Genomic DNA, 61,710 nt, shown 5'->3' on the forward strand with positions numbered 1-61,710 from the left:
GCCAGAGCGTCTTATAGGATGAAAAGTACGGGTAAGTTTAAAAATGATTTCTTCTCCCTTCATTATATTGATAGTGCAGGTCTGTATGTATGCAGAGTGTATTTGTGTGTGTATATATATATATATATATATATACAGTACAGACCAAAAATTTGGACACACCTTCTCATTCAAAGAGTTTTCTTTATTTTCATGACTATGAAGGCATCAAAACTACGAATTAACACATGTGGAATTATATACATAACAAATAAGTGTGAAACAACTGAAAATATGTCATATTCTAGCTTCTTCAAAGTAGCCACCTTTTGCTTTGATTACTGCTTTGCACACTCTTGGCATTCTCTTTATGAGCTTCAAGAGGTAGTCCCCTGAATTGGTCTTCCAACAGTCTTGAAGGAGTTCCCAGAGATGCTTAGCACTTGTTGGCCCTTTTGCCTTCACTCTGCGGTCCAGCTCACCCCAAACCATCTCGATTGGGTTCAGGTCCGGTGACTGTGGAGGCCAGGTCATCTGGCGCAGCACCCCATCACTCTCCTTCATGGTCAAATAGCCCTTACTTTCAAAGTTTTCCCAATTTTTTGGCTGACTGACCGACCTTCATTTGTTAAAGTAATGATGGCCACTCGTTTTTCTTTACTTAGCTGCTTTTTTCATGCCATAATACAAATTCTAACAGTCTATTCAGTAGGACTATCAACGGTGTATCCACCTGACTTCTCCTCAACGCAACTGATGGTCCCAACCCCATTTATAAGGCAAGAAATCCCACTTATTAAACCTGACAGGGCAGACCTGTGAAGTGAAAACCATTTCAGGGGACTACCTCTTGAAGCTCATCAAGAGAATGCCAAGAGTGTGCAAAGCAGTAATCAAAGCAAAAGGTGGCTACTTTGAAGAACCTAGAATATGACATATTTTCAGTTGTTTCACACTTGTTTGCTATGTATATAATTCCACATGTGTTAATTCATAGTTTTGATGCCTTCAGTGTGAATCTACAATTTTCATAGTCATGAAAATAAAGCAAACTCTTCGAATGAAAAGGTGTGGCCAAACTTTTGGTCTGTACTGTATATGAGAGCGAAACTGAACATTCTGGATCTGTAATGTAGTGTGATAAGACAATTTGAGATGTTTAGTTCAGGGAATATCATGGGACACTTAAAATTCAATTCAGAAGAGAGATTGTATGGTACACGTCCCTTTAAGTCGATAAATCATGAAAAGCAAACGTAGATGGGGAACTTCAGGTCTTACCAGCAGCAAATGATTCAGGTAAAGTTGTACATCTAGGGGAGCCATGAGGAAGGCCAACCTGTGTCCAGATGCAAATTGCTCTTTGAGATAGAAAAGCTCCAGCAGAAACTGTATCCATTGGAATCCCCTCTGCTTCCAAAGCATGTCTGCCTTCTGCCAAAAATTTTACTCCAATATTCCTGGAATTGTAAAGCAAACGGGATGTTCCATTTATTGCAGATGCTTGCTTTCTGTGGGTCTAATGTAAGTGAACAAAAGGAGCTGTGTTTCATGAAGGTAGAGGGGGCTATATCTGCAAAAAGCTGGACTTCAGTTGGTAAGCCAGGAAGTTTGTATAGATTTCTAGCAACAACTAGTAGCTGGCTTCTGATTTCCGAATAGTACAATTTAAGCATGGCATCTCTAGATAAATCTGGGTTGATAGGTCTAGCTAGCACTCTGTGGATTCTATCCATGCAGAAGTTACGTTGACCGATTTGTAATAAAAGGGCGCAAAAAAGGTTTAAAGCTGCCTATCTGAGATTTGTTACATTTTCAGGCAGCACTCTGACAGACACGCAGCTTGCATCTTCTGCTTCTATTCTCCAGGTCCTCACATTTCACTTAGTGGGGTTAATCTTAGCAGATAGCTCATTCAGTTTAGCTTTATCAGACTCTAGAGTATTTATAATTTCATCTGTTTTGTGCTCGATATCAGCTGTACACTGTCCTTAGTCTCCTATTTGTTTGGCCATATCACTTACTGCAGCAGTTCAAACTGAAACCGTGTATGGCTATGTTGGAAAAAGCAGAGTCTGCCGAAAACAGATGTTTGTTGAATTGTTTTGCTGAGGCTGAGCATCTGGCCAATGAGTGGACGATGGGAGACATTGAGTGCCTAGGGGTGTAATAAGGGTGTAATAGCTGTGGTTGTCGGAGCTGCTGGTTGGAGTTGTAGAAACAGCTCAGGAAGCGTACTTTAAATGGAATTTTGACTGCCTTTGGAGAGTCCACGGCTCCTCTTAGACATGGTTGAAACTAGTTGTCAGGACTCGAACCTGTGGCCAGTCATGTCCCAGGCGGTAGCTCTACCCACTAGGCTACCGTCTCTCCCTGGACTGTTCTCTAGCTAACTTCTAACTACCTCTCTTGTCCTTGCCTTGACCTGCTGATTATTCCAATCTCTTGCACCTGCTACTTCGCTATAAAACCCAGCCCTTGAACACAGCCCTTTGCTGGTTATTGTGCCTCCAAGCCTGTAGCAAGCTTCCTCTCTGCTCCTCCACCGCTATTGCTGATTTACCATCGTTGCCAACCCGGACCGTTTTTGACCTCGCTGAATTGCCGCCTGCATTGACTTACTGCTTACCACCGACCACGCCTCCGTCTACTCCTGCTGTTACCTCGCTGCCATCTCTGCTGCCGACCCGGACTGATCGACCGCGCTACCTGCCTCCTGCTTCTGTGGGCCTCTGCCACTGGACTCCATACTTCCAGCTCGGGTGTCCTCAGACTCAGGTGAGCCTCGATTGACACTACTCCGTAACAGAATAACCAGCCAAACAAAATGGAGTCCGCAGTCGCCACCCTGCGCAAGCAGGTGTCTGAGCTGCAAGAGTTCGGCACCACCTACCAGGAGAAATTTTCGCAAATCCAAGGCCTGGTACAGAGTCAACAGGGGGAGATTATTGAGCTCCAACGGCAACTCCTGGACATACGCGGCGCGGCTGCAGACACCCGCATGCCACTACCCTCGAAATTCAATGGAGATCGTCGCCAGTACCGGGGCTTTCTCAATCAGTGCCGTATCTACTTCCGGATGCATCCGGCCCCCTTTTCCACTGACGAGAAGAAAGTATTGTTCATTGTTAACCTCCTGACGGATGAGGCCCTGGCATGGGCGTCTCCATACGTGGAAACCAATAGCCGTCTGCTGCACGATCTGGATGTTTTCATCACAGCTATGAGCCAGGTCTTTGATGACCCCAATCGCTGTGCGACAGCTGAGGCAAGACTACACAGTCTTCGACAGGGAAGACGCTCTGTCGCCGAGTACGCCGCCGAGTTCCGCCGCTGGGTCTCAGACACCAACTGGAACCCAGCTGCTCAAAGGAGCCAATTTCGGCGAGGTCTATCGGAGGCGATCAAAGATGAACTTGCCAGACTTGAAGCCCCGGATGATTTGGACGACTTCATTCAGGTGTGTGTCCGTATTGATCAGAGGCTCACCGAGAGAAGGAAAGAAAGGCTCTGGTTCCAAGGCGACAGACCCACTCTACTACCCAGCAGGTCGCCCAACCTCCCATCGAGCCGATGATGGTTGACGCAGTGCGCAAAACTCTGTCCGTAGCAGAAAAAGAACGACGACTGGCCGAAGGCCTCTGCCTCTACTGTGGGGAGCCAGGGCACATTGCCATCAAATGCCCCAACAAATCCCGCAGAACCATTGCCGTCACTAAACTGCGAGAGCAGCGGCAGGCCGCAATCCCACCGGTGGCGGCAGAGACAACTGAGTTAGCAGCCACCGGGTCCCACTTCACCATTCCAATTGTCATTACCATCGGGGATCGACAACTTCTCTGTACTGCTATGCTCGACTCCGGGGCTGGCGACAATTTTATGGATCAAACTTTTGCTCACGAGAACAACATTCCGCTTGTAACCAAGACAGCCCCCATCGATCTGGAAACAGTGGATGGGTCCCCACTCTCCTCGGGACCCGTTACACATCAGACCACAGATTTACAGCTCCACATTAAAACCGACCACCACGAGACGATCCATTTCTCTTTGATTTCCTCCCCCAAGTTTCCGGTGATCTTGGGCATCCCGTGGTTAGCCACTCACAACCCTTCGGTGGACTGGGAAACCCGCTGTCTACGGTTCACATCCGAGTTCTGCTCTTCGAACTGTCTGCATGAACCTGCTTCCCCAACACCCAAAGTATCTATCATCTTGGAACCAACGGTCAAGGAGCTGTTGCCTCCACAATATAGTGAGTTTCAGGATGTCTGTGAAAAAAAGAACGCAGACAAGCTGCCCCCGCATCGACCATACGACTGCCCAATTGAATTATTACCTGGGGCTGAAATACCCTTCGGCAGCATCTACTCCCTCTCGGAGCCTGAACTCAAGGCCCTGAAGGACTACTTGGACGAGGACCTAAAGAAGGGCTTCATTCGACCCTCCACCTCCCCCGCGGGAGCACCCTTCTTCTTCGTGGAGAAAAAAGACTCCTCTCTACGCCCTTGCATTGACTATCGCAAGCTGAATGATGTTACGGTAAAAAACCGTTACCCTCTCCCCTTGATTTCGGAACTTCTCGAGAGACTCCGGGCGGCGAAAGTCTTTACGAAACTCGATCTTCGAGGGGCCTATAATCTGGTTCGCATTCGCCCCGGGGATGAATGGAAGACCGCCTTTCGCACACGATATGGACATTTTGAATACTTAGTTATGCCCTTCGGACTTTGCAATGCCCCAGCCACTTTCCAACATTTCATTAATGACGTCCTTAGGGACATGCTGGATCTGTTCGTAGTGGTATACCTGGACGATATTTTAATTTTCTCGGAAAATCTCGATCAACATCGCGAACATGTCCGCAGGGTGTTACAAAGACTTCGCGAGCAGTCCCTTTACATCAAGCTCGAGAAATGCGAGTTCGAACAGACCACCACCCAGTTTCTCGGTTACATCATCTCCCCGGAAGGGCTTAGTATGGATCCTCGGAAAATTCAGGCTGTAATAGATTGGCCTCCCCCTAAGAACGAAAAAGAAATACAGAGGTTTGTCGGCTTCGCCAACTTTTACCGAAAATTCATTCGGAACTTCTCAAAAATCATTTCTCCAATTACCCACTTAACCAAAAAGACTGTGCCCTTTTCCTGGACACCCGAAGCACAGGAAGCCTTCACCAAGCTTAAATCCCTCTTCACGTCTGCTCCAATTCTGATCCATCCTAATCCCGAACTGCCATTCACAATCGAAGTGGACGCTTCCGACACCGCAGTAGGCGCTGTCCTATCACAACGTACGGGAGAAAAGATGCTTTTACACCCTTGCGCCTTCTTCTCTCGCCAAATGTCCCCCGCAGAGAGGAACTATGACATCGAGAATAAGGAGTTACTGGCAATCAAAGATGCCTTCTCGGAGTGGAGACATCTATTGGAGGGGGCCATCAATCCCATAACTGTGTTCACTGACCACCGAAACCTCGAATTCATCCGTTCTGCCAAGAGGCTTTCCGCCAGACAAGCCAGATGGAGTTTTTTTTTTTCTCGATTCAATTTCATTATCACATATCGCCCTGGGTCGAAGAATGGCAAAGCAGATGCCCTTTCCAGGATGTTCTCTGAACCTTCACAGGACAACAAGGGCCAAGCCAGCATTCTACCCGAGAAAAATGTCTTAGGAGCTACTTACCCAAAGGAACTCCTGGGGTCAATCAAGAAGGCTTATGAAAAGGACCCCTTCCTCACCCACCCAGCAGAAGACGTCAACCTCACCCTCAAGGGTGGCTTCTGGGTATACCTGGGTCGACAACTGTACGTACCAGAAATGGCACGGCTCGATGTACTAAAATATAACCACGATACCAAGTTGGCTGGCCATCCAGGTACAAGAAAGACCCAGGAACTCCTGTCCCGCTCCTTCTGGTGGCCGACGTATAAGAAAGATACTAAAAGGTTTGTCTCCTCATGCACGGTCTGTGCCCGCAACAAGACTCCCCGCTCTTCACCCGTGGGGCTGCTGCGACCACTCCCCATCCCCTCCCGCCCTTGGGGTTCAATTTCTATGGACTTTGTGGTTGACCTACCCCCTTCAAAAGGGATGAACACCATCCTGGTCGTCGTGGACCGCCTTACCAAGATGGCCCATTTCATCCCCTGCAAGGGCCTACCCACCGCCAAACAGACGGCTGACCTAGTATTCCGTGAAATCTTTAGGTTACACGGGGTTCCAGATGATGTGGTCTCTGACCGAGGAGTGCAATTCACCTCTAAATTCTGGAAAGACTTCTGCCTGGCCCTTGGGATCACGGTAAACCTGTCCTCCGCTTTCCATCCCCAGTCTAATGGGCAGACAGAGAGAACAAACCAGACCCTCGAGCAGTACCTACGTTGTTTCATCACTCATTTGCAGGATGACTGGTTGGACCACCTTCCTACGGCCGAGTTTTCCTACAATAATGCGGAACACAGTTCCACCCATTACAGTCCTTTCTACGCCAACACTGGCCTGCATCCAGCTTTCATCCCACGCCTGCCCATCACCTCCACGCTTCCAGCTGTGGCCGAACGCCTGGCAAATTTACAAGAGGCACAAGAGAACATTTCCAATAATCTCCTTGAGGCTCAGAGACGCTTTAAGCGGGCGACAGACAAACATCGTAGACCCGCTCCGGACTTTCAGATAGGAGATCAAGTGTGGCTCTCCACAAGAAACCTAAGACTGAAGGTACCTGCTCAGAAATTGGGCCAAAAATACTTGGGGCCTTTCCGGATCTCTGGCCGGATTAATGAAGTCACCTTCCGGCTAGACCTCCCACATTCCATCAGGGTGCACCCAGTCTTCCATTGCTCCCTTCTCAAGCCGTTTGTAGAGAACACCTTCCCTGGCCGCCATCCTCCCCCCCCACCACCAGTAAGGGTACAAGGCGAAGAGGAGTACATTGTCTCAAAGATCCTTGACTCCAGACTCCACCGGGGCAAAATCCAATACTTGATTTCCTGGAAAGGTTATCCTCTAGAAGACAACTCCTGGGAACCGGAGGAGAACATTCATGCCCCCAGACTTGTCAGGGAGTTCCATCTGAGTCACCCAGATAAGCCTTCCCCTGCGGTGCCCGGAGGTCACCTTGGAAGGGGGGGGAGTACTGTCAGGACTGGAACCTGTGGCCAGTCATGTCCCAGGCGGTAGCTCTACCCACTAGGCTACCGTCTCTCCCTGGACTGTTCTCTAGCTAACTTCTAACTACCTCTCTTGTCCTTGCCTTGACCTGCTGATTATTCCAATCTCTTGCACCTGCTACTTCGCTATAAAACCCAGCCCTTGAACACAGCCCTTTGCTGGTTATTGTGCCTCCAAGCCTGTAGCAAGCTTCCTCTCTGCTCCTCCACCGCTATTGCTGATTTACCATCGTTGCCAACCCGGACCGTTTTTGACCTCGCTGAATTGCCGCCTGCATTGACTTACTGCTTACCACCGACCACGCCTCCGTCTACTCCTGCTGTTACCTCGCTGCCATCTCTGCTGCCGACCCGGACTGATCGACCGCGCTACCTGCCTCCTGCTTCTGTGGGCCTCTGCCACTGGACTCCATACTTCCAGCTCGGGTGTCCTCAGACTCAGGTGAGCCTCGATTGACACTACTCCGTAACACTAGTAGAGACAGGTGTAGGAGTCAGGTACTTCAGTTAGTTCACTTGATTGGGTGATAATTGGCAAATAATTTATAGCAAAGCACACATCATTCCTAGCTCCATGTATATGCCTATTACTGATGGTAATGTCTGAAACCTCCTATGTAGAGAGCTCAATGAAAACATGCATATAAAAATAGAAAGTGTAGCCAGGCATCCTCTTACAATAATATCTGCGTATGGAACATTGCTTGGAATCTGACACTATTAGATTTGGGGTAAAGGCACAGATGTACAGAGAAAAGTAGACCACTCTGAAGTGATCCAGAAAAATTGGAACTCAAGTTTGTTAAAAGGTTTATATTGCTTGTGGAGAAAGCAGTGTAGATTGAGAGATGAATGTTGAAATAGCTTGAAATCTTAGGTGCAACGTTACGAATAGACACAAGATGGCAGGGATGTATTGTAGTCAGTTAATATAGTGAAGCAATTTTATAGAAAATATCCTTTTTCTTTGTCTTGAGAGATCACATAGGTAAGTGGCAAGGTCACCAATAAGAGTAAAGCAGAGACAGTGTGCACTAGTCTCAGAAATAGGCAGATGGTCAAAGTCTGTTGTGTTTCAGCCCTAACTTCATCCTGAGCCAGACTTGAGAATGACACATGTGAGATATCTGTGAAGGTTCTCATTTATCCAGGTCATGGTATATCTGTAAAGAATAAATCAAGGCAACTGGATTTTCAAGAAATCTACAGTAAGTCCAGTTGCCTTGATTTATTCTTTACAGATATGACACATGTGAGAGAATGGCATCTATCCCGCCACGCCACCAACTCAGTCCAGCAGCAGGTAATAGCCTTGAGTGGTGTCCCAACTAGTCTAGTGTGAAGTAGAAGATACAGCTGAGGGGTGAGTTGCATTAATTTGAGATGTCACTCCATCAGGTGTGCAGTATAAGATCGCAGCTACAGCACTCCAAATCGCGAGGGCTCTGGCCTCAGCATGGTAAGTAGGCAGCAAAGTTCTTCCATCTGGATTACAGTACAGAGTGGTATCAAAAGGTTCCAGATGGTGGGGAACGATCAGGCAAGGGCTTGGAGTCAATGTTTGAAAAGTTGGTTTTCAAATAATGTTTAAAGGGTTTCTGTCACCCCACAAAACTCATTTTTTTTTTTTTGGATAGTTAGATTCCTTATAGGGCGATATAGGAGAATATAATAGTCTTACTTACTTTCATGCGGCCGATTCTTTATAAAACGAAGTTTTATAATATGTAAATGAGGGCTCTACCAGCAAGTAGGGCGTCTACTTGCTGGTAGCCGCAGCAGCAATCCGCCCCCTCGCCGTGTTGATTGACAGGGCCAGCCGGGATCTCCTCCTCCGGCCAGCTCTGTCGGCGTTTCAAAAATCGCGCGCCCGTGTTGAATCTGCGCAGGCGCTCTGAGATGAGGAGGCTCGTCTCCTCAGAACTCCCTCAGTGCGCCTGCGCCGATGACGTCTCCTCTTTCGGTGATGTCATCGGCGCAGGCGCACTGAGGAGACGAGCCTCCTCATCTCAGAGCGCCTGCGCCGAATGACCAGAGGCGCGCGATTTTTGAAATGCCGACAGGGCCGGCCGGAGGAGGAGATCACGGCTGGCCCTGTCAATCAACACGACGAGGGGGCGGATTTCTGCAGCAGCTACCAGCAAGTAGACGCCCTACTTGCTGGTAGAGCCCTCATTTACATATTATAAAACTTCGTTTTATAAAGAATCGGCCGCATGAAAGTAAGTAAGACTATTATATTCTCCTATATCGCCCTATAAGGAATCTAACTATCCAAAAAAAAAAAAAAGAGTTTTGTGGGGTGACAGAAACCCTTTAAGGACAGTCTCAGACAATGAGTTAAAGGGAGACAAGTCTGCTTCCTACTTCTACCAGGCCACGCGTAAAGCATGCAGCAACTGGAGGATTGAAAATATGCAAGCCTTCTATTAGTGGCAATGCAGGGTACTGTAGATTTGTACTGTTCACTTGATGGTAGGACATCAATATTCTTATCCTGGGAAACTCCTTTAATGTTTTCACATACCAAGACATTTTGGACAACTGTATGCTTCCAACTTTGTGGGAACCGTTTGGGGAAAGTCATTTTCTGTTCGAGAAAAACAAAAACAGGGCATGCTTCCCGTGGTGTTACCATAGACCCACGGTCCATGAAAAACCACTGATCTCTAAATATACACAGTCAATGGATATGTAAGCCGTACGTGGAGACCACATGCGCGATTCACTAACGTGTGAAAGAGTCCTAAATATTGGTTTTATTCCCAGAATAGCCAATAAATTAGTTGTCTGGCACAAAGGAACGCTGAGGAAAGAGTGGTTTGCCACATACTCTGCATGTTAGAGAGTTATCATACCAAACGCAAACCTGATACTGGGAACTTTGCATCTCAAAGTTTGTATATATGTTTTATATACTTACCCCTTGGCAGGTGCTATACATTTACCTCAGCACTGTACTGCAACAGCCAGGATTGGATACCACTCAGTTGCCTGCTTTTTAGCCTTTCAGATGCCACAGTCACAATTTTTAGGCATCTAAGTGGTTAGACATAGGGAGGGGCTCACCCCAATGTGACTGCAGAATGTAAATTGATTTCCAGGGTAGCTGGGGGCTTAAAGAAGGTGCCCAAGATCTAATATTAGTGTTATCCCATCAGACCCTAACCTGCAAAACAAAAACATAAAATGGTATAACCCTCTTCCCGACATCCAGCCTACACGTATGCTGGATGTTTAGTCTTTTTATATGGCGCCCACTCAGGAGCTGAGCAGGTGACATAGCTGCCGGGTGACTGCTGCTTTACATAGCAGACACCCAGTAGTAGAGTTTGATCGGCAACAACTTTGTGTGTCCCAAAATGTCCGCACTATTAACCCCTTCTGGACCCTGTCATTTTTCACCTTAAGGACCAGGGCATTTTTTTATTTTATTTGACATGTCAATTATATGTGGTAATAACTTTGGAGCACTTTTAGTTATCCAAGCTATTCAGAAATTGTTTTCTCGGGACATATTGTACTTCATGATAGTGGTAACTAATTTGAGTCAATATGTTTCACCTCTATTTATAAAATAAATAAATATTGGAATTTCTCTGTTTTTAAGACGGATAGTGATACCTCATAAATTAGTTATTACTTAACATTTCCGATATGTCTACTTTATATTGGCATTTTATATTTTTAGGACATTAGAAGGCATGGAATTTCAGAATCAATTTTAAAAATTTAAGAAAATTTCCAAAACCAACTTTTTAAAAGACCAATTCAGTTCTGAAGTCACTTTGAGGAGGTTACATAATATAAACTACCCATAAATTAGCCCACTTTGGAAAACTATACCCCTCAAATTATTAAAAATGGATTTTACAAACATTTTTAACTCACAAGAGTTAAAGGAAAATGGAGGTGAAATTTAAAAATGTCCCTTTTTTTTAAATCAATTTGTCTTGTAATGCAGAAAGGGTTAACAGCCAAACAAACTTCTGCAGTTTACAGAAACACCCCATATATGGCCATAAACTGGGCACATCGGAGAGGTCAGAAGGGAAGGAACGCCATATGGTTTTTGGAGAGCAGATTTTGCTGGAATGGTTTTCAAGAACCATGTAGCATTTGAAGAGGTACCCCTAACAGTCGAAACTCCCAAATTGTCACCCCATTTTAGAAACTACACCCCTCATGTAATTTTTTGAGGTGTGTACTGATTGTTTTGATCCTACAGGCATTTCATATAATTTAGAAACATATGGCTGTGAAAATGGAGAATTACATTTATTTTTACAAGAAGAAAATCACCCCACAATTTTTTACCCATTTTCTCCCGAAGACAACACCCCATGTGTGATCGTAAAGTGCTTTATGGGCACACCGCAGGGCTCAGAAGTGAAGGAGCGCCATGTGCATTTGAGGCCTAGTTTGGTGATTTATACAGCATTGACCAACGAATGCAGAAACTCTGAGGTTAAATTGAAAAAAAAGGACCCACCAAGAAATGAACCCATTTTAGAAACTACACCCTTCACAGTATTTTACCAAGAAGTGTAGTGAGCATTTTGACCCAACAGGTGTTTTGGAAAATGTATAAATTTCTCTATTTTCATAAAATTTTTCCACAGATGTGCCATTTCAGTGGCCCAATAAGTTGTGCCCAGCGTGTGTGAGTGTGAAAAGTATTATTATTATGCCATGCTTCCTGGTTTTAGAAACACCCTACATGTGGTCCTAATCTTTTGCCTGGACATACAACAGGGCCCAGGAGTAAAATAGCACCATACACATTTGAGGCCCAATGTGTTGATCTACACATCTTGTGCTGAAGTAATCAATGGAACCCCTGAGAAGTGAGCCTATATCGGAAACTACAACCCCAAGGTATTTATTAAGGGTGGGGAGGTTTGAGCATTTTGACTCCACAGGTGTGTTGCAAAAATTAATGAGCACACCACGCCCTTTAAATTGTTAAGTGGGGTCTACTAGATACAAAATGGCATAAATGTGGATGTAAACTGCTGTTTGGGTACACTGCAGAGTTCAGCAAAGACCATTATTTGGCTTTTGCTGCATGGATTAGGATTAGGTTACTTTCACACCAGCGTTTTTGCTGGATCCGTCATGGATCAGCAAAAACGATTCTGTCACGATAACACAACCGTCTGCATCCGTTATGAACGGATCCTGCTGTATTATCTTTCAAATAGCCAAGACGGACCTGTCATGAACACCATTGAAAGTCAATGGGGGACGGATCCGTTTTCTATTGTGTTAGAGAAAACAGATCTGTCCCCATTGACTTACATTGTGAGTCAGGACGGATCCGAATTGCTCCGCACCGTGGACAGAAAAACGCTGCTTGCAGCGTTATTCTGTCCGCAATGGGGACGCAATCAAACGGAAAGCATTATGGTGAATTCCGTTTCGTTCAGTTTAGTTTTGTCCCCATTGACTATGAATGGGGGCAAAGCGGAAGCGTTTTCCCCCCGCTCAGTGACGTACTGCCAATATAGGCAGACCATGCCGTTGCTATGAGGCCCGCGGCACAGGGGGGCCCGGAGCGCATTGAAGGTCCTGCCCCCTACGTTTTCTCTGCACAAGACACAGAGACAGTTTATTCATTCATATATGGGGCAGTGAGGCGGCCCACGGCCCGCCCACTTGTGTTCTCCCTCCTCCGACTCCAACCTGTCTGACCTCCGCTCCATGAACCGGGCTGTGGGCTCCCTCCCTCACACTGCGTCTGCTGCATTTCACACTGGCCAATCAGCTTTTGGCAGCGCAAAGATCCTGCTGCTGATTGGCCAGTGTATCGCTGGCAGGCAGCAGGAGCAGAGCAGGCACACACAGAGGCGCGCACTCGGCGACTGGCAGTTATCCTCTGCATCTGTGCTCAAGTGCTGCCCGCCATCTGCCTCATCAGCCAGTGAGTGCAGCCGCCCCCCCCACCCAGGCCCAGACTGAAGGACCTCTCCGGACTGGAACACAGAACCCGGCTGTGGCTAGAACACAGTAGTGTGACACAGTAAGAGGACAGACAGACAGACAGACTTAATAAAAAGTTCATATTAGGTTGGAATGGATATGGGTATTCTTGATGGGGGGGAGGGCAGCAGCAAGCAGTGTTTTTTTTTTTGGGGGGGGGGCTGTAGGCTCATAGAGGACTTAGGAGGACAGTGTACTTTCCTCCTACTGCTCCACACTGTACTCCTGAGTCCTCTATGAGCCTACAGGGCCCTCCCCAGCACATCAGTCACCTTGCAGGTGGGGAATATAATTGGTGGCTGTGTGCACACTCAGCATTAAGGAGTTAAAGGGGTTATCCAACCCCTATAATGCCCCCCAAAATACCCGGGCACCTTACTTACCTCATTCCCCGACACCCGCATTGGTCCTGATGCCCGCACAGCCACCACTGCCTCCCTCCCGTCATGCAGATGAAAACATCCAGCGACATGGGGGGCAGTCAATAGCAGGCAAGGATGGGAACGAGCCTCCCTAGCATCGCGGGTGACGCTAGGGAGGCTCATTCCCGACACGGCCTGCTATTGGCTGCACCTCCCGATTGGGCATAAGTATTATCTGTATGCGGTGCCTGGGCATTTTGGGGGGCATAATAGGGGTTAGATAGCCCATTTAACCCTTAGGATACTGGAGTTTTTTTTTCCGTTTTTGCATTTATTTTTTTTCTTCCCTATCTTCCTTGAGCCATAACTTTATTTTTCCATTCACATAGATGTATGAGGGCTTATTTTTTGCAGGAGAAGTTGTACTTTAATATGGCATGCAATGTAATGGGAAGCAGCAAAAAAATTCCAAATGGGGTGGAATAAAAAAAAACATCCTCCAGGGTGGGACAACCACAGAAAGGACTTTACGTCCAAAGGACAATTCCTTGTTATATTTAATATCTGAAAAAATAGTGTGTGAAAAAAGTAGATGAATTAGCCAAGGTAGCAGCCTTGCAGATTTTATCAAGGAACGCTGAGGCTGGGATTTTAACCCTTTTGGATTATCAACCCCTTTCTGAGAATAAACCAGACAAATGGTCATTTTTATCAAACGTGCAATGGTTGCTTTACTTGCTGCCTGTCCTTTATTTGGACCCTGAAACTGGACAAATAAATGGTCTGACTTCCTTAACTGCTCTGTGGATTGTAAGTATTGTAGAACGCACCTCCTGACATCTAGATTATGGAATTTTGACTGCCTAGAAGAATCTTCCTCAGGACAAAAGATAGGTAGGGAAACCTCTTGCTGACAGTGGAATCTAGGAAAAAAAACTGTAAAAAGGCAGGAGAATGCTTCAGGACAAGTCTGTCATCCAGGATAGAGAGGTAAGGGGGCTTACATGAAAAAGCCTGAATTTCTCCTACACTTCTGGCTGTAGTAAAGGCAGTTTTTAACGAGAGTCACTTTATGGAGATATCACTAATGTGCTCAAAGGGAGGATCTAATAAGCCAGATAAAATTAGGTTTAGATCCCAAAGTGGAGCTAAAGAATGGAAGGCAGGTCTGATTCTATAGGCTCCCTTTATAAATCTCTTTACTAGCTCTATTTCTGCCACTTTGATGTCTAGCTATCTGTACCTTTAAGGTACTTACTCTAAGACCCATGTCTAGGCCTTTCTCAAGAAAATCCAAGATGATTTTTATATGCGGAACCATGAATGGGTCCCAGGAACCTGCAGAAAAGCCTTCCAGGTTCTACTATAGATTTTTGAGATAATTGGCTTCCTGCTCTTAAGCAGGGTAGTAATCACTGAATCCGAAAGGCCCCTTTCCTTTAAGATGTCGCGTTCAACATCCAGGCCGAGAGGTTGAGGTGCGGTGAGTTCGGATGTATTACCAGACCCTGCAGAAGAAGGTCTGGAACCTGAGGAAGATGCCAATAATCACCTTTTGACAGTTGAAGCAGGAGAGGAAACCAGGATCTTCTTGGCCAACAAGGAGCCACCAGGATTACTTGACAGTTCTCTTCTGGAATTTTTGCTAGACATCTGGGAATGAGAGGAAGAGGAGGGAAGACATACAGAAGGCCCTTCGGCCAAGGAGCAGAAAAGGCATCCACCAGAAAAGGTGTGTCTTGATAGGACAGGGAGCAGAAGAGAACTTTTTTTATTGTTGTCTCTTGTCACAAAAAGATCCAGAATCGGGGATCCCCATCTTTTGCAAATCTAGTCGAAGAATTTTTGATTCCGAGACCATTCCCTTTCTCTGAGGGTCTTTCTGTTCAGATAATCTGCTAGGACATTCTGATCTCCTTTTGGGTGGACCGCTGAGATGGAAAGATGATGATCTTTTGCTAACCTGAAAATTCTGTCCGCTATGGACGCCAGACTTCTCTTTTTTCCATCCTGCTTGTTGATGTATGCCACAGACGTGGTATTGTCTGACAGGATCTTTACATTTTGATTTCGGATTTTCGGAAGAAATCCCCTCAGAGCATTTAGGACTGCAGTCAGTTCTTTTACGTTTAAGGAGGATCTGGTCAGGGCTATGTTCCAAGAGCCTTGTATCACCTCTTGATTGCAGTGTGCTCCCCATCCCGAGCCACTCGCATCCGTGGTGATGACTACCAGGTTTTGTTGTCGCCAAGGAACCCCCTGGTTTAGATTCTTTTGGATATGCCACCAGTAAAGGGAGCGTTTTACACTAAGAGGGATTGAAACTTTTTTGTCCAGGGATGACTGACTTCTGTATCAAGAAGAAAGGACTGGAGCACTCTGAGATGGGCCTGAGCGCATTTTACCGCTGGAATGGTTGCAGTTAAAAGGCCCAACACTGTCATAATGTCTCCGATTGAGACCAATTTTGATTGCAGAAACCATTTTATTTTCTCTACCGAGACTAGTTTCTTCTCTCGAGGAAGAAAGGAGGTCATCACGTAGGAATCCAGCTCTATCCCTAAAAAGTTTTTCCTGTTACAAGGCTGGAGATTGGATTTTTCTGTATTTATCATCCAACCTAAAGAGGTCAAAGCTTTTTTCACTATTATGATCTGATCCAGAAGAATCTGTTTTGTTTTTGCCGCAAGAAGAAATTTGTTGAGATACGGAATTAATAAGATCCCCTGTTCATTTAACTGGCTTAAAATGTCCGCTATAATTTTTGTAAATATCCTCAGAGCTGTAGGAAGGCCGAAGTGTTGGAGTCGACCTTGAATATAGACAGCTAACCTTAAAAACCTCTGGTGATCTACATGGATGGGGACGTGATAGTAGGTGTCCGCCAGATCTAATGTTACCATAAAGCAGTCTTTTGTTAAAGGGGTTGTCCAAATTATATTTATTGATGACCTATCCTCAGGATAGGTCATCAATATCAGATCGGCGGGGGTGTCAGCTGTTTGAAGAGAAGGCATGCTCCGTGCCAGCGCTGCCTCCTCTTCACCGTTTACCTTCTAGCCGTTGCATCTGCAGCGGTGAGCAGGTGTAATTACACCCAAGCCGTCCCATTCATTTCAATGGTACGGAACACTGTATAAGAGCGATCCGTACCATTGAAATGAATTGGACGGCTTGGTTGTAATTACACCTGCTCACCACTGCAGATTCAACGGCTAGAAGGTAAACAGTGAAGAGGAGGCAGCGCTGGCACGCGCGCCTTCTTTTCAAACAGCTGATTGGCGGGGGTTCCGGGTGTCGGACCCCCGCCGATCTGATATTGATGACCTATCCTGAGGAAAGGTCATCAATAAATATAACTTGGACAACCCCTTTAAGAGATTTATTGTTGATTTTATCGTTTCCATCTTGAATTTTTTGTAGCTTGCGAACTTGTTCAGGCCTTTTAAGTTTATTATAGCCCTGTGAGTTCCGTTTTTTATTTTTTTTTACAAGAAAAATCAGAAAGTAGAATCTTTCCTTTTCTTGATCCGACGGTACTGGAATCAACACATTATTTTGTAAAAGGAGAATATTATGGGATTCCAAGAGAAGTCGTTTTTCTGAATTTAAGGTTTCGTTTACCATAAACCTTTCTGAAGGGTAGGAGTAGAATTCTATCCTGTAACCTGACTTCTTCAATCTTCTTCCCACTGTACTGCTGGCGTAATTTGTTAGACTGTCTGGCAGATTTATCCTGGTTGAACAGGAAGCCTTTTCCTCTGCCTCTGGATGTCTGCCAGCAGTGCATAGTTTCTTTTTTTTCCTGGTCTTGCCTGCCCCTCCTTTGCATACAAAAGAATTGCTGTTGAAAAAAAATATTTTGATTCCATGGGAAAACGCTTTTTCCTGTCTGAGGCTTTCTCCAAAATATCATAAAGAACATGCCCAAAACGCCCGTCCCCCTCACATGGGATGTTGCATCTCCAGACCAGGATCTTAGCCATACTGTTCTTCTGGCCGAGTTAGAAAAGGCAGCAGATCTAGCCGCCAGTTTAACCACATCAGCGGAGGAGTCAGCAATAAAATTTGAAGCCTGTTTTAGGACCGGTAAAGAAGCCAGAATATTTTCCATTTGAGTACCTGAGGTTAGGTGCTCCTCCAATTGAGATAACCATAGGGACAAGGTTCTAGCTGTATAGGTTGTGGCAATCCCTAGTCTAAGAATAGCCGTTTTTGCCTCCCAGGACTTTTTCAAGATGGACTCACATTTTTTTTTATCCATAAGCTCCCTCAAAAGTCCTACATCCTAAAAGGGTAAAGAGGATTTATTTGAGATTCTTGCTACTAGAGCATCAACTTTAGGAGTCTTGTCCCCGAGAGCAGAATACAATTCTTCAAACAGATATTTTCTCTTGATCAATTTAGAAATCCCCAGTCTTTTTTTCTGGATCTTTCCATTCATCTTAATTGTGCCATGTACTGGAAACACCCTCCTCTTTTTTTCTCCAAGCCCTTTAAATAATTGATCTAGGATTAAATGCGTTTCTTTAACGTCTTCTACATTAACGGTGGCAAGTAAAGTTTTTAATAAGGCTTCAGTTTCATCCACTGAACACAGCGGTCTTCCAGAATCATCTTCAGAGGAGGCAGAATCTGAATCATTAGTTAATTCCCCTTCATCCAGCTCTAAGTCCTCCTCCATAGACTGTTGAGGATCTGATTTAGAGGTGGAAGGTGGAAAAAAGCTTCTCAGGCATTGCCACTATCACCCAGTGCATTAGCCAAACACATGAGGAGGAAAACAGATTAATCTTACAGGGCTGAGGGCCAGAAATCTTTTCCCCAACATCTGCCTCAGGAGGGAGAGACATCCTGCGATTACCAGGCTAAACACACAAGACTCTGTGTCAGCCTCCATTTTTAAACCGGCCTGCCGCTCTATTTCCGGGTTCCGGCATCACGTGACCGCGTCACAACACCGGACACACCCCTTGTGATTACGTAAGCGGCCTGGCAGGCCCGAAGCGCTGCTTCCTCTCCTGTCCAAAGCAAGAGTAAGGCTCGGCCCTAGCCTTCCACAGATGCGGGCCTGATCCTCCTGCCTGCTGATCCCACTCAGCCATGACAGAGCCCGGGGCTGCCTGAATCCATGCAGGACTTACACCAAAGCACAGGTAGGGAGATAAGACAGCTTCCCTCCCCCAAGTACTGCGCTCTGCTACAGCCCTCCTGACATATTCTCAGGGCCAACAAACCAAAGGCTGAGCGTCTTTCCAGGGGCAGAGAGAAAAAAGCGACCCTTCTGCCTTTGAAGGTCTCCATCCATCCCGGGGACAGGAAACAACTGGATGAGGTAAAGGGGAGGGGGCTTTTAAATTATTGGTCTCCATGTTGTCCCATTATGGGACTTCAACTTTTAGGGGTTTGATCCTCTCTACAATGCATTACAATACATTATGTATTGTAATGCATTGACTGTTAGTGTAATACACTGACAGCCTGCCTATGAGACCCAGTGGCTGGATTGCATAGGCTTTCATAGAAGGCAAGCCTTGATGCCTGTGTAAGGCATCGGGCTGCCGTTGGGTCTCCATCACAGCAGCACAACCCCATGCATGCTGCAGTCAGAGTTGACCGTGGGCTACAAGGTGTTAATGTCGGCAATAGTGTATTCACGAATGCTGGTGTATACAAGCAGAGGCTCAGCTGTCGAGAACAGCTGGACCCCTGCCGATCGAGCGGGCTCTGCTCCTGCACCCTCCCAATCAGAAAGCTGTTCGGCACTGGTCCTTAAGTCATGGCCCGCAGGTTCCCTACAGGTTAAAATATAAAATAATTTAACCTGTACTGTAAACGTAACAGGAAAAAAAAAAAAAGTCTAAATAGTGGATCTGCTGTTTCTTGGTCACTTCTGAATATAGAGTGATTGTCACACACATGCCAAAATGGTATTTAACCTGTTGGGGACACATGACGTACTGGTACGTCATTATGCCTTGGTACTTAAGGACACATGACGTACCGGTACGTCATGTGTATTTACGATCACCGCCGCGCGGAACTGGATGCCTGCTGAATTCATTCAGCAGGCACTCTGTCACAATGTCGAGGGGGGTCCTGTGACCCCACCGTATCGGCGATCGCAGCAAACCGCAGGTCAATTTAGACCTGCGGTTTGATGCGTTTCCAGGTTATTCGGGTCTCTGGTGACCCGATAACCCGGAATAGGATGGTGATCGGTGGTGTGATAATACACCACCAATCACCATCCTGCGAGGTGATGGTGACATCACCTCTCAGGATCACTTCTGATTGGCTGCAGGGCGGGCGGGAGGTTTAAGTTACTGCAGCTCTGCTCTCCTCCTCCTTTCTGTGTCCGGGAGCGAGGAGCCTGCGTCGGATCTGTGCCCATCAACCCCCATCTCTGCCCAGCAACCCTCTTCTGACCGTCCACAGTGCCATCTGGCACTAAAAGGTACATAGGGACAGGTTAGGGAAAGGTTAGGTTAGGCAGGGATATTCAGGGAAAGTTTAGGGGAAAAAAAACTTTGCATCACCCTGATCGGGTGTCTGGGGTCCACAGCACAGCTCCCCAGGGGTGCTGCAGCTTGCTCCCCCCACACACATTTTTTGGGGCGCAAGCGTTTTTTTTTTGCGTATGCTGACCGTGGCCGGCACTCTTAGCGTCCGGCCACTGTTAGCGCATCGCCCACCCCACCGCTGATCAGCTTCGGACGGCTGATCAGCGAGTTTGAATCTTCATTTTTTTGGGGGGTTTTCATTTTTTTTTTTTTATTTAGTTTTATTTTTTCTGTTAGGTTTAGGGCAAAGTCCGCGAACACCCGTGCGCACACACACACGCACTCCCGTATGGCCCGCCGGATGTTCTCGGCCGAGGAGGCATATGCCCAGCTTGCCTTTGACTCCGAGAGCCCCAGTGAGGACGAGGATGACCGCACTTTTCTCTTGTCATCCGCGTCCTCCTCATCTAGCAATGATGAGCCCCCAAGGCAGCAGAGACGCCGCCAGGCGGAGCAAGGGGACCGCCATGCCAGGGACCCTGTGGCCCACACTAGTACGAGCTCGTACTCTGGGGCTCGTACTAGTTTTCCGGCACACCAGATAAGTGCACCTGAGCCCCCTACCAGTGAACTTGCATGGTGTACCCCAGAGGATTTTGAGCCTGTGATTCCTGATTTTGTTGGCCAACCAGGAATCCAGATTCCCACAGTGGGCTTCACTGAATATGACTATTTTAGTCTTTTTTTCAGTGACCACTGAATCTGATGGTGGAGCCAACGAACTTGTACGCCCAACAGTTCATTGCTCAACACCCAGGCTCCTTTCTGGCTAGGGCCGGTGGCTGGACTCCGGTCAGTGCAGCCGAGATTAGGACGTTTTGAGGCCACGTGCAGCACATTGGCCTAGTCAAAAAACCCAGTGTCAGGCTGTACTGGAGTGGGGACGTCCTCTACCAGACCCAACTTTACAGTACGGCCATGACACGCCCCCGTTTTGAGGCCATTCGGAAATGCCTGCATTATGTAGATAATGCAGCATGTCCCCCCAAATGTGATCCTGCCTGTACAAAATCGGGCCGGTCATCGATCACTTTAGGGCCAAATTTTTGGAGGCCTATGTACCTGGAAGGGAGGTCGCGGTTGATGAGTCTCTCTTTGCTTTCAAGGGGAGACTTATTTTCCACCAGTATGTTCCCTCTAAGCAGGCGAGGTATGGCGTGAAGCTGTACAAACTTTGTGAGAGTACCTCAGGTTACACTTACAAGTTTCGGGTGTACAAGGGGCGAGATTCCCGTATTGAACCCCCAGAATGTCCCCCCACTCTGGCTGTTAGCAGGAAACCTGTGTGGGACCTTATGCACCCACTGCTAGATAAGGGTTACCACCTGTACATGGATAACTTTTATACTAGTATCCCCTTGTTCAAGTCCCTCGCCGCCAGATCCACGTCCGCTTGTGGGACAGTGCAGAAAAATCAATGGGGCCTCCCTACCCACCCCCTCCAGGTACCTATCCAGTGGAAACCTGCTGCTAGTCAGATATAAGGGTTGTCCTTGTACTGTCCACAATTCACTGTAAAGGCATCACCCCTGTCCCTGTGCGAGGTACCACGGCAACGGTCCTCACGCCCGATTGTATCATCGACTACAATCGGTATATGGGAGGAGTTGATCTCTCTGATCAAGTCCTCAAGCCATATAATGCCAATGCGCAAAACCCGGCATGGTACAAAAAAGTTGCGGTCTACTTGGTACAGGTTGCCTTGTACAACTCTTTTGTGCTGTTCCGGAGCGCTGGCAACACAGGGAAATTCCTCCAGTTCTATGAGGCAGTCCTCAAGGCCCTAATCTTTGCTGACTGGGAAAGAGCAGGCCGGAGTACCTCGGGAACTGGAGGCGCCCGGATCGCCCTGACCAACACTTTCCAGGGTGGTCCCCCATACTGGAAAGAAGGGACGGACCCAAAAAAGGTGCAGAGTGTGTCACAGGAGGGGGATACGGAAGGACACCGCCACTCAGTGTGACACGTGCCCCGATCATCCGGGCTTCTGCATTATTGGTTGCTTCAGGGAGTACCACACTTCCATAAAGTACTAAATTTATAATCCTCTTCCCCAATTTTAATTCCATTTAGCCACTGACAATCGAAAAAAAAACTGGTTCTCAGACTTGAGACACCAAAAAAAAGATTTTTTTCAAAATGTAAAACTAAAATAAATAAAAAAGTTGACATATTAGGTATCGCCACGTCCGTAAGAATCTGCTCTAAAAAAAATACCCCATGACCTAACCCCCCAGATGAACACGGTCAAAAAAATAAAATCGGTGCAAAAGAAAGGTATTTTTTTGTCACCTTACATCACAAAAAGTGTAATAGCAAGCGATCAAAAAGTCATAGGCCCCCCAAAATAGTGCCATTAAAACAGTCCTCTATTCCGGCAAAAAATGAGCCCCTAAGACAACTAAAAACAAAAAAACAAAAAAAAATGACTCTTAGACTATGGAGATACTAAAATGTTTTTTTTTGTTTAAAAAAAGGATAATATAGTGTAAAACCTAAATAAATTTTAAAAAAGTAGACATATTAAGTATCGCCGTGTCCGTAAGAATCTGCTCTATAAAAATACCCCATGACCTAACCCCTCAGATGAACATGGTCAAAAAAATAAAATAAAAATGGGGCCAAAACAGCTATTTTTTGGCAAATTTTCCATTTTAATCAATTTTTTCCAGTAACATAGCAACGGTTAACAGCCAAACAAAACTTAATATTCATTACCCTGATTCTGCAGTTTACAGAAACACCCCATATGTGGTCGTAAACTGCTGTATGACCAAACGGCAGGGCGCAGAAGGAAAGGAACACCATATGGTTTCTGGAAGGCAGATTTTGATTGCCTTTTTTTTGGCACCATGTCCCATTTGAAGAACCCCTGATGCACCCCTAGAGTAGAAACTCCCTAAAAGTGACCCCATCTAAGAAACTACACCCCTCAAGGTATTTAAAACTGATTTTACAAATATTATTAACCCTCTAGGTGTTCCTCAACAGTTTATGGCAAATGGAGATGAAATTTCAGAATTTCTATTTTGGTAACCTTGCCTCACAAAAATGTAATATAGAGCAACCAAAAATCATATGTACCCTAAAAAATAGTCCCAATAAAACTGCCACCTTTTCCAGTAGTTTCCAAAATGGGGTCACTTTTATGGAATTTCTACTCTAGGGGTGCATCAGGGGGGCTACAAATGGGACATGGTGTAAATAAACCAGTCCAGCAAAATCTGCCTTCCAGAAACCACATGGCGCTCCTTTCCCTCTACGCCCTGCTGTGTGCCCGTACAGTAGTTTACGACCACATATGGGGTGTTTCTGCAAACTACAGAATCAGGGCAATAAATATTGAGTTTTGTTTGGCTGTAAACCCTTGCTTTGTTACTGGAAAAAAATGGATTAAAATGGAAAATATGCCAAAATTCGTATATTTCATCTCCATTTGCCAATAACTCTTGTTGAACACCTAAAGGGTTAACAAAGATTGCAAAATCAGTTTTGAATACCTTGAGGGGTGTAGTTTCCAAAATGGGGCCATTTTGGGGGGGTTTCTATTATGTAAGCCTCACAAAGTGACTTCAGACCTGAACTGGTCCTTAAAAAGTGTGTTTTGGAAAATTTCTAAAAAATTTCAAGCTTTGCTTCTAAACTTCTAAGCCTTGTAACGTCCCCAAAAAATAAAATGGCATTCCCAAAATGATCCAAACATGAAGTAGACATAAGGGGAATGTAAATTAATAACAATTTTTTATGTAGGATTGTATTATAGAAGTAGAGAAATTAAAACTTGGAAATTTTGGGTAAATTTGGTATTGTTTTATAAAGTAAAATTATTATTTTTTTTACTCCATTTTACCAGTGTCATGAAGTACAACATGCGCCAAAAAAAAAACAATCTTAGAATGGCCTGGATAAGTAAAAGCGTTTTAAAGTTATTCACACATAAAGTGACACTGGTCACTGGTGATTTGCAAAAAATAGCCTGGTCCTTAAGGTGAAAATGAGCCCGGCCCCTAAGGAGTTAAACCCCAAAAGATATGAGCCCGGTCCAACATTAACTGCCCTGTAAAAAATGAACCCTCAAACAGCTCTGGAGCTGTAATTATAAATAAAGTTATGGGGATCAGAATATGGTAATGCCAAGAAAAAAATGATTTTTTTCAAAGTTTTAAAATGAAAATAAAAATTGCTGCGATGGAAGGGGTTAGCTCTACCTTGGATAAACAAAGCAATCATTACATTTGGCACTATGTCTGAAACTTTAAATATCACGAAGTATACTGTAAAATCGCTAAAAAAACATGCCTGAGCCACTGTCCAAAATTTGGCGCATTGCCCGTATTGTCTGAACTACAAGAACAAAACATGTACTTTCAGAAATGGATATAGTATAAGGATGTGACAAAGATACAAAGAAAGTATAAGGCATTTATTTCCATATGACAAGATAAAATATGCCAGAATGTACAATTTTAATAAATAGATTACATATCCACAAATTTCAATGTTAGAATTGAATCAAAACTACATAAAAAAAAAATCATATAAACATGATATTGCTTAGATGCATTATTAGGCCTCTTTCACATTGCTGTATTCTGCATCAGTATTTAGAAGCCAAAACCAGAAATAGATCCAAAGAATGGAAAAGTTGTAAATGTTTCTATTAGGCCAGTTTCAGACGAGTTCATGCCGTGAAACGCTCGGTGTGAGAGAGAGAATTCCCATAGTGAACTCTGGTCCTTCGACCGGACAGCACAGAATTATAATGATTTATAATGCTGTGTGACTCTGCCCGACCTCCACTGTAATGATCTGTGTTCACATAAGGCCAGCAGTTCACTAGGGGAATTCACTCATCTGGAACTGGCCTTAGAGTGTTGCTCTCTGTTCCCTTGCTGGTTTTGGCTTACGCAAAATACTGACCAGAATGTGGCCTTAAAGGGGTTTGGTAGTAGCCCCAATCTCTTTTTGATGTGGCATACAGTACATCCGTATGTCCATCACGCAACAGGAGGTGCCCATGTGAGGGATGTGTAAACACCTACAATCTTTGGGCTCTGTGACCATAGAAAGCAAGATGGATTAATCACATCACCACTTTGTGCTGTTGCTGGATGGATTCTCAGAAGAGGATCCGTCTAGGGACAGCACAAAAGCGGTGATGTGGTCAATCTTGCGCCCTATGGATGCAGCGTTGGAGGATTGTAGGCGTTTACAGATCCCCGATTGGCTGATATATGTCAAGTGACAAAATGAGTGGGGGCTATTGCAAATTGGTCAATTAACAAATTGGTCAACACCTTTAAGCTGCTTCTCATCCAGCCCCGTGTTGGGGTATCTATATGAGCAGATGAAGATTTGGCATCTGTATGGAATCTGTAATGTTCTCCCAGTCCATGGTTGTGATTATTGGTTCATGAGCCGCTTTTACTACTGCTGTTAACCGTTGGATCGATATTGCTGCCTTCATATATCACCTTCTTTTTAATGCCATCTTGTACTATTTTTTGCTGAATCTTCAGTTTTGCATAGTTGTATCTACAGTATAACCTAAAAAAAAAACATAAAACTACTATTTACATTGGCATTGTCTATTCATCAGTAATCATGTACAATGTGAATATATATACTATAGGGGGGTTATTTTATTACACTGAAATACACCTAAATTAGGTGTATTTCAGGCGCAGATGGTGGTGCAATGCTTAGTTGAGTCACTATCTTTGACTTCTCCCCACTTATGCCAGGTCTCAAATTGTGGGCGGGGAAGAGGACGGGCTTGCACGCCTCGGAAGCGGTCTTACATTTAGAACTTGCACTGGATGCACCAAAGTTATGAAGAGGCCTGCACCTCTTCATAACTTCGGCGGATCCACCGCCAGCAATGGGGCTTTATTAAGACCGACATCTAAAACTCCAGTCTTACTGAATGTGCCCCTATAACTTTAGTAACCTACATAAACAGCAAGTCATATATCATAGCACTATGAGGCTGTCCCATCAGGGAAGGCTGCCCCTGCAAGCACCCCTCACATAATGCATGCAGCTCTATTCTCCAATTCAGCAAATATAAACTGTGAAGAAAGGAAAAACTTACCAACTGCCCAAGGTACTAAGAATGAATCCACCAGCTGCCAAGTCACAAGAACGTTTAACTCTGCCTGTAAAATGGAAGGAAACATTTTACGCTTTAAAGGCATATAAACACGGTTTAAATTCCACACTGATTTCAAATCTGTCACAGGAGCGTATACAGGTGAAACTCCAAAAATTCGAATATTGTGCAAAGTTCATTTATTTCAGTAATGCAACTTAAAAGGTGAGACTAACATATGAGATAGACTCATTACATGCAAAGCAAGATATTTCAAGCCTTTATTTGTTATAATCTGGATGATTATGGCTTACCGCTTATGAAACCCCAAAGTCACAATTTTGAGGTACCCTTTGCTCAGGGGGTTTGGATTAATTAGCTGACTGGAGTGTGACACTTTGAGCCTAGAATATTGAACCTTTTCAGAAAATTCTAATTTTAAGCTGCATTAATGCAATTCCTTTTAATTTGCATTACTGAAATAAATGGGCTTTTGCACGATATTAAAATTTTTCGAGTTTCACCTTTATATGTACATGGACTAGCCCCACAAAATGGGCTAAATCTGCGGCATGCAAACTGTAAAACCACGGCAGAGCTCCAAGAGTCAGCCTCAGATTCTGCAGAACATCAGCAGTATGCCGTGGATGCGGTCCTGGAACACAGGGCAAGAGATGTTGGCCCCTCATCTTATTCTACAAGTAAAGGAGTTTCCTATAGAGTACAACCCCATTCCATATGCCCCTTAGAGGAAGGTCCCCAGTTTGTGAGGCCCTTCTATGGTAACATTCTTGTTGCTCATCTATAATTTTACTTACTTGTTGTTAGAAAATGTCCGACACCAATCACTAAAGAGCCAACAGATCCAAACAGCACAGATTCACGTGCACATGGTACCTTCTGAACATCCAGGATCCAAAGCAACTTAAAGGACTAATAGGAAAAACAACAATATAAAGATTAAGTGGGTGTTCTGGTTACAGCAGTGGCATTTACACCACTCCCAAGTCTTCTGCTTTCAAGTTCCTGTTTTGCTGTGACAACCAAAAACAGCAGGCCTATCCAGTACTACAAAACCGATGAAGGCTCTGTCCCAAGATTCACACTACTGCTCCACTTACTGTATTTTTCGTCCCATAAGACGCACCCCCCCCCCCCCTTCAAAGGTGGGGGAAAATGCCCCTGCGTCTTATGGGGCGAATACTAACGAAGCACTTCCATTATGGAAGCTCTTCATTAGTACCGGAGGACCGGGAAGTGGTTTGTACTCACCGCTTCATGGTCCTCGGCTGTGAAGGCTGCGCACAGTGTGAGGGCGCACTGTGACCTCACGCTGTGCGCACCAGTTCACAGCACAGCAGACGGAGGAGGAGGAAGACAGAGCGTGGGCGGTGAGAAGCAGCGGCGTCCGGAGCAGGTGAGGTAAGTGATTTTTTTATTTTATTCCATATGAGGCTGATGGTGCTGAAATATCACTGCTGGTGGCTGGTGAAAGGAAATGGGGGCTGATTTTAGGCTGCTGGGGGCTGGTGAGAGGGAATTGTGCTCAAATAACACTGCTGGGGGCTGACATGAGGCATTGGGCTCATATCTGAGGTCGGATTGGGGGTCATTCACATTGGGGTCTGATCTGAGGTCTTATTAACATTGGGGGTTTGATTGGTGGTCTGACCTGAGGTCTAATGAAATTTTTTTTTTCTTATTGTTCTCCTCTAAAACTTAGGTGTGTCTTAGGGGCCGGTGCATCTTATAGGGCGAAGAATGATTATTACACTTAATCAGGTTTTCCAGACACCACGACAGCACCACAGAGAGAGGGGATCCGCCCCCAGGAACAGGAAACCTACAGAATAAAAAGGTGGAGCCTCTCTTCCCCTTCAGTGGATTTCAGAGCAAGAGAGGGACTCCTACCCTAGTTAATCAAGTTTATCATATACCAAACAACATACACTTTTTATTTTGCCACACCCAGTGCTTATAAGAAGGAATAAAAGTAAGAACCCAGGGAGGGAATAAGGAAGGGTGCTGTCGTGGGGTCTGGAAAATCTGATTTCCAGTAAGTGTAATCATCATTTTTCCCTTCCCCCACGACAGCACAACCGAGAGAATAACAGAGAAGAGCATCCATCCTTAGAAAGGGACCACAGCTTGCAGGACCTTTCTACCAAAGGATAGACCAGAGGAAGAGTTGAGATCCAAACTATAGTGCCGAAAAAATGTAGAGGGAGAGGACCACGTTGCAGCTCTACAGATTTGTTCAATAGTTGCACAAGATTTCTCCGCCTAAGAAGTGGAGACAGAACGAGTAGAATGAGCCTTCACCGAGATTGGAGGAGACAGACCAGCCTCCAAGTAAGCTTGAGATATACCAAGTCTAATCCATCTAGACAAGGAACTTTTGGTAGCCTTCTTACCCTTATTTGGCCCAGAAAAGAGGACAAACAAGGCTGAAGACTTTCGCCAACCCTCTGTAGATTTAAGATAATGCAATAAACATAGTCTCACATCCAATCTATGAAATTCTCTCTCTTTTGGGGTTTTAGGATTACCACAGAAAGAGGGAAGCACTATCTCCTGGGACCTATGAAATTGGGAGGAGACTTTAGGTAAGAAGGCCGGATCAAGTTGGACAACGACTCTATCCTCCAGAATAGTAGTGAAGGGAAAATTTTTGAAATAGCATGTAACTCGCTAACCCTCCTGGCTGTGGTTAGTGCTACCAATAAAATCAATTTATAGGCAAGATGTTTGATATTGGACGACTCAATGGGCTCAAACAGTGACTGCATCAGAGCTTTTAAAACCAAATTTAGATCCCAAGAGGGAACTTTTGGGGTATAAACCAGAGCAATCCCCACTGCTCTAAAAAAAATCTTACTACCCAAGGATCTGAAGCAAAGTTTTTCTCAAAAAGTACCGAAAGGGCAGAAACCTGCACCTTTAATGTACTTTTAGCTAATCCTAAAGTCAGCCCTTTTTGAAGAAATTCCAGAATATGGGAAGTAGGTACGGAATCAGGCAGACTGTCAGGATTAATTTTTTAAAATTCTATAAATTTCCTCTATGCCCTAGCATAAATAGAGATAGTCACAGTTTTTTTACTCTTAAAGGGTTTCTATCACTTCGTATGACATAATTAGCTCTCAGACACTAGCGATCCGCTAGTGTCTGCTCTGGCCAACCATCCTAATATAACAGCTTTTGGGGCAGCCGTTTTGCTAAAAAAATATCTTTTATAAATATGCTAATGAGCCTCTAGGTGCTATGTGGGCGTCATTAGCACCTAGAGGCTCCGTCTACCTTCATACACAGCCACCGCCCAGTGCGTCCCTCCAGCCCGCCCATCTCCTGCTGAATGCGATCCTCCGTGTGACGCAGCGGACGAATTCTCGCGCATGCGCCGTGCGCGGCTGTATTCGGCGCATGCGTAGTGAATGTCTGACCGCTTCCCTGCTCAGACATCTCCACTGCGCCTGTGCCGATGACGTCATAGTGCTCCAAGGAACAGGCGCATTGGAGATGTCTGAGCAGGGAAGCGGTCAGACATTCACTGCGCATGCGCCGAATACAGCCGCGCACGGCGCATGCGCGAGAATTCGTCCGCTGCGTCACACGGAGGATCGCATTCAGCAGGAGATGAGCGGGCTGGAGGGACGCGCTGGGCGGTGGCTGTGTATGAAGGTAGACGGAGCCTCTAGGTGCTAATGACGCCCACAAAGCACCTAGAGGCTCATTAGCATATTTATAAAAGTTATTTTTTTAGCAAAATGGCTGCCCCAAAAGCTGTTATATTAGGATCGTTGGCCAGAGCAGACACTAGCGGATCGCTAGTGTCTGAGAGCTAATTATGTCATACGAAGTGATAGAAACCCTTTAAGAAGTGCCACAAACAGCTCCTGTGAAAAAACCTTTTTTGCTAATAGGTTCCTTTCAAATTCCATGCTGTAAATTCCAACTTGACCCTTTACTGCTGGATGGTAAAACAGGACCCTGGGACAGCAGATCCAGGATCTCTGGAAGTATCCATGGATCAGACACCGACATTATTCTGAGAGGAGTAAACCATGCTCTTTTCGGCCAGAAGGGAGCAATTAGAATTACTCTTGCCCTGTCCTTTCTGATCTTCAGCACCAATGGAAGTAACTGGAATGGGGGAAAGGCATATGCTAGAGTGAAGTCCCATTTCAGGAGAAGGGCATCCCCCCCATAAGGGGATTCCCTTGGATCTAAGGAACAAAATAGATATTTCTTGTTTTGAAGGAAGGCAAACAGGTCTATCACAGGAATGTCCCATAATTTTGTGATCATGAAAAAAAATTATTTGTTTAAAAACCCTTTCCCCTGCCTTAGAGGATACCTGCTCAGGAAGTCTGCCTGAATATTTTCTTTTCCTTTTATATGTAGTGCCGAGATGTGACTGATCTGCCCCTCCAAATTTTTCAACAAACGATTTGCTTCCAACCAAAGGGAGACTGACTTTGTCCCCCCCTTGTGATCTACATAGGCTACCACTGTCTGATAGGACTCTGACATGGCCTGAACCTATTAGGGACTGAGAATCTTTTATCGCCAATCTTACAGCCAAGAGCTCTTTTCTGTTGGAGGAAAAGTGCCTTTGATTCTGTGACCACTGACCTTAAAAACTGTGACCCCGGACATAAGCACCCGACCCCCAGGGGCTTGCATCCGTAGTTAGGACTATCGGATACAGATAGGTCCATGGGACACCCTGTATCAAATTCTGTCTGTCCTCCCACCAGGCTAGACTTCTCATTGTTGTGTTCGAGATTTGCAGCCTGACCTCTAGGATTCCCTTGCTCTTTTTAAAGGCAGTCAATACTTCCAGCTGTAATTGTCGAGAGTGCAGTTCAGCTCATTCGACCACCGGAATGCAGGATACTAGAGACCCCAGGACCGACATCGCCTTCCGAATCATCAGAGTGGGAGATGCTAAGGATTTTATTTGACTGAAAATTTTGCTTATCTTTTCCTCCGGCAAAAATACTTTCTGAGATTCGGAGTCTAGAATTAGGCCAAGAAATCTCGGACACTTTTTCGGCTTTGGTCTGGACTTTTTGTCGTTGACAATCCAACCTAATTTCTGAAGTGTTCTCCACCATCTGAACTGCTTCCCTGCAACTGCGAAGGGATTTTGCAATTATTAAGAAGTCGTCCAGATACTGTACTAACATAACATTTTTCAGTCTTATGAAGGACACCATTTCCACTACCACCTTGGTAAAGATCCTTGGGGCCATGGACAGACCAAAAAGGCAATGCCTGAAATTGGAATTATTGTAGTTGACAGTCCATAAAAACTGCAACTCTGAGAAACTTCTGGAACTCCGGGTGCATAGGGATGTGAAAATAGACATCTTACCAGATCTATTACTGCCCTGAAACAATGTGAAAACAGAAGCTGTATCGTAGTTTTCATTGTTTCCATCTTGAATTTCCTGAACACTAGAAATTTGTTTAAATCCCTCAGGTTGATAATGGTCCTGAAAGAGCCATCCGGCTTTGGAGCTAAAAAGAGAGGGGAGAAATAGCCTTCTAATTGTTCCTTGTGAGGGACAGGAATTAAGACCTCTTTCTCTAGCAATTCTCGAATTTCCTTTATTATGGGTAAGGACCCCTTTACAGCACAATTTTTTGTAGTTACAAATCTTTGAGGCGGCAAGGTGCGAAATTCTGTTTTCAGGCCGTGATGAATAACTTCCAAAACCCATGGCCCTGCTACCTTTTCCCATGCAGAGAGGAAAAACCTTAGCCTTCCTCCCCCCTTTGGCTTTGCGTCATTGTTGGGAGGGTTTTTAATTTGACGAGGAAGAGTTTCCAAAAAGGAAACCTTTCCCTGCAAAATTTCTGGACCTGTATCTCTGGTCTTTATCTCTAAACTGCCCCCTTCCCGTATTTCCTCCTGAGGACCGAAAGGACAGTCTAGGCCTAAACTTCACTCCAATTCTTAAGCCAAAGGGCTCTATAAGCGGTTAGTAAGAGATGAAGCCTGAGCACCAAGCCTAACCGCATCTAAGGAGGCATCCGCCAGAGTCAGAAGCTTTTTGCAAGGTGGGCAGGGAAGATAAAACTTGCACCCTAGGAAACCTCTCCATCAACTGAACCTCTAACTGTTCTAGCCATAAAGCTATAAATCTAGCCGTTACCGTGGCCGCTATGTTGGGACGAAACGAGGAAGTGGACGCTTCCCAAGCACCCTTTAGGAAGGACTCAGCATTTTTATCCAAAGGGTCCCTAAAAACACCCGTGTCCTCAAAAGGGAAAAGATGATCTTTTAGAAACCTTAGAAATGGCCACATCTATCTTGGGAGCCTTGTCCCAAGAAGATGAAGCCTCTTTTTCGAAGGGGCATTTACTTTTCAAAAGTTTTGGAAATAAATACCTTCCTATCTGGTTTCTTCCACTCTTTGTGAATTAGAGTAAGAACATTATTATGAACAGGAAAGAATCTACTCTTTTTGTCCTGCAACCCTTCAAACATAGAATCTACTACCGACTTATCTTCCTTTACCTCTTCAATGTTCATAGTAGATCTAATAACTTTTAATAGTCTATCCGTATCTTCTGGAGGAAAAGAGGCTCTTCCTTCAATTTCTTCCTCTGAGGAAGATTGCGAAGAAAAGGCATCCAGAGGGAAGTCACTGCCATCAGAAGAATTGTCTTTGGATAGGCTAACTCTTTCTGCCACCTTCTGCTTCTTACCGGATTTAAGAGTATTTTTAACTTCCATCCGAATGAGAGTTTTTATATTCTTTAAAAAGGACGGAGATTCCTCTGTAACAGTTTTGTCAATACAGTGCTGACATAACTTTTTGTCATGAGGGTGAAAGAGTTGTCTTGCATAAGGCACATTCTTTATTCTTTCTTTTAACCAGCATTTTCTTAGGCTTACACTAAAATAAAATCATAGAAATAAAAAAAAAAAACTGAGAAAAAATGCCACAGCAATGTAACTCACCCAGAAAAAAAACTGTCCAAAAGTACCGGAACCGGTGCTACATTCTCTCTCTCTCAGCAGATTCTTGTGTCTTGTCTTCTTCCATAATAGCTGGTGACAGCCAGGAAAGCCTGCTTATGGGTCAGAAAATATAATTCAGACCAGCATTGAGCTTCATGTAACCCCTTTCTGCCAGAAGTTATGGCCAGGGAAATAGGGAGAGAGAGGGATACAATTATCATTCCTCCATAACCTGGAAGCCTGTATCAGCCGCTTCGGATCACAATAAGCCGCCTGTCAGTGCCTCGGCTTCTCTGGCGTTGAGAGACGCTCTTTGAACAGCGCGGGCCGGAAGTGTGTCACCACGTGCCTCCGGAGCTACATCACCCGGTTCTCCAGCTACCGGAAGTAGCCGCACTCCGTAACCTCCTACACGACAGGATAGTAGCATGGCATTACTTCAGTAAAAGATGCCCACTTGCCTGCCGCAAGACCCAGGGGAGTCCCCCCCGAATCCTAGAATCCTGTCAGCCTGCACCCGCAGCGCGATGGACCCCGGCAGGATACCACCAGCCCTCTAGGGACCCACTAGGATACACAGACCGGCAGTAAGAACCTGAGAAAGAACTGTAGGTCTCCTACTCCAGGGACAGGAAACCACTGAAGGGGAAGAGAGGCTCCACCTTTTTATTCTGTAGGTTTCCTGTCCGTGGGGGAGGATCCTCTCTCTCTCTCTGTGGTGCTGTCGTGGGGGAAAAAAAAAATACGGTAAATTCTATGGAAATTATTAAAATAGCTGATTGTTGTTCTCTGCCATCTTTGTAAGTCCCATAGACTTGAATAGAGGGCACTGCACGTTTGACCGCCGCTCCATTCGAAATTAATAAAAGAACAAAATAAAGAACTGAACTTTTAAGATCGCGTGCCAGAGGACTGCTTCGGAATGGATTATCATTTATTTAAGCACTTCAACAGATAACGCTCTCTGACAGTTCTATAGAGAATGAATGGAGTGGCAGCAGTCTGTGTAACCTGCCAGTGCATTCATTTAGGGAGAACAGGACCTCATTCTTCAGTCTCATGACTGGTGGGAGTTCCAGCAGTTCCAGTTCCCCCACATCAGATGCTTATCTCCTATCCTGTGGGTGACAAGCAGCTAAATGAACTCCAGGTGGATTTAGGCATGGTGAGAAGACTATTGTCGACAAGGAAGCGTTATTTCGCGACAGTTGGCTGCTCGTTCAGTGGAGGTGAAGCTCTGTATGTACATGCAGCAATCACCTCCATATAAAAATCACTGCTCCTGAACAGCAGAGTTATGTTTACACAGCACAATCTGCTGCCCGGGAGCGATGATTGTGGTGTTCGTTCAACAGGTGATCTGCAGCACCTTTACACGGGCCCATTATCGAGAACAAGCATTTGTAGGAATCAACATCAGGCCATCTAAATCCCCCTTTAGGCCCTAATTCACACAATAGTATTTACGGTCAATGTGCTATCTAGACTGCCTGACATGATTTACATATCTGAAACTCGCAGTATGCACCATTCTTGTCCGATTTTCATCCGAGACTCATTCAATAGAAATATGCAGGTATCCACATACGTCAGTGTTTTGCAGACAAAGATCTGAATGGCTGTCTCAGTTACGCAGTGGACATGGTATTTGATTTTATTTTTAGCCAAAAGCCTGGAGTGGAATTTTTTTTAAAGTATACAGGAAAGACTGATACCATTCTCTTGTATCCACTTCTGTGTTTGGCTAAAAACCTGCATGTGTGATTCCAAAGGGGTTTTCTGGGATTATTATGGTTTTTAACAGCTATGCTCATGCAGTTGCTTACCTCATGCACATTTTCATCATTTTTTATTTTTTTTTGGACTCCCTAAATCTAAACAAATCACTCTGGATTGGTTCCATCCTGTATGTAGCACTTCCTGTTCCTGTATCCAACCAAACCCATGATGCACTTCTTAGTTTATAGCTCCTCCCACTCAGCCAGTTACATAGACACACCTGTATCATTGCCCCACACATGGACATAGGTGCAATAATGGTAAAAAAAAATTACCGTATTTTTCAATTTATAAGATGCACTTTTTCCCAAAAGCGAATATTAGTGAGCGCTTCCATTACGGAAGGGTCTAACATTGAGGGCTGATCTGACGTCTGATGGGGGTCTGACATGGAGGGCTGATGTGATGTCCTGATATTTATGGGGGTTTGATGTGATGTCCTGATATTTATGGGGGTCTGATCTGATGTCCTCATATTTATGGGGGTCTGATCTGAGGATCTGATATGGGGTCTGATGAAAAAAATTTTTTTCTTATTTTCCTCCTCTTAAACCTGGGGTGCGTCTTATCATTGGGTGCGTCTTATAAAGCGGAAAATACAATACATTACAAAATTACAGCTGCCTTTATAACCACTTGCCAACCACTGTACGACTTTATACGCCGTGGCAGTAGGCTAGTAACTGTAACAGTGTTGGCTTACATTATGATCTGCCGTATAAAAAGGGGTTAGGGTCCACGCTGCAATAAAGGTAAGCTTAGGGGTAACACAAAAATCACTGGTTCTTTTTATGCTGCTTCTTCCAATGTCCGCCTTATTCTTCCTCCTTCGCAGCGTCTTAGTCTCTGAACCAACGAGGGGTATTGAGTATGCTTCTCACGCAAAATCGTAATCTTGAACATCACATGGAACATATAAAAAAGCCCGACCTGGGTTTCGCTCCTGCTTCGTCTGGGGCATTTTAGTTTCCCTACCCCAGACTAAGCAGGAGCCACCATTCCATGTAGTGGGAAGCGGGGAAAAAATTCCAAATGGGATGGAATTGGAAAAAAACGCAATATCTCCACAGTTTTACGGGTTTTGTCCCTATGGCGTTCTTTTTGTGGCAAAACTGACCTGTGCCCTTCATTCTCTGGGTCAGTAAGATTACAATGATACTACTTATGTATAGGTTTTATATGTGCAAATACTTTAAAAAATATATTAAAACTTTGGGAAATTTTTTTTTTTTACATCACCATATTTTGACCCACATAACTTTTGTATACTAGAGATGAGAGAATTTCATATTTTGAAATTCGTTCACGCTTTGTTTGGTGGTAAAAGCAGAATGGTTACCACGGACCAAAACGCAATTCATTCCGTCATAATAGAAGTCTATGGCCTGCATAACGGATCCGTCCTGTTTCCATTATGCAGGAGAGGACGGATCCGTTATGCAGGCCATAGACTTCTATTATGACGGAATGAATAACGGAATGCCTCTAAAGGCATTCCGTCATAGAATTGCGTTATGGTCCGTAGTAACGGAATCCATAACGCAATTCTGCTTTTACCACTAAACTAAGCGTGAACAAATTTTATAACATGAAATTCGCTCATCTCTACTTATATCTACTGTGTGGGGGATAATTTTTTTGCGGGATGATCTGTAGTTTTTATTGATACCATTTTGTGCGTGTGTTTTAATTAATATAATTTTATTCAATTTTTTGGGGTAAGAGAAGTGATGAAAAACAGTAATTACACTTATTGGTAATTGTATTTCCTGGAAGTCTCCACGATGGCACCCTTGAGGGACAGGAAAAACACAGAGATTAAATTGCCCCTACCTACCTAACTCCTCAGTGATTTACCAAGAACCTCTCCTGGTTCTCTTTTTTTTTTTGGCGGGGGGGTTGGTGGTACGACATGGGGTGCCGTGGGTGTGGAAATACAATTACTAGTAAGTGTAATTACCGTTTTCCCTAGTCGTCTCCACGACGGCACCCTTGAGATATAACAGAGATGAACTGATTGGGGGGGGGGGGGGGGACGACTGCTGCCTGGAGGACTTTACGTCCAAATGTCAGATCTTTTGCGGGAAAAAACAACTACCCTATAATGACGAGTGAAAGTGTGAACAGATTTCCAGGTAGTAGCCTTACAAATACTTTCTAAAGAAGCTGAGGCCATTTAAGCCCAGAAGGCAGACATGCTTCGGGGCGAATGGGCTTTAATGCCTATAGAAGGTTTACCCGAAACTCTGTAAGCCTCAGCAACAGTTTGCCTAATCCATCTAGATATGGAACTTGCTGTTCCCTTTTTACCTTTATTAGGACCTGAAAATTGAAGGAAAAGATTCCTATCTTTCCTCCAGGATTCTCTTCTTTGAAGATAAAGGAGAACAGATCTTCTGACATCTAATTTGTGCAAATTTTCTTCTTTTCCATTACTGGGTTTATCACAAAAAGAGAATAATTATGTCCTGGGACCTATGGAAAGAGGACACTACTTTTGGTAGAAAGGTGGACTCTAATTTGACAACAAGCCTGTCTTCAAAAGATTGAAAATATGGAAAAATAGTGGAAAGTGCCTGTAACTCACATACCCTTCTGGCAGAAGTAATGGCCACCAAAAATATAGTTTTTATAGTTAAAAGGGGGGCCCATTAAAGCCATCAGGACTAAATTTAGATTCCTTGGAGGGACAAGATTGCGGATGATAGGACGTAATCGTTCTGCGGCTAAAAGGAATTTAGAAATGAATCTGTCTTCAGATAATTTGTAATCATAGAAAACACTTAGGCTGCAGCCTGAACTCTAAGGCCCCTTGCAGACGTGTGCGGATTAGGTCCGGATGCGTTGCGAATGCATTCAGTGAAAACTGCGCGATTTCACAAAGTCATTCAGTTTTGTCTGCGAACGCGTTCGGTTTTTATCGTGCGGGTGCAATGCGATTTAATGCGTTTTGCACGCACGTAATAAAAAACGGAATGTTTACAAACAACATCTCTTAGCAACCATCAGTGAAAAACGCATCACATCCGCACTTGCTTGGGTATGCGTTTTCACGCAGCCCCATTCACTTCTACAGGGCCAGCGTTGCGTGAAAATCACAGAATATAGAACATGCTGCGATTTTCATGCAACACAGAAGTGATGAGTGAAAACCAATGCACATGTACACAGCCCCATTAAAATGAATGGGTCCGGATTCCGTGCGGGCGCAATGCGTTCGCATCACGCATTGCACCCGCGCGGAATACTCGCTCGTGTGAAAGGGGCCTAAGAGTTCTGGGTTTAAAGGGAACCTGTCACCGGGATTTTGTGTATAGAGTTGAGGACATGGGTTGCTAGATGGCTGCTAGCACATCCGCAATACCCAGTCCCCATAGCTCTGTGTGCTTTTATTGTGTAAAAAAACCGATTTGATCCATATGCAAATTAACCTGAGATGTGTCCTGTCCCTGACTCATCTCCCTAAGGAATGAGAAAGACATAAAGCCGTAGTAAGAACCAGCATATAAGAAGGAAGATGACTGGGCCCAGGTCCTGATTACTCACCGTTTGAAGAGATGCTGAACCTGTATTAGCTGGGCTGCGATCCATGAAGATCCACAGAGAGAGGATCTGCAATCTCCCCGGCCACTTCCCATAATAACCCCTGCCATCTTATAAGGGCCGGCCGCGCGGGGCGCCGGCACGCTGAACTGAAACCGAAAGTGACGATATTCCTGTCACTTCCAGAGGGACGCAGGGCGAGTAAGGGCAAATTTACTTCCTCTAAGCCTCCATCACTAGCTCCACCTGTAAAGTTCTCACCCCCTTACGTCCTGTTTGTACTTACCTACGGCCCGCCGGAATACTGTACAGCCCTTAACCGGAAGTGGCCACATCCAAAATGGCGCTGAACGCCACCTGACACCTTCCAGCACCATTAGTCCCGATCGGAGAGGAGAAAGTATTGGGGACTTACACCAAGTGCATCGGCCCCAACAGCAGTTGTTTTCTGGCCAGGAAGGTAGGGAGCTGTGGGCTTTGCCTTCCTGAACTGCCGCCCCCATAAAATAGAAAAATATTCCAAAAGCAAACGATTTCCGCCTGTTCTCTCTACATGTCTTCTCCCGAACAGGGACAGGAAAAACACTGAGGAGCAAGGCCTCATGCACACGACCGGTGTTGTGTTCCGTTATGCAAAATGGGGTTCCGTTGTTCCATGATCCGTTTCCGTTTTTGTTTCCGTGTGTCTTCCTTTATTTTTGGAGGATCACCAGACATGAAGGACAGTAAAAAAAAAGTCTAAGTCAAGTTTGCCATGCAAATGATAGGAAAAAAACAGACGCGGATGACAATCTTGTGTGCCTCCGCGTTTTTTCACGGTCCCATTGACTTGAATGGGCCCGCGAACCGTTTTCCGTGAAAAAAATAGGAGAAGTTATATTTTTTTTACGGACTGGAACCACGGACGCGGATGACAAACGGTGCATTAGCCGAGTTTTCAACAGAAAATCACGAAAAACGGAATAAAACAACGGCATGAGGCCATAGACAGTGAATGGCAATTTAATCTCTCTACGTGTTTTTCCTGTCCCTGATAGGGCGGAGCTAAGCTCAAGGGTACCATCGTGGAGACGACTAGGGGAAATGGCGAATAGGCCATTTTGATACTTTTTCTGTTACACCATTGCCATATTGGAAAAATATTTTAATAGTACGGGCATTTTTCGGACATGGCGATTCCCATGATGTTTATATTTTTATAGCCTCCTTAGGAGGCTACCATGTCCACTTCTTTTTTTAAATTGAATATTACAATACTGCAAAAAGCAGTATAGTGATATGTGGATTAGGGGTGGGCGATATGGCTTAAAATCTATATTGCCATATAATTTTAAGCATGTGCGATATATATCGCGATATTTTGTTTTCTATATTGGGGGGGGGGGGGGGGGTGTTTAAACTTTTTTTTTTTTTACTTTTTATTTAAGAACTATTAGCCTCCTTAACCCCTTCCCATCTGGGCCCTCTGCCCCCTTCCTGACCAGGCCAAATTTTGCAAAACTGACATATCTCACTTTATGTGGTAATAACTTTGGAACGCCTTTATTTATCCAAGTCATTCAGAGATTGTTTTCTCGTGACACATTGTACTTCATGATAGTCATAAATTTGAGTCAAAATATTTCACCTTTATTTATGAAAAAATCCCAAATTTACCCAAAAATTTGAAAAATTCGCAATTTTCTAAATTTCAATTTTTCTGCTTTTAAAACAGAAAGTGATACCTCATAAAATATTTATTATTTAACATTCCCCATATGTCTACTTTATGTTGGCATCATTTTGGAAATGTCATTTTATTTTTTTAGGATGTTAGAAGGCTTAGAAGTTTAGAAGCAATTCTTCAAATTTTTAAGAAAATTGCCAAAACCCACTTTATAAGGACCAGTTCAGGTCTGAAGTCACTTTGTGGGGCTTACATAGTGGATACCCCCATAAATGACCCCATTGTAGAAACTACACCCCTCAAGGTATTCAAAACCGATTTTACAAACTTTGTTAACACTTTAGGCGTTCCACAAGAATTAAAGGAAAATGGAGATCAAATTTTTAAATTTCACTTTTTTTGGCAGATTTTCCATTTTAATCAATTTTTTTCTTTAACACATCGATGGTTAACAGCCAAACAAAACTCAATATTTATTACCCAGATTCTGCGGTTTACAGAAACACCCCACATGTGGTCATAAACTGCTGTATGGGCACACGGCAGGGCGCAGAAGGAAAGGAACTCCACATGGTTTTTAGATGCCATGTCCCATTTGAAGCCCCCTGATGCACCCTTACAGTAGAAACTCCCAAGAAGTGACCCCATTTTGGAAACTAGGGGATAAGGTGCCAGTTTTATTAGTACTATTTTTGGGTACATATGATTTTTTGATCATTCATTATAACACTTTATGGGGCAAGGTGACCAAAAAATTGGTTGTTTTAGCACAGTTTCTATTTATTTATTTTTACAGCGTTCACCTGAGGGGTTCAGTCAAGTGACATTTTTATAGAGCAGATTGTTACGGACGTGGCGATACCTAATATGTATACTTTTTCTCATTTATTAAAGTTTTACACAATAATAGCATTTTTGAAACCAAAAAATTATGTTTTAATGTGTCCATGTTCTGAGAGCTATAGTTTTTTTATTTTTTGAGAGATTTTCTTATGTAGGGGCTCATTTTTTGCGGGATGAGGTGACGGTTTTATTGGTACCATTTTGTGGGACATACGCGTTTTTGATCACTTGGTGTTGCACCTTTTGTGATGCAAGGTGACAAAAATTGCTTGTTTTGACACAGTTTTTTTTTTTTTTTTTTTTTTACGGTGTTCACCCAAGGGGTTAGGTCATGTGATATTTTTATAGAGCTGGTTTTTACGGACGCGGCAATACCTAATATGTATACTTTTTTTTATTTGTTTCACTTTAACACAATAATAGCATTTTTGAAACCAAAAAAATGATGTTTTAGTGTCTCCATGTTCTAAGAGCTATAGTTTTTTTATTTTTTGAGAGATTTTCTTATGTAGGGGCTCATTTTTTGTGGGATGAGGTGACGGTTTTATTGGTACCATTTTGTGGGACATACGCGTTTTTGATCACTTGGTGTTGCACCTTTTGTGATGCAAGGTGACAAAAATTGCTTGTTTTGACAGTTTTTTTTATTTATTTTTTACGGTGTTCACCCGAGGGGTTAGGTCATGTGATATTTTTATAGAGCTGGTTTTTACGGACGCGGCAATACTAAATATGTCTATTTTATTTTATTTTTTCTATTTTAAATTTTTTTTTTTATTCCTTACTTGGGATTTTTTTTTTTTTTACATGTGAAACTTTTTTTTATTTTATTTTTTCAACCCTTTATTTTATTTTTATTTTATTTTACACTTTTCGTCCCCCATAAGGTCATACAAGACCTCTGGGGGACATTTACTTCACTTTTTTTTTTTTTTTCACTGTTGATTTCTCCTGTAACTGGGGCTGACATAGTAGCCCCAGTTACAGGACAAATGCACCCCTATAGAGGCTGTACAGCAGCAATCCTGCGCTGTACAGCCTCACAGCAGGGCTGATCGAGGTCTCTGAGAGACTTCACACAGCCCCTGCACTCTCCGGTCACGGCGGTCACATGACCGCCGGGCCGGAACAGGAAGCGCACAGCTCGGTGAGCGCTGTGTCTGCAGCGATCGTGAAGGCAGGGACACCTGGGCACTGTCCCTGCCTTGTCTTAGGGTTGCCCTGCTGTCACTGACAGCGGGCAACCCGATCAGCAGCTGCACGATTAGCGTGCAGCTGCTATTTCTGACAGGACGTTTTAAAACGTGCTGTCAGAAATAGACGTCCACCCATAGGACGTTTATATCCTATGGGCGGACGTGAGGCGGTTAAGGGCTAGAACCCTTGTCATATTCACCCTAATAGAGCTCTATTAGGGTGAATAGGACTTTACACTCTCCCTGCTGCCCTGTGCTTTGTGCACACAAGAGCAGGGAGCTGACCATGGCAGTCAGCCTCTCATGTGCCCCCCAGCCCCTGATCCGCCCCCCAGCCCCTGATCCGCCCCCCAGCCTCTCATGTGCCCCCCAGCCACTCCCTCTTATCAGCCCCCTCTGGTAACTCAATCCCACCCCCCCTCCCTCCCCAGTATTAATCAATGGTGGCAGTGGCCACAGGGTCCCCCTCCTCCCCCCTTCATTGGAGGCAGTGGGCAGTTCCGATCGGTGTCCCAGCAGTGTAATGCTAGGGCTCCGATCAGTTACCATGGCAGCCAGGAGTCACGCTACTGAAGTCCTGGCTGCCATGGTATGTTAGTGAGCAGCATTATACTCACGTGCGCCGTGGCCGCCGGGCGCTCCTTCTCATGGGTCTGTGCAGCGCATTGCTAATGCTATAAGCATTAGCAATGCGCCGCACAGACAGAAGAAGGAGCGACCGGCGGCCACGGCGCACGTGAGTATAATGCTGCTCACTAACATACCATGGCAGCCAGGACTTCAGTAGCGTGACTCCTATCTGCCATGGTAACCGATCGGAGTCCCAGCAGTGTAATGCTGGGGCACCGATCGGTTATATGGCCGGCACATTCATTGGTGGCGCAGTGGCCACAGTCCCTCCCCTCCTCCTCCTACTCTGTTCTCATTGGTGGTCAGCGGCAGCCGCGCACAGTGGGGAGGGAGGGACTCCCTCCTTCTCCACTGTGGCGGCTCAGGAGAACATTGTGCGTGCCAAGAGCGCGATCATATCTCGGTCCGGTGATATAGGCAATAGGGATCGACCGATTATCGGTTTTACCAATATTATCGGCCGATATTCAGGATTTTGAACGTTATCGGCATCTATTTTGCCGATATACCGATAACGTATTGTGAACACAGAACGCGCTGCTCTCAGCGATCTCTGTGTTCCCTCAGTAGCACAGGGGAGAAGGAAGCAGTGTCTCCCTCCCCCTGTGCTGCTGCTGCCAATTAGAGGAGAGAGGACAAAAGAAGGGGAGGGGCTGTGGCCACCGCTCCACCAATGAATTTAAGTCTTTCATTAATTCATATACAGGAGGCGGGAGCTGGCTGCAGAATCACATAGCCGGCTCCCGGCCTCTATGAGCTGTAGCTGCGGTAGTTAACCCCTTAGGTGCCGCGGATCGCAGCTACCACTCATAGAGGTCGTGAGCCGGCTATGTGATTCTGCAGCCAGCTCCCGCCTCCTGTATATGAATTAATGAAAGACTTATCTTCATTGGTGGCGCAGTGCGCCCCCCCCAGTATTAATCATTGGTGGCGCAGTGCGCCCCCCACCCCCATCCCAGTATTAAAAACGTTGGTGGCGCAGTGCGCCCCCTCACCAAAGCCCTCCCCTAGTATTAATCATTGGTGGCAGTGGCCACAGGATCCCCTCTCCCCTGCTCCTCCGATCGGAGCCCCAGCAGTGTAAGCCTGGGGCTCCGATCGGTTACCATGGCAGCCAGGACGCTACTGAAGCCCTGGTTGCCATAGTCAGCTCCCTTGCTGCTGTGTGCACAAAGCACAGAGCAGCAGGGACAGTGTGAGATCCTATTCACCCTGATAGAGATCTATCAGGGTGAATAGGACAAGGGTTCTAGTCCCTAAGCGGGCTAAAAGTTAGTAAAAAAACAAAACAAAAAAACAATAATATTAAGTATAAATGAAAAAGAAAGATTTACAAAAGAATAAAAATACATGTTAACAATAAACATTAATTTTCAGCAGATTTGTGTAGGAAATATATTTTTTTCAAAAATGAAAATTCCCAGAATATCGGTATAAATTATCGGCTATCGGCCTGAAAGTTCACAAATTATCGGTATCGGCCCTAAAAAAAATCAATATTGGTCGATCCCTAATAGGCAATATGCACAAAATCCATATCGTGGCACAAATTTATATCGCATATCGCCCACCCCTAATGTGGATGCGGAACCATTCATTTCAATGGGTCCTCAAAAAAATCAGAAGGTACTCCGTGTGCATTCCGTTTCCGTATGTCCGTATTTCCGTTCCGCAAAACAATAGAATATGTCCTATTATTATCCACATTATGGCCAAGGATAGTACTGTTCTATTAGGGGCCAGCTGTTCCGTAAAATACGGAATGTACACGGACTTCATCCGTATTTTTTGCAGACCACAAAATACATACGGTCATGTGCATGAGCCCTTAGTCTGAGCTCCAAAGGTCTACTTGTGCAACATGTGCTGGGACACGTACTGACTTACGTGCGCAGCATACTGACGTGTAATAAGCGCTAGACACTGTGGCCGGGATGTGTTTTACTTGAACGCACATAACACGTCAGTACACGCCTATGTGCAGCCCGTTTTAGAAATTGTCAGCACTGTCAAGGGGTGCCACCACCCCTACGATATACCAGTATTTCACCCAACCCTAGTTCATGCAAACCAGAAAACCCCATTAAAGCAAACCTGTCCGTTGATTTTTGCTGCCCTCTTTCACACATCAGTAAATCTCACATTCCACCTTTAATTTTCCAAAGGAGCTATGGAAAATGAAAGGTGGAATCTGATTGGCTGCCCTGGACTACTAACCCAGTTCTACTTTACACCAGTTTGATAAATCTCCCCCTAAATGTTTTGGTCTTTATGGCAAAAATTTGCTAGTAAACTTTAATAGGTTCAATTCACACCACAAACATCTCTCCTGACACGTCTGTTTTAGTAACTGCTTGTATTCCCCATTCCTGTTGGCTCATTTAAGAGGATGTCCAGTTTTCTTATATTGATTACCTATCCTCAGGATTAGTCATCAATATCAGATGTTTAAAGAGACCGAATAGGATGGACCAACTGTATTTATACTGCTCCGCTGCTGGAATGTCGATGGCGAGCAGGTAAACAGTGAAGAGAATGCGATGCTCGTACGAGTCCCACGGTCGCTCCAAACAGCTGATCGGCAGGAGTGCCGGGAGTCAAACCCCTGCCCATCTGATATTAACCACTTAAGGACCACAGGTTTATACCCCCCTAAAGACCAGGCCCTTTTTTACAAATCGGCACTACACTACTTTCACCGTTTATTGCTCGGTCATGCAACTTACCACCCAAATGAATTTTACCTCCTTTTCTTCTCACTAATAGAGCTTTCATTTGGTGGTATTTCATTGCTGCTGACATTTTTACTTTTTTTGTTATTAATCGAAATTTAACAATTTTTTTGCAAAAAAATGACATTTTTCACTTTCAGTTGTAAAATTTTGCAAAAAAAAACGAGATCCATATAGAAATTTTGCTCTAAATTTATAGTTCTACATGTCTTTGATAAAAAAAAAATGTTTGGGTAAAAAAAAAATGGTTTGGGTAAAAGTTATAGCGTTTACAAACTATGGTACAAAAATGTGAATTTCCGCTTTTTGAAGCAGCTCTGACTTTCTGAGCACCTGTCATGTTTCCTGAGGTTCTACAATGGCCAGACAGTACAAACACCCCACAAATGACCCCATTTCGGAAAGTACACACCCTAAGGTATTCGCTGATGGGCATAGTGAGTTCATAGAACTTTTTATTTTTTGTCACAAGTTAGCGGAAAATGATGATTTTTTTTCTTTTATTTTTTTTTCTTACAAAGTCTCATATTCCACTAACTTGTGACAAAAAATAAAAACTTCTATGAACTCACTATGCCCATCACGAAATACCTTGGGGTCTCTTCTTTCCAAAATGGGGTCACTTGTGGGGTAGTTATACTGCCCTGGCATTCTAGGGGCCCAAATGTGTGGTAAGGAGTTTGAAATCAAATTCTGTAAAAAATGACCTGTGAAATCCGAAAGGTGCTCTTTGGAATATGGGCCCCTTTGCCCACCTAGGCTGCAAAAAAGTGTCACACATCTGGTATCTCTGTATTCAGGAGAAGTTGAGGAATGTGTTTTGGGGTGTCTTTTTACATATACCCATGCTGGGTGAGATAAATATCTTGGTCAAATGCCAACTTTGTATAAAAAAATGGGAAAAGTTGTCTTTTGCCAAGATATTTCTCTCACCCAGCATGGGTATATGTAAAATGACACCCCAAAACACATTCCCCACCTTCTCCTGAGTACGGCAATACCAGATGTGTGACACTTTTTTGCAGCCTAGGTGGGCAAAGGGGCCCATATTCCAAAGAGCACCTTTCGGATTTCACAGGTCATTTTTTACAGAATTTGATTTCAAACTCCTTACCACACATTCGGGCCCCTAGAATGCCAGGGCAGTATAACTACCCCACAAGTGACCCCATTTTGGAAAGAAGAGACCCCAAGGTATTCGCTGATGGGCATAGTGAGTTCATGGAAGTTTTTATTTTTTGTCACAAGTTAGTGGAATATGAGACTTTGTATGAAAAAAAAAAAAAAATAAATAAATCAGCATTTTCCACTAACTTGTGACAAAAAATAAAAAATTCTAGGAACTCGCCATGCCCCTCACGGAATACCTTGGGGTGTCTTCTTTCCAAAATGGGGTCACTTGTGGGGTAGTTATACTGCCCTGGCATTTTCCAGGGGCCCTAATGTGTGGTAAGTAGGTAAATGACCTGTGAAATCCTAAAGGTGCTCTTTGGAATATGGGCCCCTTTGCCCACCTAGGCTGCAAAAAAGTGTCACACATGTGGTATCGCCGTATTCAGGAGAAGTTGGGGAATGTGTTTTGGGGTGTCATTTTACATATACCCTTGCTGGGTGAGAGAAATATCTTGGCAAAAGACAACTTTTCCCATTTTTTTATACAAAGTTGGCATTTGACCAAGATATTTCTCTCACCCAGCATGGGTATATGTAAAATGACACCCCAAAACACATTCCCCAACTTCTCCTGAGTACGGCGATACCAGATGTGTGACACTTTTTTGCAGCCTAGATGCGCAAAGGTGCCCAAATTCCTTTTAGGAGGGCATTTTTAGACATTTGGATACCAGACTTCTTCTCACGCTTTGGGGCCCCTAGAATGCCAGGGCAGTATAAATACCCCACATGTGACCCCATTTTGGAAAGAAGACACCCCAAGGTATTCAATGAGGGGCATGGCGAGTTCATAGAAATTTTTTTTTTTTGGCACAAGTTAGCGGAAATTGATATTTTTTATTTTTTTCTCACAAAGTCTCCCGTTCCGCTAACTTGGGACAAAAATTTCAATCTTTCATGGACTCAATATGCCCCTCACGGAATACCTGGGGGTGTCTTCTTTCCGAAATGGGGTCACATGTGGGGTATTTATACTGCCCTGGCATTCTAGGGGCCCTAAAGCGTGAGAAGAAGTCTGGAATATAAATGTCTAAAAAATTTTACGCATTTGGTTTCCGTGAGGGGTATGGTGAGTTCATGTGAGATTTTATTTTTTGACACAAGTTAGTGGAATATGAGACTTTGTAAGAAAAAAAATAAATAATAATTCCGCTAACTTGGGCCAAAAAAATGTCTGAATGGAGCCTTACAGAGGGTGATCAATGACAGGGGGGTGATCAATGACGGGGGGTGATCAATGACGGGGGGTTGATCAATGACGGGGGGGTGATCAGGGAGTCTATATGGGGTGATCACCACAGTCATTGATCATGCCCCTGTAAGGCTTCATTCAGACGTCCGGATGCGTTTTGCGGATCCGATCCATCTATCAGTGGATCCGTAAAAATCATGCGGACGTCTGAATGGAGCTTTACAGGGGGGTAATCAATGACAGGGGGGTAATCAATGACAGGGGGGTGATCAGGGAGTCTATATGGGGTGATCACCACAGTCATTGATCACGCCCCTGTAAGGCTTCATTCAGACGTCCGGATGCGTTTTGCGGATCCGATCCATCTATCAGTGGATCCGTAAAAATCATGCAGACGTCTGAATGGAGCTTTACAGGGGGGTAATCAATGACAGGGGGGTAATCAATGACAGGGGGGTGATCAGGGAGTCTATATGGGGTGATCACCACAGTCATTGATCACGCCCCTGTAAGGCTTCATTCAGACGTCCGGATGCGTTTTGCGGATCCGATCCATCTATCAGTGCATCCGTAAAAATCATGCGGACATCTGAATGGAGCTTTACAGGGGGGTAATCAATGACAGGGGGGTGATCACCACAGTCATTGATCATGCCCCTGTAAGGCTTCATTCAGACGTCCGGATGCGTTTTGCGGATCCGATCCATCTATCAGTGGATCCGTAAAAATCATGCGGACGTCTGAATGGAGCTTTACAGGGGGGTAATCAATGACAGGGGGGTAATCAATGACAGGGGGGTAATCAATGACAGGGGGGTGATCAATGACAGGGGGGTGATCAATGACAGGGGGGTGATCACCACAGTCATTGATCACGCCCCTGTAAGGCTTCATTCAGACGTCCGGATGCGTTTTGCGGATCCGATCCATCTATCAGTGGATCCGTAAAAATCATGCGGACGTCTGAATGGAGCTTTACAGGGGGGTAATCAATGACAGGGGGGTAATCAATGACAGGGGGGTGATCAGGGAGTCTATATGGGGTGATCAGGGGCTAATAAGGGGTTAATAAGTGACGGGGGGGGGTGTAGTGTAGTGTAGTGGTGCTTGGTGCTACTTTACTGAGCTACCTGTGTCCTCTGGTGGTCGATCCAAACAAAGGGGACCACCAGAGGACCAGGTAGCAGGTATATTAGACGCTGTTATCAAAACAGCATCTAATATACCTGTTAGGGGTTAAAAAAAACACATCTCCAGCCTGCCAGCGAACGATCGCCGCTGGCAGGCTGGAGATCAACTCTCTTACCTTCCGTTCCTGTGAGCGCGCGCGCCTGTGTGCGCGCGTTCACAGGAAATCTCGGCTCACGCGAGATGACGCCTATTGGCGTTAGTGTGACCTGGGAGCGCCGCAGAAATGACGCCTTTCGGCGTTAGCGTGGCGGCAAGCGGTTAAATATAGGTAAGATGACATATACATAGTGAGAATTTGCTGGTTTGTACATGGACAGTACACCTGCGCCCTGTGCACGCCATCACAGACAAAAAATGCGCTCCCCCTCCATTACGGGTAGATACTGCCGCTGCTGTACACCATTACGGTAGATACTGCCGCTGCGGTACACCATTACGGGTAGATACTGCCGCTGCGGTACACCATTACGGGTAGATACTGCCGCTGCGGTACACCATTACGGGTAGATACTGCCGCTGCTGTACACCATTGCGGGTAGATACTGCCGCTGCTGTACACCATTGCGGGTAGATACTGCCGCTGCTGTACAACATTACGGGTAGATGCTGCTGTACACCATTACGGGTAGATACTGCCGCTGCTGTACACCATTACGGGTAGATACTGCCGCTGCTGTACACCATTACGGGTAGATACTGCCGCTGCGGTACACCATTACGGGTAGATACTGCCGCTGCGGTACACCATTACGGGTAGATACTGCCGCTGCTGTACACCATTACGGGTAGATACTGCCGCTGCTGTATCAACGGCAGTATCTACCCGTAATGGTGTACAGCAGCGGCAGTATCTACCCGTAATGGTATACAGCAGCGGCAGTATCTACCCGTAACGGGTAGATACTGCCACTGCTGTACACCATTACGGGTACAGTGAGGAACAGAAGTATTTGAACACCCTGCAATTTTGCCACTTAGACCCCTCCATGATTTCTGAAATTCACATTGTAGGTGCATTCCTACTCAGAGACAGAATCAATAAAATAAAAAAATCAGGAAATCACATTGTATAATTTTTTAAGAATTTATTTGTCTTGCACTGCTGAACATAAGTATTTGAACACCTGAGAAATAGCAAGAGTTCTGGCTCTCAAAGACCTGTTACTGTGCCTTTAAAAAGTCCACCTCTACTCCACTTATTAATCTAACTTAGTAGCACCAGTCTGAGCCCTTTAAAGACCCCTGTCCACCCCACAGTCAGTCAGACGCCAACTACTACCATGGGCAAGACCAAAGAGCTGTCAAAAGACACCAGAGACAAAATTGTGGACCTCCACAAGGCTGGAAAGGGCTACAGGGCAATTGCCAAGCAGCTTGGTGAAAATAGATCAACTGTTGGCGCAATTGTTAGAAAATGGATGAGGCTAAAGACGACTGTCAGTCTCACTCGGACTGGGGCTCCATGCAATATCTCACCTCATGGGGTATCACTGATAAAAAAAGGTGAGAAAATCAGCCCAGAACTACAAGGGAGGAGCTGGTCAATGACATGAAGAGAGCTGGGACCACAGTTTCAAAGGTCACTGTCGGTAGAGCACTACGCCGTCATGGTTTCAAATCATGCATTGCACAGAAGGTTCCCCTGCTCAAGTCATCACATGTCTAGGCCCGTCTGAAGTTTGCCAATGGCCATCTGGATGATCCAGAGGAGGCATGGGAGAAAGTCATGTGGTCAGATGAGACCAAAGTAGAACTTTTTGGTCTAAACTTCACTCGTCGTGTTTGGAGGAAAAAAAAAGGATGAGTTGCATCCCAAGAACACCATCCCTACTGTGAAGCATGGGGGTGGTAACATCATGCTTTGGTGGTGGTTTTCTGCGAAGAGGACAGGACGACTTCACTGTATTAAGGAGAGGATGAATAGGGCCATTTATTGAGAGATTTTGAGCAACAACCTCCTTCCCACACTCAGAGCATTGATGATGGGTCCTGACTGGGTCTTCCAACATGACAACGACCCGAAGCACACAGCCAGGATAACCAAGGAGTGGTTCCGTAAGAAGCATATCAAGATTCTGGAGTGGCCAAGCCAGTCTCCAGACCTAAATCCAATAGAACATCTTTGGAGGGAGCTGAAACTCAGTGTTGCTCAGCAACAGCCCCGAAACCTGACAGATCTAGAGGAGATCTGTGTGGAGGAGTGGGCCAAAATCCCTGTTGCAGTGTGTGCAAACCTGGTCAAGAAGTGCACAAAACGTTTTACCTCTGTAATTGCAAACAAAGGCTTCTGTGCCAAAAATGAACACAGATTTTCTCAGATGTTCAAATACTTATGTTCAGCAGTGCAAGCCAAATTAATTCTTTAACCCCTTAAGGGCTCGGCCCTATTTCACCTTAAGGACCAGGCCAATTTTTGCAAATCTGACCAGTGTCACTTTAAGTGCTGATAACTTTAAAACGCTTTGACTTATCCAGGCCATTCTGAGATAGTTTTTTCGTCACATATTGTACTTCATGACACTGGTAAAATGAAGTCAAAAGAATTCATTTTTATTTATATAAAAAAAAAGATTTACCAAAAATTTTTAAAAAATTGCAAATTTCCAAGTTTCAATTTCTCTATGTCTATAATACATAGTAATACCTGCAAAAATAGTTATTACTTTACATTCCCCATATATCTACTTCATGTTTGGATCATTTTGGGAATGATATTTTATTTTTTGGGGATGTTACAAGGCTTAGAAGCAAATCTTGAAATTTTTCAGAAATTTTCAAAAACCCAATTTTTAGGGACCAGTTTAGGTCTGAAGTCACTTTGCGAGGCTTACATAATAGAAACCACCCAAAAATGACCCCATTCTATAAACTACACCCCTCAAGGTATTCAAAACTGATTTTACAAACTTTGTTAACCCTTTAGGTGTTCCACAAGAATTAATGGAAAATAGAGATACAATTTCAAAATTTCACTTTTTTGGCAGATTTTCCATTTTAATAATTTTTTTCCAGTTACAAAGCAAGGGTTAACAGCCAAACAAAACTCAATATTTATGGCCCTGATTCTGTATTTACAGAAACACCCCATATGTGGTTGTAAACTACTGTACGGGCACATGGCAGGGCGCAGAAGGAAAGGAATGCCATACGGTTTTTGGAAGGCAGATTTTGCTGAACTGTTTTTTTTGACACCATGTCCCATTTGAAGCCCCCCTGCTGCACCCCTAGAGTAGAAACTCCATAAAAGTGACCCCATCTAAGAAACTACACCCCTCAAGGTATTCAAAACAGATTTTACAAACGTCGTTAACCCTTTAGGTGTTCCACAAGAGTTATTGGCAAATGGAGATGAAATTTCAGAATTTCAATTTTTGGGCAAATTTTCCATTTTAATCCATTTTTCCCAGTAACAAAGCAAAGGTTAACAGCCAAACAAAACTCAATATTTATGGCCCTGATTCTGTAGTTTACAGAAACACCCCATATGTGGTCGTAAACAGCTGTACGGGCACACAGCAGGGCGCAGAAGGAAAGGAATGCCATACGGTTTTTGGAAGGCAGATTTTGCTGGACTGGTTTTTTTGACACCATGTCCCATTTGAAGCCCCCCTGACGCACCCCTAGAGTAGAAACTAGGGTTGGGCAATATAACGGTATCATGATATACCGCGGTATTAAAAAAACGGCGATATGGCGATATCGCTGTTTCCTAATTACCGCGGTATTTTGTGATGTCATAGAAGCGGTGATGTGCGCTGACCACTTCTAAATCTGCGGCCGCCCGCCCCAGCATGAACCAATACTGGACATTTGCAGAGTACTTGTACTCGTGCAAATGCCCCCGATACCTGCTGGCCGCTTGCGGCGGCGCTCTTAGCAGATCGGCGTGGGGGAAGGAATTCTGTGACTCGCATTCCCGGATCACAGCGTCCTGTCAGAGGTCGGGTGCCGGGAATGTTCTTCAGTCTCTGCATTGGTGGCAGTGCACCCCCCCTCCCTCCCCCAGTATTAATAATTGGTGGCAGTGGCCACAGGGTCCTCCCCCTCCCCCCCATTATTGGTGGCAGTGGGCAGTTCCGACCGGAGTCCCAGCAGTGTAATGCTGGGGCTCCGATCGGTTACCATTGCAGCCAAGATGCTACTGAAGTCCTGGCTGCCATTGGTGGCAGTGGGCAGTTCCGATTGGAGTCCCATCAGTGTAATGCTGGGGCTCCAGTAGCGTCATGGCTACCATGGTAACCGATCGAAGTCCTGGCTGCCATGGTATGTTAGTGAGCAGCATTATACTCACGTGCGCCGTGGCCGCCAGGCGCTCCTTCTTCTCATAGGTCTGTTCGGCGCATTGCTAATGCTATAAGCATTAGCAATGCGCCACACAGACAGAAGAAGGAGCGCCCGGCGGCCACGGCGCACGTGAGTCTAATGCTGCTCACTAACATACCATGGCAGCCAGGACTTCGATCAGTTACCATGGTAGCCAAGACGCTACTGGAGCCCCAGCATTACACTGCTGGGACTCCGATCGGAACTGCCTACTGCCACCAATGATGGGAGGGGGACCCTGTGGCCACTGCCACCAATGATTAATACTGGGGGTGGGGGGGGTTGAGTTACCAGAGGGGGCTGATAAGAGGGAGAGGCTGGGGGGCACATAAGAGGCTGATCAGAGGCTGGGGGCACATGAGAGGCTGATCAGAGGCTGTAAGCGCTCACTATGACCCGGCGCTGTGTGACGTCAGGATCCAGTGCAGCGTGCGGAGAAGAAGAGGGAGGAGCTGTGGAGCGGCACCCCTATAGGAAAGGCAAATATTTTATTTCACTGGCGCTGGGAACATGGCACTGAAGGGGGACGGATGGCATGGAGGGGCAGATGGCAGTGAAAGACATGGAGGGGCTGATCTGGCGGCACTGGGGGACATGGAGGGGCTGATCTGATGGCACTGGGGGACATGGAGGGGCTGATCTGATGGCACTGGGGGACATGGCAATGGGTGGCATGGAGGGGCTGAAGGCACTGGGGGATAGTGGAGCTGATGGCACTGGGGAAACTGATGCACTTGTGCTGATCGCACAGGGGGGAACGAAGGGTGTTGGGGACTGATGTCAGGGGGGGTCTGATGAGTTTTTATAAAGGAAAACAGTCTATTAGTTTATTTTTTATAATTAATCGAGTATTCTAATAAGAAAAAATTATCGATAGAATACTCAATCACTAAAATAATCGTTTACTGCAGCCCTAGTTTCGGGTATGTACTACAGCTGGCACATGCTATTTAAGGTATATATCGTGGCTGGCACAAACCATTTCGGGTATGTACTGCGGAGGGCACACACTATTCAGGTATAAACTGCAGTGGGCACACACTATTTCAGGTATGTACTGCGGAGGGCACACACTATTTCGGGTATGTACTGCGGAGGGCACACACTATTTTGGGTATGTACTGCGGAGGGCACACACTATTTCGGGTATGTACTGCGGAGGGCACACACTATTTCGGGTATGTACTGCGGAAGGCACACACTACTGCTTATTATTTTGGAAGAAGAAAGGTCTGTCAGCAATTTGCAGGGGTGCAACTCTGTGGCCTGTGCTTTGGTAGCTACAACTATTTCCAGAAACCTCACAGAACATGGACACAGTGTGACATCAGTTTGTGAGATCTGCCATCTACATGGAGCTAGCACCCGCTTTGATGTCCTAGTCATGACCTCAGCACACGAACCAGCACCTGTCTGCAGCACTCACACAACCCAACACTGCGCAACTGATTCACCTTTTCTTTCTCTAGCCCACCTTCCTCGTCCGCCATTTTGGTGGGCAATCCCGAGCCGACCTTCAAATTTCCAACCTGTCAAAACAACAGAGACGAAGAGAAGGATAGAGCGTCTCGTGCGCGCCTCTCGCCCTAGAACTCGGGAGGTCACTCTCACTGGTTAGAGGAGGCGGAGCTTGGCGTGTCATTGTCGGTATAAACAGAGCGATGAGAACTGGGAGGGGTCGGAGGGTGACGTCATGAGGAGAGGCTGCAGTCAGTGTGTGACTGTGGTGTTAGGTATTGTAGTGCCCCATACCATCCTGCCAGAAAGGACCAGAACAGCTATACCACATTTATATTGTTTGTCTTCTGTTTTAATATTTTAAAAAATAAAAACTCAATTTTGGAGTTGGTAAGTGAATGGGTCCGCGATCCGCTGCGGCTGCCCCACGGACTGTGCTCGTGCATTGCGGCCCGCATTTTGCGGGCCGCAGCATGACCACAGGGCGCACACGCCTTTCGATTTTCTGTTTTTTACTGTCTGCCTTCTTGGAGCCATAGCTTTTTAATTTTTCTGTTAGCATACCCATATGAGAATTTTTTTTCTTTTGCAGGACATGTTGTACTGTCTAATGGCACCATTTAATAATGCATACGATAGTAGTGGGGAGCTAAAAAAAAATCCAAGTAGGATGAAAATGGGGAAAAAACACAATTCTGCAACAGTTTTATGTTGTTTTTTTTTTTTTACGGCATTCACTATACGGTAACACTGACCCGCTACTTTCATTCTCCAGGTCAGTACGATTATGTATAGTTTTTCTTGCATTTGTATACTGAAAAAATAAATAAAAACCTTGAAAAAAAAATGTTTTTGTCGCCATATTCGGACACCTACCGTATTTTTCGCCCAATAAGATGCACCTGCCCACAAGACGCATCTAGGTTTTTGAGGAGGAAAATAAGAAAAAAAATATTTTGAACCAGGTGTGCTTTTGGTGGGCTTTGAACTAATGGTAGCCTGTGAATGACACTGTTATGGGGGTCTGTGGCCGACACTGTTATGGGGGCGTCTGTGGATGGCACTGTTATGGGGGCATCTGTGGATGGCATGACACTGCTATGGGGGGGATCTGTGGATGACAGATAAATAGCATCTTATGCTATTTGACATCCACAGCTCCCCCCCCATAACAGTGTCAGCCACTGTGAATGACCCCCAATACAGGGGGTGGGGGCTGGCATCTATACTAGTTTTTAAATGGCAGCGGGGCTCAGTGCAGTCAATGTATTCCATTGCACCGGGCCCCGCTCACTGTACTAATGGTATCTACTGTAACTGCAGGCATGCAATGGTTAACTATAGATATGTTCGATCCAGCGCTGAGACTTACGATCATAGCAGGCTGGGCGGGCGGGCGGGCACTGGCAGCGTAACTTCCTACGTCACAAGCCTGCGCCACCTACTTCATTCATAAAGTGGGCGGAGCAGGCACGTGACGTAGGAAGTTACGCTGCCAGTGCCCGCCCGCCCTCCCAGCCTCCTGCCTCCAGCCTGCTATGATCGTAAGTACAGGCTGCTCAGGGCTGGATCGAACATATCTATAGTTAACCATTGCCTGCCTGCAGTTACAGTAGATACCATTAGTACAGTGAGCGGGGCCCGGTGCAATAGAATACAGTGACTGCACTGGGCCCCGCTACCATTGCAAAACTAAAGGCCGGTCCCCAGCCCCTCCTCCCCCCTCGCTGATAAACACTCCGGCCGCGCTGTGCAGCTTGCGGTCGGCGGTGTATCAGTGTAAAAATGGTAGCCTTCGCCCCATAAGACGCACTGCCATTTTCCTCCCACTTTTGGGGGGGGAGTGCGTCTTATAGGGCGAAAAATACAGTATATCTTTTTTGTAGTTATATGTATGGAGCTGTGTGAGGGTGATCTATACTATTCATTGATGGGGTGTGTACAACTTTTTCATCCCTTTTTATTTAATTTTCTTTGTGGGAGGAATATCGACCTTTTTTACTTTTCCCCATTTCGCCATTTGCTGTATGGGATAAATATTTTTAGATCTTAATAGTATAGAAGTTTTTGCACGTAGGGATGCCCATGATGTGATTTTTTTAATGTATTTTGATTTTCATTTTGTGGAAAGGGGGGTGATTTCATTTTTTTTTTATATTTTTAAAAAACCTTTTTTTTTTATACTCATTCTTATAGTTCCCATAGGAAGTCTATAGCATTGGAGTCTACGAGGATTTTACTATGTTCCTATGGAGCCCTGCCACAGGCAGTGACTTCATAGGAACTGATGTGTGGCAGCATCGTATTATTGGGTAATACAGAGGCTTCCGCACACACACTCCGGCATCCCCGATCCTCGCTGGGGGGAGCCAGAGCACACCTGAAAGCACATGCTTCTGGGTTTTTGTGCCTCCAGATGTCGTGGTCACATTTGATCATGGCATCTGAAGGGTTAAAAGTCAGCCATTGGCATTACTGCTGGTTGCGAATATTAGGCACGGGTGTATGTGTGTGAAACAGCAGGCACCTGGTTGCTAGCTTTAAAGACCCAACATGTGACGTACTAGTATGTCACATGTCGAGAAGGGGTTAATTTATCCCCCAGTTGCATCAGATGCGGCTCAGTTATTAAGAAGGACACTTCTCTTAATAATTGAGTAGATTTCAGGTATGGCAGTTTCATGGCGTAGTTATAATAAATGGGTCAGATCATAAGCGTGCGCACGGGGTGTGCCTGGGCACACCCTAATCATCACCTCCGTGCTGCACTGCCATCTGCCGACTCCTGATCCGATCCTTCACATAGGATTCAGGCTAGTGGTCTGAAGCCTATGAGACAGTAGAGCGCTAGAATGGAGTTGTTCATGGGAGGTATGATGTCGGAGGAAGAGGCGGAGTCTCATCATACAGGGGGCGGGGCCTCAAGATGTGCAGGAGGTTCAACAGAGCAGGTTGTTGGAGAGAGGAGCAGAAGCTGCAGGTCAGTATGTGGAGGAGAAGATTGACTATTATGTGTACTTGGGGGGCTTTTTGCAGGGGCTGAAGGGAGGAGGAATAATCCTTGTACTAGAGACTGTATGCTAGAGGGGTCTGAAGAGAGGGGGTGAAGTGACATTATTTACATGGGGACTGTATGCTGGAGGGGCTGAAGGCAGAGAGAGTGATGTATTTTACATGGGACTGTATGCTGGAGGGGCTGAAGGCAGGAGGGGTGATATTATTTGACATGGGGACTGTATGGTGGAAGGGCTGAAGGCAGGGGGAGTTTTGTATTTTACATGGGACTGTATGTTGGAGGGGCTGAAGGCGGGGAGTGATGTATTTTACATGGGACTGTATGCTGGAGGGGCTGAAGGCAGGGGAGTTTTGTATTTTACATGGGACTGTATGCTGGAGGGGCTGAAGGGCACCATAATTATTACTATTCGGATCCTCCATTCACATGTCCGTAGTGTAATTTTCGGATCCGCAATACACCCGGCCGGCACCCCCATAGAACAGCCTATTCTTGTCCGCAGCTGCTGACAAGAATAAGACATGTTCTAATTTTTTCCAGAGCCGCGGACTGGAAGTCTGGCAGGCCACTCCGGAAATGCGGATGCGAAGAGCACAATTGCAGAATGGATGCGGACACATTCTGCGGACGTGTGAATGGAGCCTAATACGGGGGGGGGGGCATTATAATATTAATAATAATATTAACACAGAGGGGCCAGTATATATTATAATTACACAGAGGGCATTATACTTATGGGCACTACGTGTGGAGGAGAGGTCTGTTATCTGAGGATGATAGTAAAGTGAGACGTCTAAAAAAAATTCTGTGAAACTATGCAAAGACGCGGCTGAAAGAAGGTATCATGGCGGTCTTATCTCCGAATGAAGACGTTGAGGAAATTATACATCACAGGAGACGTCACTGGATGCAACAGGTATGTTCTGCTGTACTCTACTGTATAGTGTGTACCATTATATGTAATATCCATACACATATCTGTTTGGGGGGGGTGGCTACAGGGCCGGTGCAAGGGTTTTTGCCGCCCTAGGCAAGATAAAAATTGCCGCCCCCCCCCCCCCACCTTATCAGATGATCTGCCCATATCATGACATCACATATGTTCCACCCCTTTCTCAGCTTTTAAATTAAAAGAACTGCTATGTTTCCCTTACGGTTAATCCAGCTTCTTGTAGCTGTCTCTTTTTGCGGAACGGAATTGCGGACCCGGATCCGCAATTCCGATCCTGAAAAAAATAGAACATGTCCTATTCTTGTCCGCAATAGCGGACAAGAATAGGCATATTCTCTTAGTGCCGGCAATGTGCGGTCCGCAAAATGCGGAACGCACATTGCCGCTGTCCGTGTTTTGTGGATCCGCAAAACACGTTGCGGATGTGTGAATGGACCCTAAATGTGAGGTAAATTAGTTTCCAATGTAGTATTAATAACTAAACAGTTACATAATAAACATATTGCATTGTCTACTTACCACCAGGACAATAAGATGATCTGGTCACTGGCTGCAGTCTGGATCTTGGGACCCCCTTGTCACTCTCATTCTACCCCCCTCCCTTGTCACTCTCATTCTACCCCCCTCCCTTGTCACTCTCATTCTACCCCCCTCCCTTGTCACTCTCATTCTACCCCCTCCCTTGTCACTCTCATTCTACCCCCCTCCCTTGTCACTCTCATTCTACCCCCCTCCCTTGTCACTCTCATTCTACCCCCCTCCCTTGTCACTCTCATTCTACCCCCCTCCCTTGTCACTCGCATTTTACACCCCTCCCTTGTCACTCATTTTTCCACCCCCTTGTCACTCACATTTTACCCCCCCCTTGTCACTCACATTTTACCCCCCCTTGTCACTCTCATTTTACACCCCCCCTCCTCACTTGTCACTCTCATTTTACACCCCCCCTCCTCACTTGTCACTCTCATTTTACCCCCCCTTGTCACTCTCATTTTACCCCCCTCCCTTGTCACTCTCATTTTACACCCCCCCTCCTCACTTGTCACTCTCATTTTACACCCCCCCTTGTCACTCATTTTACACCCCCCCTCCCTTGTCACTCTCATTTTACACCCCCCCCCCCCCCCCTCTTGTCACCTCTAGTGTAGCGTGGCCGAGCTCTGTTCGGTCCGCGGTACAGAAGCATTTGTTTCCTGTACCCGGCCGGACTGAAAGGAAGTGCACACTAAGTGAGCACTTCCTGCCAGTCCGGCCGGGTACAGGAAACATAAGCTCCTGTACCGCGGACCGAACAGAGCTCGGCCACGCTACATTAACAACTGCAGTAGCACAGAGCATACAGAGCAGGTGCAGGCAGGCTGCGCAGCACTGAGCCGGCGGCCGGAGATTCTTTAGAGCGGCAAGCGCTCAGGAGGTGCAGCATGAGGGGCGCCGCCGGCCGGCCGGCCGGCCGCCCGAACTTATATAACCAACTTTTTTTCATTTTTTTTTTTTACACCGCAAAAGGGCGCCCCCTGCTAAATGGCGCCCTAGGCGACTGCCTAAGTCGCCTTACTGGTGGCGCCGGCCCTGGGTGGCTATAGGATTTGGCCCACACTGCCGAAGTCTGGCCCAAGACTTCAGGTCACACTGTGCGTGTTCTGAATTCTGGGGCCTCACACCCATCTACTACATTATCTGTACTCAGAGAGTTACCACTGTGTCATCTGTGGTGTTACATAGGACTGCAGGAGATATCTACTACACTATCTGTACTCAGAGAGTAATCACTGTTATCTGTGGTGTTACATAGGACTGCAGGTGACATACATGATCTGTACTCAGTTATCACTGTTCTCTGTGGTGTTACATAGGACTGCAGGTAATATATCCTACATTATCTGTACTCAGAGAGTTATCCCTGTTATCTGTGGTGTTACATAGGACTGTAGGTGACATGTACTGCATTATTTGTAAAAAAAAAAAAAAAGGGCGTGTCCACAGGTTGGGGGGGGTGCAATACTTGGCTTGCCCCGGGTACTGGCAACCCACGGTACGCCACTGGACCTCTGCCCTAGCTAAGAGTGACCCACCATTTAATTTAGTTATATAACGTTAAGTTAACGCATAAAGTATGTTCCCTGTTGCTTGCGACTCCTCCTCATTTATATTCCTGTATAATGTACCCTGATACCCCTCAGTTATATGATACCGTATAACTGAGGGGTTTCAGGGTAAATTACAGGGGTAATATAACTGAGGAGGGCTATCGGGGACATTATACAAGGGGTAATATAACTGAGGGATCAGGGTGATTTATACAGGGGTAAAACTAAGGGGTATCAGGGTACATTATTATACTGGGGTAATCTAACTGAGGAGGGCTATCTAAAGGGACACGATAAAGGGGTAATATAACTTATATAATAGAAGTTATATTACCCCTGTATAATGTCCCAGATAGCCCTCCTCAGTTATATTACTCCTGTATAATTTACCCTGATACCCCTTAGTTATATTACCCCTGTATAATAATGTACCCTGATACACCTTAGTTATATTACTCCTGTATAATAATGTACCCTGATACCCCTTAGTGTATTTGTGTGGGTATATATATATATATATATATATATGTGTGTGTGTGTATATAATATATATATACACTCACCTAAAGAATTATTAGGAACACCATACTAATACGGTGTTGGACCCCCTTTTGCCTTCAGAACTGCCTTAATTCTACGTGGCATTGATTCCACAAGGTGCTGATAGCATTCTTTAGAAATGTTGGCCCATATTGAAAGGATAGCATCTTGCAGTTGATGGAGATTTGAGGGATGCACATCCAGGGCACGAAGCTCCCGTTCCACCACATCCCAAAGATGCTCTATTGGGTTGAGATCTGGTGA

General features: G+C 45.3%; 1 protein-coding gene across 1 annotated transcript; it reads right to left on the reverse strand.

The window, feature by feature from the left end:
* Nucleotides 1–24,466: 24,466 nt before the first annotated feature.
* LOC120998679 (cytochrome c oxidase assembly protein COX20, mitochondrial) lies at nt 24,467–54,997 on the reverse strand. The gene is made up of 4 exons (XM_040429450.1): nt 54,848–54,997; nt 26,968–27,082; nt 26,153–26,216; nt 24,467–25,605 (listed from the first exon to the last, which is right to left on the reverse strand). The coding sequence occupies exons 1-4, from the start codon at nt 54,881–54,883 to the stop codon at nt 25,470–25,472; spliced, it is 351 nt and encodes a 116-aa protein (XP_040285384.1). The 5' UTR covers nt 54,884–54,997; the 3' UTR covers nt 24,467–25,469.
* Nucleotides 54,998–61,710: the final 6,713 nt, after the last annotated feature.

This window comes from Bufo bufo, chromosome 4, assembly GCF_905171765.1.
Source record: "Bufo bufo chromosome 4, aBufBuf1.1, whole genome shotgun sequence".
NCBI lineage: Eukaryota > Metazoa > Chordata > Amphibia > Anura > Bufonidae > Bufo > Bufo bufo.

Bases quoted from the DNA above. Each gene is read 5' to 3' on its own strand.
- LOC120998679 (XM_040429450.1), bottom strand. From the start codon at position 54,883: ATGGCGGACGAGGAAGGTGGGCTAGAGAAAGAAAAG. The intron at 26,217-26,967 runs GTAAGTAAAATT...TCCATTTTACAG, and splicing joins CGGACATTTTCTAACAACAA to GCAGAGTTAAACGTTCTTGT. The intron at 25,606-26,152 runs GTAAGTTTTTCC...TTTTTTTTTTAG, and splicing joins CTTAGTACCTTGGGCAGTTG to GTTATACTGTAGATACAACT.